General features: G+C 38.4%; 2 long non-coding RNA genes across 3 annotated transcripts; both read right to left on the bottom strand.

The window, feature by feature from the left end:
- Nucleotides 1-5,903: 5,903 nt before the first annotated feature.
- Nucleotides 5,904-8,129, bottom strand: LOC122008145. Its single transcript, XR_006119206.1, has 4 exons — nt 7,354-8,129; nt 7,216-7,269; nt 6,970-7,044; nt 5,904-5,942 (listed from the first exon to the last, which is right to left on the bottom strand). It is a non-coding gene; the product is annotated as an uncharacterized LOC122008145 (long non-coding RNA).
- Nucleotides 8,130-25,599: 17,470 nt separating this feature from the next.
- Nucleotides 25,600-28,594, bottom strand: LOC122027979. Of its 2 annotated transcripts, XR_006124597.1 has the most exons (5): nt 28,462-28,594; nt 28,018-28,371; nt 27,887-27,945; nt 27,391-27,777; nt 25,600-25,831 (listed from the first exon to the last, which is right to left on the bottom strand). It is a non-coding gene; the product is annotated as an uncharacterized LOC122027979 (long non-coding RNA). The 2 variants fall into 2 exon arrangements; XR_006124596.1 differs by having other exon boundaries at nt 28,018-28,534.
- Nucleotides 28,595-72,089: the final 43,495 nt, after the last annotated feature.

The raw sequence follows: 72,089 nt of genomic DNA, 5'->3' as shown, positions 1-72,089 counted from the left end.
AGTTCATCGTATCATCACTTTTGAGTCCAATGTTGCCTCAAGTTCATTGCACTTATTGTCTCCTTGCTTACTATTGCGCCCATTGTTGCCTCTAGGCCTAGTCATCATCTTGAACCTATGATTCTCGAGCATATAGGGATCGTTTCCCCAAGCCCCACCTATCCCACTATCGTTTAGAACTCGTAATGCCCTTCGTTCCCCCTATTTTGAATAGGCACAATTCTGAAAACAAATTCATGAGACTATCAAAGTCAATAAGAAAACGATGTCTCCCCATAGTTGAAACTATCCTCTCCTTTAGAAGCTATATGAGGATAAACAAACCCTAATAATGGATAGTGGATGGTGGATAGGTCTACAAAATTATGCCCTTTCTCACCTTGTGGAAAGCATGCAACACTGTTACTGCCACATTATATTGAGCTTCCATCACCAGGTCCACCACCACCACTACTACTGACCAGTCTTCATGGCTCTTGACAGGTTCCACTTTCTCAATCCTCTGCCGCCCCAATAACAAACACTTCATTCATTCCCTGCTTCTTTTAACCTTCCACATTTTAGTTATTGTCAATGGAACACTTTGCACCAAACAAGGCGCAATTTGTCCTTCCTTTTGAATCTAATCAATAATACTTTTCCACAATCTCTAGTGAAACGAGTACCATTCTCCACCGAAATGAACTTGTCAATGAGAAAAATAAATTAATATTGCTCCCCCAGGCACGATACCATGGTAACGCGAGGGCATATTTTATAGCTGTGATTTATATATATATATATATATATATATATATATATATAGAGGTCGATTGTTGATCGATTTGCACGAACACTTTTGAATTTATCCCTAGGTGAATCAGGGGGCTGCTCTCCGAGACTAGTTAGGTCCAAGACCTGGACACTTCGATTAAAATAACAAAAATCAATATTGATGTCTTGCCCCACCAACTTTTAGTGAAACGTCACATCATCCCCAAAAGGTTGGGACCTTGATCAATGCGACAGAAAATAATTTTTCCTTTGCAAAATTAAATGTCAAGTACATTTCAAACACATCCTTTTATATATACAAGGACAATTAATATGGCCCCGGACATATTGCCATGGTAATATAATACATAGTACCAACTTTCATACAACCAAAGTTTAAATTTCTCACATGATATATCATACACTCATGATGTTCATATTAACGTTAGATTGTTCATCAGGATCTATCTATACTTCTTAGTTTACTTTGATAACTGATATAAAATTTCTATGACCAAGTTGATCATCTTCATGATTAATCGGTTTGAATACTTAGATTATGGGCTGGGTCTACTCATTTTGACCATTGTGGAAATGACTTCTTGTGGATGGGATTGGCACGCCTGAGTCAGACAAACAAGCAACTGCATCACTCTAAGGTAATATCGAAGGTGATCACTTTGAGGTGATTGTAGCATGGTCAAGGTGCTTAGTGTGGCTTGCCTAATCAGGCTATTCCCTATGAAAGATGCTAAATCTATGTAACTTAACTCTGCAGAAGTTAGTAAAAGTCTCTCAATTGGCTTTGTAGACATTTGAAAGCTATGAAAAGAGTTATGTTAATTTTGCTCCTCGAAAATGAGAGTGATTTCATAGTCGTGATTTAGGTGATGATTGTTTCTAGTCGATCAATATAATCTGACTTGTTCTTGAAGAGGACTTTAGCTGTATACGCTCCATCTGATTTTCGATATCTCACCTAATTAGATTAGTCAATTACACAAAGACAGAGAATTCTGAATGTCTTAATTTCCATGTGGTCAAACGTCTCTTTCTTTCTTATCCAATCTACTTTTTCCCCTGATATGCGCAAGTGATAAATGGATTGAGCAAGACATGTCGGTCGCGCCGTGCTAGGTTAAGCCCAACCAATCTCACAAGTCAAGCTAGACTATAACTTCTGAAGGTCATGCTAGGCCACTAATTAGACTTAAATTGTATATAATTTAAGTAACAATGGTGACTCGATTCTATAACAAAATCGATATAGTCTTCAACAAACACACACACAAGCGAATAAAATATATCTTGAAGTTTATCATCTAATGTCATTTTCCTGTGCTAATTAACAGTTGTTTGTCAGTAATGAGGAAGTAGACCTCTCACAATTATTGTTGCATGCATTGCTGGCCAGCCAATGTCTCATACCCTGTCTGTCTTCCACTGTAACAGATGGACATTACTGAATAACACCAAAGACATGCCTGCATTAATCGTGTAGTCTTGGACTATTAGAAGAAAATGACCTACGTGAAGCCTGCAACTGGACAAAGATAATTTGCATCTCTTTCAGATAGCTGGATTCGTGCTCTTAACTTCATCTATAAATCAGTAGTATTTAAAAGACAGTTGCAGTGACATACTTTTCAAGTATCAATCTGAACACTGGAAATTAAGTCTCCTTTAACTTGTTGGAGTTTATGTACTAATATCTTATTATAGGTTCTTAATCATCTTCTGGTCTTAAACTCAAGGAACATGGGGTGTGGTCCTATGCTCACTGGATTGCTAATATATTTTAATGAATTTGTTATTATTTAGGAATTAGTCGGGTTTAGTTGTATTCAACTTAGTTTTTAGCTAGAGACAATTTTAGGATTGTTGTTGATCCACGATAGTGAGCAAGAGAAAAGTAGATGAAATGCGAAGCCTAATAAGCAATACAAGATTGAATGTGCAACCTTGATCGGATGGTGAGTTTCAAACAACGACAAGGCTGAGCAATTTAAGAGGGTAAAACGTACTCTCTCCTTGTCGGAGTTTCTCTAACGATTAAGTAGGAGTATAAGAAATTGGTTAAAATTTTCAAAGTCATTTCGAGTTAACCAAATTCTAATTTCATTCCATCCACTTCCACTCTTAATTTGATTAAGTTTCGATGAGTTCTATCAATTTTCCAATGTAACAAATTGGCTACTTGTCAACGTCATTCTAGCTCAGGCAATCCATATAGGTATCGATCAGCTTCACCAACTAGGTACATTTATCATAATTTTTGAATTATATCACCATTTTTATTCTTGATGATTTGAACATGGTTATGATTATATTAGCCACATAAATTTTATTGAAAATTTAGTTGAATGAAGACAAATAGTCGGCACCCGAAACGTTGGGTGCCTTCTGCTTGTTACTGAGCTTTCCAAATTTATTGACCAATCCTAATCCTAGTTCCATGACTTATCAAGCCTGATCTGTCAACCAGCTCAGAGTTTTGAGAAATATCATAAATATGAATGCTTAATTATTACTGACCTATTTAGTTTAACAAACAAACACTTGATCTTTAAGGACAAACAAATCTTAAAAATGCTATGTATGAACTACACAAATTAGATAACTGAAATACTGAGGGCACTAATTAGTGTTTTTTCTAGTGAAGTAGAAGACAAGAGCAAGGGACCCAGCAGGTGTGGAAATGTGGAAGCTGAAGACTTCCAATGATCTTAATGGAGTGTATGCACATACACATTTAAATCAGTATGCCGACTGTGCAATCTGACGCAATTGCCTGGACACTTGGTCTCACCAGTTCAGCTCAACTGTTTTGAACAACTCGCTAAGCTTACCCGGCCTGATCTGCATCTTGACTAGTGCAACTAAACCGAACAAACCATTCGGACCAATAGGCATGATTGATATATCCGCTCATCCCATCCAACTTGTTTGACGTGACCAGTTGGCCCAACTGAAATGAAAAGCTCCTATAGTCGGTTATAAGTTGATTTCATAATTTATCTCTCTTTAACTTGAGAATGAATTATGAGAGACATCTAAGATGCCTATAGCCATCTTTTACCCAAATAGCTCAATCCACCATGCCCATACATAATATATATAGATATAGAAATATAGATAGGTAATTGAATAGTTAAACTGTGATTTATTTAGAAAAAAAATGAAATTGACAAACTATCTATCTCATGAATAAGTATTCGTATGAATAAGGATGACCTATAATTGATATTAAGAATCGATAGCCTAAGATCATTTCTATAATCAAACATAGAACTATTTATTCCACAAAAATCCCTAGAATAAGAAAAGACTAGATCGGTCGAAATTTTCAAAGTCATTTCGAGTTAATTAAATTCTAATTTCATTTCATCCACTTCAACACTTGATTCGATCAAGTTTTGATGAGTTCTATCAATTTTCCAACGTAGCGAATTGGCTATTTGTCAACACCCTTTTGATTCGGGCAGTACATAATATAATCCATATAAGTATCGACCGATTTCCCAATTACATTTATAATAATTTTTGAATTATATATGTCACCATTTTTATTCTTGATGATTCGAACACGGCTATGATTATATTAGCCACATTAATTTTATTGAAAATTTAAAGTTGTCCGAAGACAAATAGTCCGGACCCGATGTTGGGTGCCTTTCTTGTCACCGAGCTTTCTGTTGATTCAAAAATACATGAAGGATTGCATGAACAAATCACACATTAAACACTTACAATATCTCCGATGCCTTACAATTCTTGTTTGTGCTTCGACGATTACTACAAACAGCCTTTTGTAGGTTACAATCCAAATCCGTCAAAGCTTTTTGATGTTCTTCACTGATGCAAGAAACAGAACTTCATCTATTTTTTTCACTGCATTACTTATAACGACACAATAGCAGTTTACAAAAAACTGCAAATTGAAGTTGCTTTGGCAAACTGCACACTGCAGTTGCAAGCAACTGCCAACACTTTCCAAATTTATTTACCAATCCTAATCCTAGCTAGTTCCTTAACTTATCATGTCTGATCTATCAACCTGCTCAGAGTTTTGAGAAATATCATAAATATGGATGCTTAATAATTACTGACCTATTTAGTTTAACAAACAAATACACTAGATCTTTAGAGACAAACAAATCTAAAAAATACTCTAAATGTTTGAACCATACAAATTAGATAACTGAAAAAACTTAGGACACTAATTTGTGTGTGTTTTCTTTTTCTAGTGAAGTGGAAGACGAGCAACGGACCCAGCAGGTGTGGAAATGTGGAAGCTGAAGACTCATAATATATATAGATACATAGATAGGTGATTGAATAGTTAAAATGTGATTTATTTAAAAAAAAAAAATGAAATCGACAAAGTATAAGTATTGGTATGAATAAGGATTTCAATTTTATAAGAATTGATAGTCTAACATCATTCCAATAATAAATAGAACTATTGACACCGAACATAATAATGATTATTATTGATCCTGCCTAGGAATGTCGATGAACGAACCACCGGTGAGTTGGCGTGGATGCCAACTTGTCGCCAATAGCCTAGCAACAACGAGAATCAACAGGAGATCTGCTAAAGCATGGACAGAAGAAAACCAAAGAAAAGTAGTTAGAATGATGGCCAGGGGTTCCCTGGCATAATCACTCTCCGACGCTCGAGTTAGTTTCAGTGATGACCATGGAAGAAGAAGTGTCACGCCCCGGAGGAGTCCCTGTCCGAAGAAATTTCGACAACATCTCCCCTGTACGGCGGACAATTTGAAACTTTTCTACATCCTCATATACCTCAGCCACATGCGGCTGGAATAATAACAGTAAATAAACAATCACCCACGCAGTTTAATAGTAGACAAACAGAGCAGTAATAAGATGACTCGAAAACAACCCTACTCCACTACACCCATAAAGCTCAAATCCGATTTTTCCTACTCCACTACACTCATAAAACACAAATCCGACAAACTCACCTCTTCTGCCGTCCAGGCGGGTATGTAGTAAAACATATCGAATAAAAATCCACCGACAAATACAATCCATACATTATCCAAGTATCAAAATAAACCAATTCTAAACATAGTCAAATAAGAAGAAAAAACTAAAAGGTCAATAAATCCTCGTGGTCTGCAGGGGACCAGCAACTGGAACTCTCTCCTGACAGCATCAACCTGAAAAATAACAACAATGGAGGCGGGGTGAGTCCAACACTCAGCAGGTACAACTGATATGTAAAGTAGGGAAATAACATCTAGCACTAATCATGCGTACAGTCTCCTGATATAAAAGGATGAAATGCAACTGAAGTAAACAGGAGAAAAACTGTACTAACCAGGACCTGGGTATAAGGACAAACAGTTCGAGTGGCATAGAAATCCTGTATGCATGTCAAACATAGACATCCAAACAATATACAATATATAAATGCAGCAAGCACAAACACAAACAATAAATGCATCGTGCATATGATGCCAATGATGCGTCCTGGTCACCCCTGATGTCAGTCGATCATCTCACACACAATAGTGAGGCCGAGTGGGTAGGGCTGTGACAACCGTGCACTCTGTCGTCACTACTCCTGATGAGTGACCGAGTGGACGGGATGCTGTCGGAGTACACCTATCCTCCTACCCCAAATCATAAATGGGGGAGCGCAATGCTCTCAACTCCCGATACACGATGACTGGGAGGAATCTCTGCCGACTAACACGTTGCATCACGCTACCCATGAGCGGACCAACGGAGCCAAACAAAGTCCCTGCTACAACACGCACTGCCTGAATCGACCACTAACCCATGAGTGGTGGTGTGTGCAGATCCATGTAACTGGCGATGTGCTCAACAATAATGGAACGGACTATCGCACAGCATGCAATCATGCAAATGGTGCATGACACTAACCATAAAATATCCTGAGCTAATCCATATATATATAAAAGTGCACCATAGGTCAACGAATCAAATCAAAGGTACACTGAAGGTATAAAACCTAGGTCCTGAACATGGTGAAGCATGGTATATCACTACCCCTATAAGCATGTATCAACAGGTATGGAATACATGAGATGCAAAACAAGCAATCAATCAATCATGTAACAGGTATCGGGTAGTGATTAACTGAAACAAATAAGAGAACATAATTATTGCTACTTGTTAAATTCACTACTATGCATATCAAAGACATAAAATCAAAAGTACCCGCCTCCAATGTAGATCGAGCTAATCAACCTCTATGTCGATGTGCTCGTCCTGAATCTGAATCCTGTAATAATCCTAAATGAATAGTTTTATTTAGCTAAATTCAATTGAATTAAGTAGCTAAAGAAAATGCCCAACCTAATTAGGGAGAACCCTAATCAACATAAACATAATTCCACTAATTAGGAATCCTTATAGTACCAAAATTTACATCTACATCACTGTTGTAGTTAAAAGGATCATTACCTGACCTTCTTCTCCGACGATGACAGCAAGCAACAGTAGCTGAAACTGGTGAAGCTGCTGTCCATCAAACCATATACTTTAAATTAACAATCACACACCCAACCAAGTACCCAAATCAACCATTCCACATCCACTTACCTAAATCAGTAGTCAGGGCTGGTGATTACCTCGAACCCGGCCACAAGGAGTGTGAGGGAAGCTTAGCTCTATGAGTGTGAGCAAGGACAGAGGGATGAGGTCAGTAGGAGATCCCTAATTTCCTTTGGCAACTCCTCCCTTCTGGTGACGGCAGCCCCCCGCAGCAATTGTTTCCACAGCGATCGAATGGAAGGCAGTGTGTACGCAAGACTAGGGCACGGGCGACTCCGGCTAGGGCACAACAAGCACGGCAACCCCACTGCTCCGGTGAGGGGAAACGCTGCCCAGATGTCAATCGCCGCAAGGAGGAGATGACGCGATGCTGCTTAGCACGATTTGGGGATCTCTGGGACAACCAAAAGAAGGGCAGAGGATGCTAGGGCACAGGGGAGTGTCGGCGGCGCCATTGGGATCTCCATGGCGAGGGGCAACGGCGCCGGTGGCATCGTCGGGCAATGATGAGAGGTAGGCGGACGGCGGGGTGATGAATCGAGCTAGGGCTCGGCTCCGGGAAGGATGTGAAGGTGAGACCGGCGTTAGGGCACAGGCGACGGCAGGCACAGTGGTGATGGCAGCCGGCGGAGTGACGCTATAGAAGGGCAATAGTGGGTCGGCGGTGGCAGATCATCGCCGGCGCTTGGGGAAGAGGAGGAGCGACGCAATAGGGAAGAAGAAAATGAAAGCAGAAACCGCCCGTGTGCGATTTTGGCAAGGATTCGGCGGCTCGACGCGAGGAGGGAGGTTAGGGCACGCGGGGAAGAGAAACGGCGGAGAAAAAGAATAAATGAAAAATAAAAGAAATAAGGTAATTAAACTTTTCCTCGTTTAATTCGAGTAGCCTAAACAGATTTTTCCGGGCTCTAGTTTTCATCCCCATTAACTCATCCGTACGAGCTCCGAAAAATTTCCGAAAAATTTCTAAAAATTTTGGAAAATTCCCTTATTAATATTCGCCTATTTTCGATATTTTACATTTTCCCCCACTAATAAAAATTTGGTCCCCAAATTTCGTTATCTACCATCAGCAAGTACTAACAACAGATATAGAGTATAAATACTGAACGGTAAATTAAATCACATACCTCAAGTGGAAAGATGGAGGTATCGAGCTCGGATAGTATCCTCGAGCTCCCAAGTAGCCTCCTCATCCGAATGATGCTGCCATCCGACTTTAACCAGCCAAATAGTCTTGTTCCACAACTGACGCTCTTTCCGGTCTAAAATCCATACCGAAACCTCCTCATAGGTGACGTCAGGCTGAAGGGAACTGAGATTATCTATCAACACATGTATCGGATCGGGTACGTATCTCCTCAGCATAGATACGTGGAATACAGCGTGAACGCTTGCCAAGGACGGCGATAGTGCCAACCAGTAAGCTACTGCTCCAATCCTTTCCGAGATCTGGAAAGGTCCAATGTATCACGGAGCTGGCTTACCTCTGAGGTCAAATCTCTTCACCCCTTTCGTGGGTGAAACTCGCAGAAATACATGGTCGCAAATGGAGAACTCTAAGAGTCTCCGACTCGGGTCAGCATAACTCTTCTGGCAGTCTTATGCCTTTAACATCCTTCGTCTGATAGTGTGGACTACTCTGCCTCACGCTTAGCTCTATGAGGTCCCAACAACTGGGCCTTCCCAACCTCATCTAGAGGGTGAGTGTCCGACAAGGCTTACCATACAACGCTTCAACGGTGGCATTTGGATAGCCGAATGCAAACCGTTGTTTTAGACGAACTCTCCAATGGAAAATGGTCCTCCCAACTACCCTAAAAATCCAATACACAAGACCTCAACAAGTCCTCTAGAGTCTAAATGGTCCACTCTACTGTCCATCTGTCTGTGGATGGAAAGTTGTACTGAAACAGAGCTGCGTGCCCAAGGCCTGCTGCAGACTCTGTCAAAAAAAAAAATGAGACATGAACCGGGGGTCTCTATTCGAAATAATAGTCAAAGGGACACCATGTAATCTGATGATCTCCCGACAATACAGATCTGTCAATCGATCCAGGGAATCAGTCCTCCGGATCACTAAGAAGTGCGCGGATTTGGTTAATCAATCAACGATTACCCAAATCGCGTCATGACCTCGTCGTGTTCTAGGCAGACTCATCACAAAGTCCATGGTAATATGTTCCCATTTCCACTCAGGAATAGGAACCCACTAAAATAATCCGGCAGGTATTTGGTGCTCTGCCTTCACCTGCTGACAGACAAGACCTCTCGCTACAAATTATGCGATGTCTTTCTTCATGTCGTCCTTCATGTCATTCCACCAATAGAAACACCTCAAATCTTGGTACATACGGGTACCACCTAGGTGGACTACAAATCATGAGCGATGAGCCTCCGGAAGTACTCCTATAAGACCGGATGAGACTGAAGTACGCAAAATTTGCCTCGAAAGTGTATAACACCCTCCTCATCTCGTGTGAACTCGGTCTGCTGCTCGGAAGCTATCTGGCTGCAAATAAACTGCAAATACTGATCAGCAGCCTAGGGCTCTCGTATCCTCGTCTTGATCAATGATTGAGCAACCATGGTAACCAGAGTACCTTGCTATGTCTGTCCTTACCCCTCAAGGCCCAAATCGGAGGAACCTTAAATCAAGTTTGTGACCACAACCTGGTGGCAAGCAAAAATTCCTTTGGACTTCCTGCTGAGTGCATTGACAACCACATTAGCTTTCCCCGGGTGGTAGCTAATGGTACAATCGTAATCCTTCAGGAACTCCATCCATCTCCTCTGTCGGAGATTAAGCTCCTTCTGAGTAAAAATGTATTTGAGACTCTTATGATCAATGAGAATCTCAAATGTAATGTCGTACAGATGATGACGCCAAATCTTCAAAGCATATATGATGGTGGCTAACTCGAGGTCATGAACTGGGTAGTTCTTCTCATGCTCCTTCAGCTAACGAGAAGCATAAGATAATACTCTGCTGTGCTGCATCAGAACAGCACCCAAACCCTGTAGAGAAGCGTCGGTGTAGAGTACAAATCCGTCCTCTCCAGAAGGTAAAACCAAAACTGGAGCCGACACTAATCTCCGCTTCAGTTCTTGAAAGCTGGTCTCGCAATCCTCGGACCACGTGAACTTCATGCCTTTCCTGGTAAGGCGTGTCAGCAGCATAGCAATACATGAGAAACCCTCGACAAAACGTCGGTAATATACGGCCAATCCCAGAAAACTGCGGATCTCCTGAACTGACTTCGACTGCTCCCAACCGGTGACAGCCTCGATCTTCTGAGGATCAACTGAAATACCTCTGCTAGAAACCACGTGTCCCAGAAAACCGACTGAGGATAACCAGAATGCACACTTACTGAACTTCGCGTACAGTTGATGCCGTCTAAGAGTCTCCAAGACTATACGAAAATGCTGTGCATGCTCCTCCTCGGAATGCGAGTAGACCAATATGTCATCAATGAAAACGATAACAAACTGATCCAGATACTTCAGAAAGATGCGGTTTATCAAGTCCATAAACACCGCTGGAGCATTAGTAAGTCCAAATGACATTACCAAAAACTCATAATGACCGTATCTCGTACGGAAAACTATCTTCTGAATATCTGAGTCTCTGACCCTCAACTGATGATATCCGGATCACAGATTAATCTTAGAATACACTGATGTACCTCTGAGCTGATCAAACAAATCCTCGATTCATGGTAAAGGATATTTATTTCTGACGGTCACTGCATTCAGCTGTCTGTAGTCAATACATAACCTCATAGTGCCGTCCTTTTTCTTGACAAATAATACCGGTGAACCCCATGGAGAAACACTAGGGCGAATGAATCCCCTGTCTAAAAGCTCCTGGAGTTGAACCTTCAGCTCGTTCAACTCTTTTGGTGTCATACGATACGGAGCTTTCAATGTCGGTGTGGTTCCCGGAATCAGCTCAATAGCGAACTCCACTGGCCTCCTGGGAGGCAAACCAGGTAGCTCCTCTGGAAACACATCCGGGTACTCACGGACCACAAGAACGTCGAACAGCTGCGAACTACTGCTGTCTTCAGTACTAATCAGAGATAATAGGAAACCATGACAGCCGTGAGACAACAGCTTTTGCACCTGAATCGCCGAAATAATCGAGATGCCGTCATCTCTGATGCCAGTGAAACTCCACGAGGGTTGGTTCGGAGGCCGGAAGGTGACCACCCTCGTCTGGCAATCAATGGTAGCATGATATACTGACAGCCAATCCATGCCAAGTATGATATTAAACTCGACCATCTCCAATATTAGAGGATCTACCATAAGTATCATGTTGACAAAGTCTAACGGGCAACCTTTGACCTCCTGGGTGACGTCTAAAGTATCACCGGACGGTAGGGAGACGGTCAATCGCTGCAGTCTAAAAGTAGGTAATCTACCAATCTCCCGCATAAAGGTACGGGATATAAAAGAGTGCGAGCTACCAGTATCAATCAATATATCAGCGGAAAATGCATAAATGGAAATCGTACCGCGGAAAATGGATCCGTCGGCTCGCTGCGCATCCTCTCTGGTAATCGCATGAACACGTCCAGTCTCTGGCGGAGGAGGAGGTGGTAACGCTGCCAGCGGCTGCTGCGGCTGGGCAGAAGCCTGCCACTGAGGCGGTGATGGATAATGTGCTAGAGAAGACTGAGAGGACGGTGACTGATACTATGTCGATGACTGGGACTGAGTCTGGTACTGGCCTATAGGCTGAGGCTGCATCTGATACTGCCCCTGCGTCGGATAATAAGGTTCTGGAACAGAACTCTGGGGTGCTATGGAAGCACTGGAGTACTCCTGTCCAAGCATGCCAAATGCCGCTGCTGCAGGTGAAGTTATCCCTTGCTGACGATGTGAAGATTGGGCTTTCTGCCCTCCTCGATATGCCCCTGACTGACTAGACTGTCCCTTCTGACCTGACCCTCCGGAAGCCGTGTGCTGAGCCTTCAGCTGACAATCTCGGCTCTGGTGCCCAGGCAGTTTGCAATAAAAGCAAACTGGCTGTCCCAGAGAGCAAGCTGGGGTAAGGTGATCTCTGGACCCACATCGAAAACAGTGAGTATCGCTGGAAGGTGGTTGCCGGTTCTGCTGAGAAAACTGGGAACGCCCTGAAGAAGACCGCCTTGACTTCTGAGGCCTACGAGATACCCCAGAAGTACCCTGACCTGACCGACTGTGACTACTCTGCTGTTGTCTTGTCGCCGGTGTCTGCTGGATCTGTCCGGATGCCTGACCCGTATGCTTCCTCTTCCTATCCGGAAATGCTCTCTGTTGAGCTAACTCTATCATCAAAGCTCGATCCAGTACATCTAAGTAAGATACGATCCCTAAACCGGCAAACCTTACTTGCAGATAACCATCTAGTCCCTGTATAAACTGCATCATGCGAGATCTGTCCTCCGCAACTAACTCTGGACAAAACTTAGCCAACTGGTTGAATTCAGTATTATACTCTGTCACCGTGCGATTGTTCTGACGCAGACTCATGAAATCCTGCTGGCGAGCCATTTGATATGATGGTGGGAAAAAATGGCTTTCAAAAGCCTCTCTGAACCTGGCCCAAGTAACGTTCCGCTCGCCGATGATAGAACACTGTGTAATCCACCAGGCGTTAGCCTCATCCCGTAAATGGAAAGCAGCCAGCTTTGCTTTCTCCCACTCGGAGCAAGCCATATAGAAGAAGGTCTGCTCCATAGTCTCTATCCATGACAGGGCCATACTCGGATCAAGGTCTCCTTGGAAGAGTGTGAATCGAGTCTTCATCGACTCTGCTAATACTGGAATCCTAGCTCGTGCCGTGACAATGTCAGTGAGCTATGTCGGGACGGCTATAGGAACTGGCGGAACCACTGGAACTGGTGCTACAAGTGGTTTCGCGGAATAAACCGGAGGAGGTACTCCCGGTGCTGCTGAATAAACTGGAGCATAAGCCATCGGTAGTACTGTCGGGTGAACAAAAGTGGCCGCAGCTGGAGGTACAGTAGGTAATGACAGCCAGTGGAGTGATGCTATAGAAGGGAAACAGTGGGTCGGCGGTGGCAGATCGTCGCCGGCGCTTGGGGAAGAGGAGGAGCGACGCAATAGGGAAGAAGAAAATGAAAGCAGAAACCGCCCGTGTGTGATTTTGGCAAGGATTCAGTGGCTCGATGCGAGGAGGGAGGTTAGGGCACGCGGGGAAGAGAAACGGCGGAGAAAAAGAATAAATGAAAAATAAAAGAAATAAGGTAATTAAACTTTTCCTCGTTTAATTCGGGTAGCCTAAACAGGCTTTTCCGGGCCCTAGTTTTCATCCCCATTAACTCGTCCGTACGAGCTCCAAATTTTTTTTGAAAAATTTCCAAAAATTTAGGGAAATTTCCTTATTAATATTCGTCTATTTTCGGTATTTTACAAGAAGAATGGAGGAGAGTAATAGGATTTTGATGTGTATGTATATGTACCTACTTCCATTAGAGAGGACTACCTTTATTGTGTAAGGGATAATCCCTATGTCCTCCATGTGTTCTCTCCTCTTGGGAGATTATTATTTGCTTCTTGAAATATTCTGAAATCCTAAAATCCATGCAAGCGTTATTTTCTTCCTAAAATAGTTCTGAATTCTATAATCCACACAAGCGTTATCTTATTTCTGAAATAGTCATGAATTCTATGTCGAGTTGCTAAGGAGACGAGGTGTCAAGGAGACAGGGTGCCAAGGAGATGAGGGCACCAAGAAGATAAGGGCACTTTGGAGTAAGGGTGCCATAGAGATTAGGGCACTAATTAGATGGGGTGTCAAGGAGATGAGGCACCAAGGAGTCGAGGGAACTAAGGAGACAGGGTGCCTTAGAGTCAAGGCGCCATGGAGTCAGGGACACTAAGAAGACGGGGTATTAAGGAGAAGGGGTGTTTCGGAGTCGGGGTGCCATGGAGCCAAAGGTGCCAAGGAGATGGGGCGCTTCAAAGTTACAGTGCCATGGAGTTGGGGACACCAAGGAAACGAGGTGTCTCAGAGTCAAGGGCACTAAGGAGACAAGGCGCCATGGAGTCGGTGATACCAAGGAGATGGGGGCGCCAAGGAGACAAAGCGCCTCAGAGTCGGGGTGCCATGGAGTCGAGGACACCAAGAAGAGCACACTAAGGAGACGGGGCACCAAAGAGACGGGGCATCAATGACACCCCAAGATCGGGGTTGATTCAGCCTTTTCCCTAGCCACTTCTAGTAATCTCCTTTATCCACGTGACACTCTTATATTACCTCCCAAATTACAAGTCTCCCCTTCAAGTCTAGTCAAAGGATGCTAGAGTCTGACTGACTGGACTTTAATTGTGTTCAAATGGATTAATCCCAATCATCTCGATTGTCCAAGTCACGTGGTAGATCCTTTGTGTATTTTTGAAGAGATTGAGCATTAAATGTCAGTTTGCTTCTGATGTTGTGCCTTTAAATGCATCCACTCCTTTTAATGCATCGCCTATGTCATCTGCCTCAATTCCCTAGCCTGGAATGCCACAGTGTCTCTGAAGTTGTATCACATTAATGTGATGTGACATGCAGCAGAGAAAACTAAACATCCTTCACCAAGTAATGATTACTTAAACTTTGATTTGTTCCGTGCACCAGATCTGGTAGTTAAGAATTCATCCCGCTTGTGTAACATCAAAGATCCGACGGTCTTAGATATATTAGGTCAGATGAGGAGGCTCTTACCCTTTAATCATGAAATCGCTACTTCCACGCCCACCATTCTTCATTTCTTCATCTTTGAGCTTTTGATGTCTTCTCGTTCAATAAGTTGTTCAGTCTCACTCCATGCTTCTTCGTTTCAATAACTTCTTGACTGGGTGTTCTCTATAACTTGGTAAGGCTCCCCAATGGGAACGATTGAGTATGAGATCCCAGTCGACCATTTAGTAAGGCTCCCCAACAGGAATGACTGGTCGAACCATCCTCCCCTGGTTTTGTGGCTCTCTTCAGAAGTCATTTTCTATGTAGGTTATGTCTTCCCATACCAACATTTTTCATTGAATTATCCTAGTATTTTTGCATTCCTTTGTCGTAGCTAGGCCTCAATTCTTTTCGAATTCTAATTGGAATAGTCATCCTCTTCCGACTGTATCGAATTCAATTATCTCCAGGATCTTTCATTACTTCTTTTACCCAAAGGAAACGGAAGATGAAATCTTTTTCTTTTCCTCCAGAGTTGGACTCAAGCTTATCAATGGCCTTCCATCCTCAGACAAGGGGTGGAAATCCTTGTTCTTCTTTGTCTAACCCCCAAATCCAATGCCCTGGTTGACCTAGTGACAACATGAGTTACCCATGTCCCCTTCCTTAAAAAACTGCCATCTGGAGCAAGGCTATTTTAGTGCTTCACAGAAGCTCCAAGAATGAAGTTCAACAGTATTTCTTTACTCAAAGAGAGGCTACTGCATATGTTCAGATTGACTCTTATCCTAACTCCTCTCAAAGCTTCATTCGGTAAGATTTCTCACCTTTACAAATTTTGATTTCTAACTAAAGGCATATCATCTTTTACAACCGACACTATGTTGAGAGCATCGGAGGCGTGCAAGGCATCTATTGTTAATCTCACTACAAATGAGGCAATACCTAAGGAAAGAGTATCTTCGACTCTGACAGAATGTTTTTTTATATGGTTGAGATTATTTGATCATTTTTTTATCAATGACTATAATTTAGTATCCGTTATTTTTTAAACTCTAAAAATAGATAGTTTATTTCATTATTCTCACATCATTTTCTCTACTCTTGTATATATCTGAATTCCGAAATCTAGATTGCTTTCAACTTCAATTCTCCAATTCTAATACAAGGAGCATTATCTCGGTCTTGAAAGGGAAAGAAAATAGTAAATTCGAATGTGGATCTCGATGACATTCAATTTATTGATGATGAACTAGAGCAATTTCTGACACCCAAGATAGAAGGAAGTATTAAAACTTCTAAGGTTCATGATACTACATCTTTAAAATCATCTATTTTTACTATATATTTTGAGAACATCATCTTTTGTCTGGAGAATTGCATGCAAAATATAAATATTACGAAGGTTCCTACAAATTCCAATTGGGAGGTGGTTATGGCTTATTGAAGGAACATGTCAAAATGAAGTACCTGACGAAATTTGGAGTTGAACGTTCTCAAACGCAATTGTCCATATTTATATTGACTATTGGAGGTACCAATTCAAGTTTATTTAAATATTATGATAATAAATTTTGTCAAGAATCACTTAACCTACATGCTAAACTTGTTCCCCGAATTATACTTACTCATACAATAAAAAATAGTAAGACAAGGTAAAATGATTTAATTGAAGAATATAACATATTAAATAATAAAGTTTCTTTATATTATAATATTTGGAATGATCATTGACAAGCTCATTTATATATGGATGTCACTTGTCATTGTCGATAACCCCTAGATTATTCAAAAACATTTATTAGTTGATGCAGTGGAGATGATAGAGCCCACGTGGCAAGACTCGGTCAACACAGAGCATAGGTATCATGTTCTAGGACTTGGTTAATGTAGGAATTATGTGATAATATTCGACCTCCTAAGTGCCAGACCAGTTGAGCCAATCCAACTTGCCAAGTTCAACCAGACACAAGAAGACATGGGATATGATCCCCACTTCCCCACTATCTCCTCCCCATGACCTCTACAAGTACCTCACCCTTATAAAAGGTTAGATATATGCTTCGTACAAGAGGGGCTCTCTCTTTAACTCATGCTCTCCTATTACTTGGTTCTTCGAATATACAATTTCGGGCACTAGATTGACTTAAACATTGTAGGGACCTCATTGGGACAACTCTTGAAGAACCCTCTGATGTGTGTTAATCTCTATAGGAATCACTGCACTGCGAGAAGAAAGTGAGGACAAGGCTCCAACGCCATAGCTCTCCGTGATGGGGTGGACTTCTGTCACTGAGTCATTGCAGTGAGATTTTCATATCAGAACAAATTGACATCATCTGTGAAAAAACAAACGAAAGTCGTTGAGGTCAACAATATGAAGACTGAAGAGGGACAAGAAAGAAGGGGGTAGTGACTGTTCTAGTAGTCTTCCCAGATACTACGTCCTTGCTATAAGGGAATTACTTGTCGCCTAGAGGCAATTAAGCCCCTCTATTATGTCTCTTGCGGCCTCTGGCGAAGGGAGCTTCTGCAGAAATTCCATCTACGTAGGCAACTCTATGTCCGAGTCTCCCTTTTCGTTGCGGCTTGGTTCCTCCCGGAAAGGCTTCTCTCCCTAAATCTTAACCCTAGTTTTTCCCCTCAATCCTCTCAATATGAGTCACCGAATCTTGCAACCAAGGCAATTCGACATTCCGTCTATCTTTCCAACTACCTCATTCACAACCTCGCCACTGCCGTTGGAGCCCATTTTCTTTCAGTCAACCAGTTCATCGATCATCCTCTCACATCCCTCTTCGTTGCTCAACGCGCATGGCATGATTATTCTTTCAAACCTGGATCAAGGGGAACCTTTCCACTTGGGATGAGTGATTTCACCTTTTCTCCAATAATAGAATGGATGAAATATTCTTATCATTTTAACATTTCTTTTGGACATACAATAAGGAGATAGAGCAAAGATATGATTGGTTAAGATTGGTATCCTGAAATTTAGTCCAAGGGGTTAACAATTCACAGTGAACCAAGAGGAAACATGTGATAGTTATGGTTGGATGTGGATACTTTTTCCCTCATTTTGGGCCGATATCGGGGTCAAATCGGTCTCTCCCTAATAATCAGATCAATGATATTTTTTGAATCATTGCTCACCTTCATTATCAAGTTTACTATTTGAAAATCATCATTTTATCGCATTATTTAGGCTCCTAAATTCATTATTTTGGCTCCTAAATTCATTATTTTGATCCTCTCATTGGTTAAAATTTGCATTTGTAATATATTTTATGAGTTAGACTCATTTCTAGGCTTTAATGCAAATTATATTTTATTTATGGTATTTTGGCTAACTATTTGAGTGTGATCTTTGTATGTGATTAAGAATCATGGGTTTGAGTCAGATTGGACCAAATTTAAAGTCAAATCTAGGGCTAATGGAAGAGATCCAATCTGGTCTAATCTGGACTGTCATTCAAGAGTCGAGTGATTTGAACCATCCATCAAAAATCTGGTCCATCCAAATCAAAGGAGAGTAGATTACAGCCATTAGTTAAGATCTGAGGCTTTTATCTAGGTCTGAACTGATCTAGTCATTGATAAAGATTTAGGGAGTTTTTGGCCATCCATTCAGGTCTGATTGGATTCAAAAACAAGAAGCAACAAAAAAAGGAGGAGGATCATCATTGGGTATAGTAGCATCGGGCGAAATAAGGGAGCTTTGTCCTATCCTCCACTATTGGCTATCTCCACCAATGCCCATCATTGTAGGTAAAGGGGATTCCCTACCTTCGATTATCATCGAGCCATCTCCTTTCCTTCAATCATATCCGAGCATCCACATCTATCATCCACTTCCATCATTCTTTATCCAAATTTGATCATCATAGCCAACTCTTATGGCAACCTCCTTCATCTCCTATTCCTCTCCTGATTGGAAGAGGAAGCCATCATCTCCTCCAGCCACAGATTTCTCCCGATTGGGAGAAGTGCTTCAGCCGACATCATCTTCATCTAGCTACCTCCTACATCCACTCATAGCTTCGTTGATAGATTTGCCACTAGAGAATCCCTATCCGAATCACACTTCCATCCTCCTCTAGTCAGTCACATCTACAACAGCTCCTTTGTCAGATCCGGACAGCATTAGTTTGATTCCTTGTGATATGGATATTCATGTTTGATTGATTGTAATAGAAGTTCCATGTTTAGGATTTCATGTACTTAGCTACGATTGAATTATGCATGCAACTTTTTCGATGAATTTTCCCAAACACTTTTGAGGTGATTTGATACAGATTGGTTCACTACCTTGATGTGTTAATCATTTGCATGAGCTTATGTTTGAATACTTGCAGTTGATTTAGTGCCCATTATTAGGATTTCATATATTTGGTTATATTTCTTTTGATGCTTGGTTGTTCCATTGAATGTGACTTGTTTTCTTTACTTCAATCGCAATTGTAGTTTAGGTTAAACTACGTTTCCTTTACTAACATTGTCTTTCATTTATTAGGGTTAGTTTCATGGGTTAGTTTCATTACTTGCTTTGCTATTTTACTTTGTAGTCTTAAAATTCCAAATCCAAATCCCCCCCCCCCCCAATTTAACCTTCAAAATACCAAGTAATAACATTCAATCCTAAGTTTATCACCCTACCATTACATTTCTCATTAGAGACAACTCGAGTCATCTCTATATTATATTAGCATAAAAGGGGTTCAGTATATTAATTGAGTTTGAAATCGTGGTATGACACATGGTTACCACTATTCTCCTAAACTCTCTAACTCCATAGATATTTAGGAGTCACGAGATCAAATTTGTTATTCTCTCTCTGACTCCATTGGTACTTGGGTGTTGTGAGATCAAGCTTACTATTCTCTCCCGACTCAGACATAGTCGTAAATAAAGCTATTGTCTCCCAACTCAGAATTAGTCGCAGATCGAGCTATTCTATATCCAACTCCATGGATACTCGAGAGTCGTTACATTAAGCTTATTATTTTATCCCGACTTGAATATAGTCCTGGATCATGCTATTTCTCTCCTTAACTAGACTTAGTGGTGAATTAAGCATCTATTCACTCAGTCTCGGACTGAGGCTTCCATTAGCAATTGCCCTATTTAGGGTTCAAATTTACTCAATTTCAAACCTAGCAATTACACTCTTGATGAGTTCAAATTCACTCATTTTAAAACCAAGGCATCCATCAGCAATGGCCCTTTTTAGAGTTCAAATTTACTCAATCCAAGTGTTCAAATTCACTCGATCTCAGACTAAGGTGCCCATTAATAATTGTCCTCATCAAGGTTCAAATTCACTCGATCTCAAATTGAGATGTTTATCAACAATTGCCATCTTCAAGGTTCAAATTCACTCAGACTCAGGCTAAGGTATCTATCAGCATTTGTCCTCTTTAGAGTTTAAATTCACTCGGTCTTAGACCGAGGCACCCATCAACAATTGCTCTCTTCAGGATTCAAATCCCCTTGGTCTCAGATTGAGGCATTCATTAGTAATTTCCCTCTCAAATTCACTTAGTCTTGGACTAAGGCATCTATTAGCAATTACCCTCTTCAAGGTTCAAATTCACTCAGTCTTGGACCAAAGTGTTATGTTTAAAAGGTGTCCTAAGGCAATCGCCTTATGGTTTATACTATTTATTTTGATAAATAAAGAGTTACTATTTGAATGCACTTATGTATTTGAATGATCTTAAACTCACTTACTGAATGTCCACAATATGATTCATAATATAAGAGAACTTGTGATTAGATCACAACTAGTGAGCATATCTACATGTGTAATTATGTAAGTATTGAAATATTCTCTAGTCAATGAATTAATATATCTGGGCATCATCAATTTTATGAGACTAGCACGGATTATACTCCTTGGTCTAACCAAGCAGTTGTTACTCACTAGCTGGAGATATTGGGATGTCAAGAGTTAAACGTGGATGCTAGTTATGGTAACTAGTTCATTGGAGTGACATGTTGTAAGATTTCATATGGTTCTCTACATATATGGATATATCTATGATGTTATTCTGTAACTCAATTGCAAGTTTCCTTTGACTTGAGGTATTCAAGTCACCTTGGACATGGAGACTTATACTTTGACATCTTAAGCAAAGCATCTCCTTAGAGATGTGAACCCAAGATGATTGGGTATAAGTCCAAGTATTTGAAGGTGTTTAGATAACACACAGAGGATTCATCGTTCCTTGCAAAGAGACGTATACCCTATGGTTACTTCCCAGGATTGTTACTCAAAGTCTTTGCAAAGCATCACATGTTAAAAGTATGAGACTCTTAGATACATGTAGGAGTAATTTAAATGCATAGGACAAGTTAATATTACTTGGGTTAGATGTGATGTAGTCAGCCTAGTGGGGATAGACCTATAGATCATATCCTGAACTAAGTGGGTATAAGACAAGTGAAAGGATCGAGGCACGACTCACTGTAACTGTTGAATAGTTCATAACTAGTTCCAAAATTATCTATGATTTTCTAGTTAATTGAGGATTATGATCTATTAGATGTCACTCATAATCAATCTATAATTAAATAGTTAATTATAGATGACTAAGATAAATTGAAAACCTATTGGTCACACATACTATGAGTATATAAAAGACATAAAATAAGTTTGAGAATTCAATTTTCAGATCTTGAGATAAGATGTTTGGTTGGACCAGACAAAGGACAAATATGGAAGATATTTTATTGAAATGGAAGTGCAGATGGGCCACATCTCTAATGAAAGAGTTAGACCCTGGTTTAGTCATGAACCAAATTGGTTTGGTTTAAACCAAGTTGGTTTGATTATGAACCAAACCAATAGGTTTAGGTTTTTTAATCCAACTCATCAAGAGAAACAATATATTGATATAGAAGGGAGAAATTAGGAGAACCAATTCATTATTCATTGGTTTAGGTTTTTGAAACCTAGCCTCTCCCTCCTCTCTCTATCGCCGCCCACCAAGAAGCCAAGGAAGGTTTTCTTCCTCAAGCTTCTTCTCTTCTTCTTCCTTCTCTTGGATCACATCGCCTCCACGCTTAGCTAGTACCAATCGAAGGCGAACCTTGTTGCTCACTAGAGTTGTCTTGAAGATCTTGACATGGATACGAATAGAGGTGAGGTTTGTGAACATCGTTAAGTTGATGTTTTTTACCTTACACATCATCCGAAAGGTATCCTGGAATAATTGTTATTCTTAAGTTTTTATTTTATGATTATGTCTGCATGAGTTGTACCTACATGCATGCGGTGTATGTCCTGTAATAAAATTAGTTTTATTATCATATTTTTTTCTTCCGTTGCATGTTTTGCAAAACGTGTTAAGTACGCGTCGTGTCGGGCACCCCAACAGTGGTATCAGAGCTCGATCGTGCTTCGATATGATCGTAAAATAGTTTATGAATTGTAGTATTCATAGTTTTATTGTTTTAGGTATTAGGGAAACATGGAGGTGGAAAATTATTTCTCAATCTCAGATTGAAATCATCATAGAATCGATCTTAATCAATTTGCCAATCAATTGATATGTTTATCAATCGATTAGTGTCTATTTCAATAGATCAGTAGTTCAAAATTTATGATAAAAGATTCTCTTAATCGATTGAAAACCATTCTCAATCGATTAAAGGGGTTGAGATTATCAACTAATTGATTGGTTGATCGATTAAATAGAACCCAATCAATTGGAAAAGGTTGCCAATCAATTAAATGATAATAATTGTGAACATAAACCACTGAATCGATTGGACAGTCATACTAATCGATTTAACCATGAAAAATCATGAACAGAGGACATCGTAATCTATTGATGAATTGACCGAGCATCTTAATCAATTGCTGAATCGATTAAGAGCGAGATTTCACATATAGAGAGCTTTGTAATCAATTGCTGAATCGATTAAGTGTCTTAATCGATCAATGAATCAATTAAAAGTTTTGTATTCGTGAACCAAAGGTCCTATAATCGATTGCTTAATCGATTAAGGTCCTGAATCGATTAAGGGTTATTCTGTTTGAATAATAAAAGGCTATAATCGATCACTGAATCGATTGGGAACTTCTTAATCAATCCATGACTTGTGCCAATCGATTAGCAGAATTTGGATCGATCCTAAAAATTCTAATTTGGAAATTCTATAATAATTAAGGAGATTGCAATTAAGTAAACGCTCTCCTAATTAGATTTACTTAATTAAAATTATTTTTTAAAGATAAATATGTGGTTAGACTTGGGAATTTATTTCCTAATCTAAATTAAGGAATTTTGGTTTATGGAAATCAAATCCTTAAATATATTTTATATCTAAATGAAATTATGATAATTATAAATTTGTTAATGTCATGTCATATCAGATGCCATATAGATGGATTAATTAATTTTAATGTTATGTCACGATTAGATGTAATTAGGTCATACGTGGATGATATCATATCATCATATTTATCATGTGTGTGATGTCATATAGATAGATCATATGCACTATGAAGATAAGACTTAAATCCTTTACAAAATATTAAAGTCTACACCTTCTGTCAATATGGTAAGAAGAGAGTTTGATTACTTGTTTGAGTTATTGTACCAAGCCAAGCTCAACCTAAAATTAAACATGTTTGAATCATTAAGATACGATCTCATAATTAATGGGTTGGTTTTAACTTGAAGCATTGATTTATTGTGTCAAATCCAAGGTTAATGTGGATAGGGTGATATGCATTTGATGTATAATTGTTAATGTGCTAGCAACCCAATATTTATGCAAATATCAATTGGTTGATAGCATAATGTGATAATTGCATATATGTGATGTGTAATTGGCATATTTGATATCTACCACTATAGCTAAGAATGGATTGTTGTGCCAAAACCAAGGTTTCTCTTATCTGAAGTAGATATCAACCCATTTGGAGAAAACTTGCCATCTTCCGAATTCGTAAGGGCTTTTGAATTCGATAAATAAGCAGGAATTTTATTATATGTAAATTGTTTATATAGTAAAATCATCTCTCTCGTATATTCTCTTTTTTATATTTTTAGGTTAATCATTTAATTATGACATCTTTAAATTTATGTTCATTAATGGACTCGAATAAACTGACTTGGTCGAACTTCTTGAACTAATTTTGAAACATGAGAATTGTTCTTAAGGCTAAGAAACTAGTATATGTCCTTGAAAATTCACTTCCCACAAATATAGCAGATGATACAACACCAAATCAAATATTGGCTTTTCAAAAACACATGACTGATTTTGAGCTTGTTAGTTGCATCATACTAATCTCGATGTCTCCTGAACTATAAAAAAATCATGCTTATATGATTGTTTTTCATCTACGTCAGCTATTTGATGAGCAACCTAGATCCAAATGGTTCGAGGTCACCCAAATACTCTTTTGCTCCAAGGTATAGGAGGATTCAACTGCGGTACAATTTGTGCTGAAGATGAATAACTACATTGAGCCTTTGGGATCACTTGGATTAAGCATTGATTTAATTTTGCATAGTTTACCTTGTAGCTATTCACAGTTTGTAATAAACTACTGGATGAACCGCATTGAATCAACAATTCCAGAGTTGATCAACATGGTCAAAAATGTAGAACCTTTTGTAAAGAAAGAACAAAAGACATTGATGTTAGTAGACTCAAAGAAAGGTTCTAAGAGAAAGCTAAAGCACACTACAAAAAAATTGCTATTTAGGGACAAAATTTGGGACGAATTTGATAAAAAAATTCGTCGCAAATTTTTTTGCGACGAATTTTGGGACGAAAATATATTCGTCCCAAAAATGGTGTTGCAAAATGTTAGCGACAAACACATGATTTTCGTTGGAAATTTTTGCGACAAATTTAAATTTTCGTCGCAGAATTCGTTGCAAATATGCAACGAACATTTATTCGTTGCAAATTTCATAATATTATATCTGCGACAAACATATACTTTTGTCCCAAATTTGCAACGAAAAATTTTCGTCGCAAAAAAACATTGCCAAATTACAAATAACTAGAGGCAAAAAAAATCTATTTTCATCGGAAATTTGCGACAAAAACATATTTTCGTCCCAAATTTGGGACGAATTCAGATTCGTCGCAAATTTGGGACGAATTCAGATTCGTCGCAAATTTGGGACGAATCTGGATTCGTCGCAAATTTGGGACGAATCTGGATTCGTCCCAAATTTGGGACGAATTTTGGGACGAATCCAGATTCGTCCCAAATTTGGAACGTTAACACACATCGATCAGAAAAAAGTTGTTCCTAATTTGCGACGAAAAACTTAATTTTGTCCCAAATCTGCGACGAATTCTGGGACAAATCTTGATTCATCGCAAAAGTTGTATCTTTTGTGACAAAAAATTATTTTTTGTCCCAAATTTGCGACGAAATTTGGGACGAATTTTACGATAAATTTGCGACAAAGATATATTTGTCGCAAAATTTGTCCCAAAAAAAAAATGCAGAAACTATTTTTTGTTTTTTCTGTATTTCTGTTTACATATTACAATTACATCATCTTTAACAAATTATATCCAATACATCCATATACGACATCCAAAAAAATCATCTCAAAACTAAACACATCATATCCTACACATCCATAATCCATATATCTTATATCCAATCAAATCATCCCAAAACTAAACACATCATATTCATATATACAACTAACCAAAATCCAAACAAGTTCAACAACTCATAATATCAAACATGAAAGTTCTATAATAATCCAAACAACAAATGTAACAAGACATCCAAAAGAAAATAAAATACATATCATCATGTCTCAGGAGCTTCGGTCACCTTCCGTGCTTTTTTTCCTGCGTCAAATTACAAACATACAATAAGTAACATTTATAATTACAAAAATGTATCAAACATATTAATGATATTTGTATCTAACATTTACATACATGAATGAAATTTGTTACTAAGATTGTTTGTCATAGCATGCAAAGTATCATCATGATATAAAATGCAAAGTATCAATGTGAAATTAAAGTTGTTTGCAATTCATATCCTTTGGTCAAGCCTCATGTTCATATATACAAATAACCAAAATTCAAACAACAAGTTCAACAAATTATCCCAAAACTAAACACATCATATTCATATATACAACTAATTCCATTGGAACAATTTTTATGTGATTTAATATTACCAGATCAGTGATTATTCCCATTGTTATATACCTTGATGATTACCAATCAACTTGCTAATATGCAATCATAATAGTATTCTTGTAAATTGGACTATATTTTCGTGTTTACTAAATTAAATATCTTGTTTCACGAATGTAAGGATCCTACAGTTTGACAAAAAAATAGGATCTTGGAGCCCCATATGAGCAAGTAACTGTCATAGAGACTCAAATTATATACCTAAGGAGAAATTCAATAAATTTTAATAGGACTGTTGGCTTAAGGTTTCAATCCACATGCTAGCATCTTAATCTCTAATTGCATATCCTACCTTTTAATTTAAAATTCATCAATCTACTTAAATTTCTTCAAATATATATATATAACAATTTTGTTTAATCACCAGCATCCATATCTTCAAACAAGCTACAATAACATTCTGTTTTGCCAACATACTGCTATACGTGAAGGTTCATAATTGAATCATTTTGCAATGAAATAAAATTAGGTAGACCTATAATTTTGAGTGTATAGTAAAAGTTCTATTTGATAATGAAATAAGTTATTTAGTCAAATTTCTCCTAAACCTCTTTAAGTTATTTATGCTTCAATGAAATCGTTGTCAGCGACAAACAAGGGCATTCAAGGAGCTTCAAATAAGGAAATTGATAATGAAATAAGTACATTGATAATCCTTTTAATACTTGTGTGGTTAATTTTGTATAGTTAAATGTGTATATAAGTGCTCTTAAAAAGAGCACATCAGTACTCACATTAGTATATATATTACATATATACTAATGTGATTATACTAGAACAAGATTTCCAATCCCAACAAAAATAATAACAAAAATATAAACGCGGGTAAAAGAATTGACAAAAGAACTCAAATCAATATTAGAGATAGTTACTCTATGAAAGGTTCAAAAGAATGATCACCAAATTAAACTAGTCATTGCATCAAAAAGATGACATAATTGTAACTCAAACATCAAAATTATACAAAGGCAGCATGGAATTATTATAACACATCATAGTATAAGGTGTTCTAAAAAATAATCAAAAGAGCAAGGACATGAAGATACAAAGCTAAATTAATAATAATGTAGTAGAATTTGTTTGGCAGCGTTATCTTATATAGATAGCAAACATGACATAAGATGCAATGTATTAAGGTAAAATGAAAATATAGAATCAACTATAACATGACATGAAAAATATTCAAACATAAAATTTACCATAAATTTATCAAGAATCACCACCACCGCCATTATCATCATCACCATCATCACCATCATCACCGTCACCGGAAGGAATATGACTTGGAACAGAACTTAACTGAAGATGCCGCATAATAAAATCTTGTTGTCGGCGCATTTCTCTCATTTCTTCATCCCTGTTCTTTATAATGCCCTTCAACTGGGAAACCTCTTCAGTCAAGTTATGCATCTACCAGGTATGTGAGGAGGAAGAAGAAGATATACGACCAACTCTATGGGTTCTGCTCAATGAACTCATTCCGAATATCTTTCCTCCCCTTTTTGGCCCCCCACTCGCCTATAGCCATAAATTGAAATCACTACCAACAGACGGCTCAGACCCCTCAATATCAGAACTAGCAGAAGCTGAACAAGTCGAAATACAGTATCAAAATAAAAACAAGAAATAGTACAATAGGTAAATACAGTATCATTATTACTATCATTATTAATAAACAAATCTAAATACATATACCTGACAAAGGAGAACAACAATGAGCGTCTCTCCAAATTAAACCACGTCGGTGTACAAACCTACACAAGAAACAATAAAATTTTTACAATTGTATATAAGATTCAAAAACAATTATTGCCACCGACACCCACGGAAAGCAGCAGCCGACAAGAACTGGCAACGACAACCGGGGTCGGTAGCAGCAACTAGGAGCCAGCAGGGACTGCCAATGGCAGCACGAGACCAGCAGCAGCCCCCCTAGGCGTCACAGGGGGCCGACATCCAGCAAGGCAATGTCGCCAAGCGGGCGACAGTGGCCATTAGTGGCTATCTGGCCCGACAGCAGTTGCAGACGGCAGAAGGAGACCGATAGCAGCCCCCGAGGCATCACAGGGGAGGCGGCAACCGGCAAGCCAGCGTCGCCAGGCGGTCGGCAACGATCCTTCGGCCGGCAGCGGCCACCAAGGCCAGAAAGCAGCATATAGGGGGTCGGAGATCCGTGCGTGCTGTGCAAGAAAAGCCGGCGTGACCAAGCAACGACCATCGCCTTACGCTCTAGTATGCTTGGGAAAAAAGAGGGGGAGAAATAAACTTACCTGTTGGAGATCGTGGCCGGAATAGGGCAGAAGGTTCGCAGCCGCCGCACGAGCAGATGGAGAAGAGAAGAAAAAGAATTAGGGCACGGTAGGGATCGGGATTATTGCGATTTCTGCGACGAACTATAATTCGTTGCCAAGTTCGTCCCAAATTAGGGACGACCTCATAATTCGTCGCAAACATTTTATTTTTTAAATGATACTTCAAAAAATTGATAGATGACCTTACAGTGCTCGGAATGACACGAAACAAGTTTCTATGGATTCGTATCGTTCTCACCATATGACAAGTGGTCCCAAACAAAATTTTTAACTAATATTTTGACGTTTATAAATTTTTGAATCAAGATTTTAATATTTATTACTCGTTCGGATTAGAAAATTTATAAACGTCAGAATATTGATTAAAAATTTTGTTTGGGCCCACTAGTAAGATGAGGAGAATGATACGAACCCATAGAAATTTGTTTCGTGTCATTCTGAGCTCTCTAGGGTCATATTCCAAATTTTAAAGTCATACTTAAAAAAATAAAAATTTGCGACGAACTCGGGAATTCGTCCCAAATTAGGGACGAATCCCAAATTTCGTCCCAAAATTTCTTTTTTATTTTTTTTTTAAATTGATACTTTAAAAATTGATAGATGACTCTAGAGAGCTCGGAATGACACGAAACAAGTTTCTATGGGTTCGTATCGTTCTCACCATCTTACTAGTGGACCCAAACAAAATTTTTAACTAATATTCCGACGTTTATAAATTTTTGAATCAAGATTTTAATATTTATTACTCGTTCGGGTTAGAAAATTTATAAACGTCAGAATATTGATTAAAAATTTTGTTTGGGCCCACTAGTGAGATGAGGAGAACGATACGAACCCATAGAAACTTGTTTCGTGTCAATCCGAGATCTCTAGGATCATCTTCCAAATTTTTAAAGTGTTACTTAAAAAAATAGAAATTTGCGACGAACTCGGGAATTCGTCCCTAATTAGGGACGAATTCCCGAGTTCGTTGCAAAATTGTAATTTTTCATAAATAAAAAAAATACATCCAAAATACGGGAGATGGACCTACAGAGCTCCGAATCACATGAAACAAGTTTCTATGGGTTCGTATCGATCTCCTGATCGCAACGGTGACCTCAAATATTTTTTTCACACAATATTTTTAGGTGAGTATTTTTTTAATTCCAAAATCACTTCACCATTTTCAAACACTAACTCTTTTTCACTAACTCTTAAGCTTCATGAACTTCTTCCACTTATTATTACGATTAAAATTTTTTTAAAAATATTTGAGGGCATCGTTGCGATCATGAGATCGATACGAACCCATAGGAACTTGTTTCATGTGATTCGGAGCTCTGTAGGTCCATCTCCCGTATTTTCGACGCATTTATTTTGATATTTGAAAATTTTAAATTTTGCGACGAATTGGAAATTCGTCCCAAATTTGCAACGAACTTCCAGGTTCGTCCCAAATTAGGGACGAATTCCAAATTTCGTCCCAAATTTCTTTTTCATTGTTTTTTTAATTGATACTTTAAAAAATTGATAGATGACCCTACAGTGCTCGGAATGACACGTAACAAGTTTCTATGGGTTCGTATCATTCTCACCATCTTACTAGTGGGCTCAAACAAAATTTTTAACTAATATTCCGACGTTTATAAATTTTTGAATCAGGATTTTAATATTTATTACTCGTTCGGGTTAGAAAATTTATAAACATCAGAATATTGATTAAAAATTTTGTTTGGGTCCACTAGTAAGATGAGGAGAATGATACGAACCCATAGAAACTTGTTTCGTGTCATTCCGAAATCTCTAGGGTCATCTTCCAAATTTTTAAAGTCTTACTTAAAAAAATAGAAATTTGCGACGAACTCGGGAATTCGTCCCAAATTAGGGACGAATTCCAAATTTCGTCCCAAAATTTCTTTTTTAATTTTTTTTTTAAATTGATACTTTAAAAATTGATAGATGACTCTAGAGAGCTCGGAATGACACGAAACAAGTTTCTATGGGTTCGTATCGTTCTCACCATCTTACTAGTGGGCCCAAACAAAATTTTTAACTAATATTCCGACGTTTATAAATTTTTGAATCAAGATTTTAATATTTATTACTCGTTCGGGTTAGAAAATTTATAAACGTCAGAATATTGATTAAAAATTTTGTTTGGGCCCACTAGTGAGATGAGGAGAACGATACGAACCCATAGAAACTTGTTTCGTGTCAATCCGAGATCTCTAGGGTCATCTTCTAAATTTTTAATAAAAAAATAGAAATTTGCGACGAACTCGGGAATTCGTTCCTAATTAGGGACGAATTCCCGAGTTCGTTGCAAAATTGTAATTTCTCATAAATAAAAAAAATACATCCAAAATACGGGAGATGGACCTACAGAGCTCAGAATTACATGAAACAAGTTTCTATGGGTTCGTATCGATCTCCTGATCGCAACGGTGACCTCAAATATTTTTTTCACACAATATTTTTAGGTGAGTATTTTTTTAATTCCAAAATCACTTCACCATTTTCAAACACTAACTCTTTTTCACTAACTCTTAAGTTTCATGAACTCCTTCTACTTATTATTACGATTAAAATTTTTTTAAAAATATTTGAGGGCATCGTTGCGATCATGAGATCGATACGAACCCATAGGAACTTGTTTCATGTGATTCGGAGCTCTGTAGGTCCATCTCCCGTATTTTCGACGCATTTATTTTGATATTTGAAAATTTTAAATTTTGCGACGAACTGAGAATTCGTCCCAAATTTGCAACGAACTTCCAGGTTCGTCCCAATTTAGGGACGAATTCCAAATTTCGTCCCAAAATTTCTTTTTCATTGTTTTTTTAATTGATACTTTAAAAAATTGATAGATGACCCTACAGTGCTCGGAATGACACGTAACAAGTTTCTATGGGTTCGTATCATTCTCACCATCTTACTAGTGGGCTCAAACAAAATTTTTAACTAATATTCCGACGTTTATAAATTTTTGAATCAGGATTTTAATATTTATTACTCGTTCGGGTTAGAAAATTTATAAACATCAGAATATTGATTAAAAATTTTGTTTGGGTCCACTAGTAAGATGAGGAGAATGATACGAACCCATAGAAACTTGTTTCGTGTCATTCCGAAATCTCTAGGGTCATCTTCCAAATTTTTAAAGTCTTACTTAAAAAAATAGAAATTTGCGACGAACTCGGGAATTCGTCCCAAATTAGGGACGAATTCCAAATTTCGTCCCAAAATTTCTTTTTTATTTTTTTAAATTGATACTTTAAAATTGATAGATGACTCTAGGGAGCTCGGAATGACACGAAACAAGTTTCTATGGGTTCGTATCATTCTCACCATCTTACTAGTGGGCCCAAACAAAATTTTTAACTAATATTCCGACGTTTATAAATTTTTGAATCAAGATTTTAATATTTATTACTCGTTCGGGTTAGAAAATTTATAAACGTCAGAATATTGATTAAAAATTTTGTTTGGGCCCACTAGTGAGATGAGGAGAACGATACGAACCCATAGAAACTTGTTTCGTGTCAATCCGAGATCTCTAGGATCATCTTCCAAATTTTTAAAGTGTTACTTAAAAAAATAGAAATTTGCGACGAACTCGGGAATTCGTCCCTAATTAGGGACGAATTCCCGAGTTCGTTGCAAAATTGTAATTTTTCATAAATAAAAAAAATACATCCAAAATACGGGAGATGGACCTACAGAGCTCCGAATCACATGAAACAAGTTTCTATGGGTTCGTATCGATCTCCTGATCGCAACGGTGACCTCAAATATTTTTTTCACACAATATTTTTAGGTGAGTATTTTTTTAATTCCAAAATCACTTCACCATTTTCAAACACTAACTCTTTTTCACTAACTCTTAAGCTTCATGAACTTCTTCCACTTATTATTACGATTAAATTTTTTTTTAAAATATTTGAGGGCATCGTTGCGATCATGAGATCGATACGAACCCATAGGAACTTGTTTCATGTGATTCGGAGCTCTGTAGGTCCATCTCTCGTATTTTCGACGCATTTATTTTGATATTTGAAAATTTTAAACTTTGCGACGAACTGAGAATTCGTCCCAAATTTGCAACGAACTTCCAGGTTCGTCCCAAATTAGGGACGAATTCCAAATTTCGTCCCAAAATTTCTTTTTCATTGTTTTTTTAATTGATACTTTAAAAAATTGATAGATGACCCTACAATGCTCGGAATGACACGAAACAAGTTTCTATGGGTTCGTATCGTCCTCACCATCTTACTAGTGGGCTCAAACAAAATTTTTAACTAATATTCCGACGTTTATAAATTTTTGAATCAGGATTTTAATATTTATTACTCGTTCGGGTTAGAAAATTTATAAACGTCAGAATATTGATTAAAAATTTTGTTTGGGCCCACTAGTAAGATGAGGACTACGATACGAACCCATAGAAACTTGTTTCGTGTCATTCCGAAATCTCTAGGGTCATCTTCCAAATTTTTAAAGTCTCACTTAAAAAAATAGAAATTTGCGACGACCTCGGGATTTCGTCCCAAATTTGCGACGATAATTGCGACGAATATATATTTGTTGCCAATTTGCGATGAAACCAGATATTTGTTGCAAAAATTTATATGTTTATCTCAAATTCTGTGATGAACATTTTTTTTGACGCAAATTTTTTAATTTTTCCAACGAAATTTATTTTTCGACGCTGATTGGCAACGAGTTTTGCGACGAAAATGTATTTGTTGCTAATTTGCAACGAACTTTTTCCGTTTCTATCTTCGTTGCTAATTTGCGATGAATTATTTCTTCGTTGCAAAATTTGTCCCAAATTTGCAATGAATTTTATTCGTCCCAAAATTTCGTCCCTAAATTGTAGTTTTTTTGTAGTGGCATTAGGCCACTGGGAAGAAGAAAAAGGCTAAGATAGTAGAACCAGCAACAAAAGGCTCATGCTATCATTGTGGCAAGATGGGATATAGAAAAGAAACTATAAGATTTATCTTGAGTCTGAGAAGAAGAGGATGACATTCGATGCCCCATCTGCTTCAGGTATTTTTTTTTATTATTGATTGTTATGCTATTTTTTTAACACTTGGATATTGGATACTAGGTGTGGCTCACATACATGTAATGACATATAGGTACTAAGGAATTGTAAAAGACTCGTCAATGGAGAAATAAATCTATGAGTTGGCAATAGAGCAAAGGTTGTAGCTGCCACCATCAGAACATATTTATTGAAGCTTCCTAGTAGAATTGTCTTAAAACTAGATAATTGTTATTTCATTGTTGTATTAATAAAAACATGGGTTGTATTTCTTGTTTAAATAGAAAGGGTTTCCAGTTGACTTTTAGTAATAACTATTGTTATATAACTTTAAATGGCATTCTTTACGGTACTAGAACTTTATGCAAAGACATCTACGCGTTAGATATATCCAGCAACATCTTCAATGTCAAAATAAGCAATAAACGTGCTTGAAAAGATGATCAAATGACCTCCTACTCATGAAATTGTCGCATTGGCCATATAAACAAGAAACGTATGTCTGAATTGCAAAGAATTATAATTCTAGAATCATTTGAATTAAATTCATTTGATACATGTGATTCATGTTTAAAAGGCAAGATGACAGTTACCTTTTAATGAAAAGGGTGGACTAATAAAATAGTTACTTAATCTCATACATACCGATGTATATGTAGGATCGATGAGCACGTGAGGGGGGGGGGATAAATCATGTGTGTTTAAAATTTTGTTCTTTTCACCTTTTAAAACTGTAAAGTATAAGTATGCAAAGAAGATAGAAAATGAAAGAATAAACACACAAAGACAACGTTGGTTAGTTGGTTTAGAGTATTCAGCGACTCCTACTCCAAGACTCACGACCTTCCTGACTGTATCATTAGGCAATCCACTAAAGACATCTTCCAAAACTGTCAAAAGAGTGAATTGAGTATAGGATCACAAAACAAGGACAGTGTAACAAACTACACTACCTTAGCAATAAATTAAATAGTTTTAAGAAATTGTTTCCAATCACAAACTATGTCGATGTGGGATGCTCGTGTATTGGTGTCGGTCTGCCGACACCAGTCAGATGTCACGAAGCAGTAGCGCGACAGTAAAGCGTAGTCGAAGCAGCAAAAGAGTGATAGTAGCTCGCATTGAACTTGTGTGGTTCTGTTGGTCGAACAACCCTTTTAAGGAGTGTTGAGGGTGCCTCCAACCCCATTCGAGGGGCCTCCAAATGTAAATTTAATCCCTTAAGCATTGGTCATGATAAGTCGCATAGATTGCGACTTCTATCCATGTGAGGTCACCTTCCAAGCACTTTGAGGCCCCTTAGAAGCACTCTGAGACGCACTCTAGGGCTCCTCCCCTTCGTGAGAAATCTATCCTCAAAGTTCATCCGTGTGAGGGTGCCTCCTCTAGATCTAGGAAGCCTCTGTACAACTCTAAGGCACCTCCTCGACCCTCCAAGGCACCTCAGATACTATTCATCTGAGGCTTTACTTTATTTTTGCTTTTGCAAAAATTTTTTAGTCTAACAGAAAGATGTTTAACCTGTAAAATAGAGTTAGCATAATTTAATAAGATTATTAATTAGATCCTGCCTTCCAGACCAAGGTCTATCTTGATCTTAGCTTAGACTTTCAAAATGAATCTAAATAGGACCCAACTATATTTTTTTGCCAAATATCAGATCCTCTAGACCTATCTGGGCTTCCCACCAGCTATCAAGTACAACAGATCTAGCTAGATTTCAGCCTGGTGCCAAGTCCTCTAGACCCGTCAAGTCCTTGATATTTAGTAATAACATTAGATCACACAGAACCTAACTTTAATCATTTATCATTCATCAAAGTCTAAGTTTAATCATTGGCACTTACTGCACCTACAATTTCTCCCTTTTTGATGTGATGATAATATGGGTTAAATTTAGAAAAATTACAAGAACAAAAGAATATGATTATGATTTTAGGAGAACAAAATTAGTTTAACTTTTTATTTATTCTCTTGATCATTTTAGGGTCAAGATTTTCATAGAATTCATACTTTTTCTTACTTAAACTCTAACTCTCCCTCTTTGGCATTCATCAAAAATGGACATGCAAATGAATTCCACCAAGAGTATAAAACATGTAAATAAACCAAGTGAGCTTATAAAACAATAAAGGTTTTCAAGTTTATTTTAGGGAGGAGTTTTCAAAAAAAAATCAAAGACAGTTGTTAAACATCTAGAGTTTCAACATAAATGTCAAGAATTTTCAAGGTAAATTTATAATGCTTTCAAAATTTTCAAAATAATTGGCTAACAATTTTTTAAAAAGGTTTCAAAAGTTATATTTCAAGAATTGATCATAAATATTATCAAGGATTTTTCAAAAATATTTTTCAAGTAAGGATTTTTCAAAGTATTTTTTCAAGCATAAAAATTTGTAAGGTTTTTTCAAGATATTTTTTAAGTATAGAAATTTGTAGGGATTTTTCAAGTATAAACTTTGCATGGAATTTTTCAAAGTTATTAGTAAAGTAATTTTCAAAATAAATTTCTAAGTATTTTCAAAGATAAAAATTTCAAAATATTTTTTAAAAATTACAAGTATTTTCCAAAATAGTTTGAAATTGAGTTTAATGAAGTTTATCAAAGTAATTTCAAAGTAACTTTCAAAGTGGGTTTCAAGTAGTTTTCAAAGTACTTTTCAAAATAATTTTAAAAATATTTTTTTTTAAAAAAATTAGTATTTTACAAAATATTTTTCAAGAAAAATAGGTCCTCCCCCTCAACCTGGCTCAGACTTATATTGATGCACTAAAATAAGTATCTGAAGTCCAAGTAATACCCTATGCAAGATAATCCTAGTGTGGCTGCTATAACTATAGGTGTAGGATCGAAAAGAATTTAGATATCTTCACAATGGTATGATATTGTCCACTTTGGACCTAAGCCTGAGTGGTTTTGCTCTTGGGTTCTACCTAAAAGGCCTCATACCAATGGAGATATCTTTTCTCTTATAAACCCATGATCTTTCCCATGTGTTTTCAATATGGGACTATGTTTGCAACCTTGCAACCCTAACATTCCCCCCTCAAATAAAGGACCACAGGCCTCCCATGTCCGATCCTTGACCCACTAGGTCTTCCTGCCCCTCAATCCACCTCACCTACTAGGACTTCTTTGTCTAGCCACAACTATGACTTTCTGCCTGGTGTCTGGTCCTCTTGATCCGAATATAGGAGCCCCCACTTTCTTTCTTCGAGGTCAATTTTGTACCCACATGGCTCAATCAGACCATAGCTCTTGTGCACAGTCGATTGTTAAACCTTCTAACAGTCCGAGCTCTGATACCAATTGTAGGATTGAAAAAAATTTAGATATCTCCACAATGGTATGATATTGTCCACTTTGGGCCTAAACCCTCATGGTTTTGCTCTTGGGCTCTACCCAAAAGGTCTCATACCAATGAAGATATCTTTTCTCTTATAAACCCATGATCTTTCCCATGTGTTTTCAATGTGGGACTATATTTGCAACCTTGCAACCTCAACAATAGGAACATGGTTTTTTAGGGTAAACCTAGGCTAAGTCCATAACAGATTTTGAAAAACTAAAAAAATAGGGATTTTAAAGTCAAAGTAAAAGTATGAGTAGCCTAGAAGTTGAAAATTGCTTGACAAGTAAAAATAAAGTAAAGGATTAAGTCCTAATCTATCGTACACATTCCTAACTATCGGCATAAATCACTAAATTCATATTCTGATAGTGGTTTAGTGAAGATGTCAACCATATTTGACTTGAACTCAACATAGTTGAATTTAATATCTCCTCTGGCTACATGGTCTCGTACAAAATGGTGTTTTATTTTAATATGTTTTGTTCATGAATAATGCACTAGATTTTTATTAAGTTAATTGAGCTAATATTATCAACAAACAAAGTTAAAATCTTTTACTACACACTCACCCATTGTCATATATTCTGCTTCAGTAGTAGATAAAGGAACATAGTGCTGATTTCTACTAAACCAGACGACAAGTGATGGCCCAAGGAGTTAACTTCCTCCACTTATAATTTTTCAATCTAATTTACAACCTGCATAATCTGAGTCAGAATAATCTATAAGTTCAAAATTAGATATTCTAGGGGACCAAATTCCAGCATTGGGTATGCCTTTTAAATATCTAAAGATTCTTTTTACATTAGTTAGGTGAGATTCGTTAGCACAGGTTTGGTATCTGTCACACATACTAACTATAAATAAAATATTATGTCAGCTTATAGTTAAGCATAACAAACTACTTATGACACTTCTATAATATTTTAAGTCGACTGGTTTTTCATTTGGATCACTATCTGATATTATGTTAGTTGTCATTGGAGTTTTTATTTCTTTAGCATTTTTCAATTTAATTTTTTCAAGTAATTCTTTTGTATATTTTTGTTGATATACATAATTTATTTCATTGGTTTATTTAATTTATAGACTTAAGAAAAATGTTAGTTTATTTACTAGACTCATTTCAAACTCATGTTCCATTAAGGTTGTAAACACTTACAAAACTTATCAATTAGTTGAACCAAAGATTTTGTCATCTATGTAAACTTGAGCTATAAAAATATCAGACTCAAGGGTTTTTACGAAAAGGGTTAAGTCAACTCATCCTTGACTAAATCCCTTAGGTATGGGGGATTGTAACGCTCGAAAATTATCGAATTAATTTTAGAAATATTCTATGATTTTTCTGGAATTTTAGCATATTTTTATGGAATTTTTAGAATAGCCGAAGTAGCAAAATCAAATAAAAATGTAAAATAGCCTAAGCGGGAATTGAACCCAAGACCTAGCGAACTCTACACCTTATAGATGACTCTAGTAACCAAGGGGCCCCAGCAGGGGTGTGCTGAAAGGAAAGGAGAACAATTATATTTAAGGTTTAGTTGGGTGGTATTAATTACTTAATATAAATAGGAAATTAAGAGAGGAGTTATTATTTTCTAAATGACAACTCTCTTTTCCCCTCACCCTCACACGCCGCCCTCTCTTCTCCCGCACCCTCTCTTGACGCCAAGTCCAAGGAACCTAGGGTTTCAATCCCTAGGGCCATAGGAGCACCCTCCGGCGACAACTCCGGCACGAGAACGTTCCTCTCCGCGAGAAGAACACATAGACGTGAGAAGACCGTCGAAAAGATCTTCTCCTCCGGAAACTTAGCGATCGGAATTGTAAGAGATCTAGCGCAGGATGTAAGTAACCCCTCACCTGCAGTATAAGTAGCTAATTGTATGTTTTTATGCCCTTAGATCGCAATTATATTCTCAGTTTAGACATATGCAGAATTAGAACACACCAAGTGCTCGATAAAATGCCTAGAATAGTTAAATGCTACAGTAAGCATTTTAATAGCTTAGTTAAATGCCCTAGATGCATTTTAATTAGCAAATATAGCCTTGCTTCAGTGATATAGGACTATGGTCCAATGGGTGGGCTCCCATAGTCGCCTCTAGGTTCAGATAACCTAGTTCTAGGTTTAGATAACCTAGTAAAAAGCAAGATACGATAAATCAATTATAAAAAGTATTTTACTTTATCAGTAGCACTGTACTGGACTTCAGTTGTCCTTGGGTTGGGCTCCCATAGTCGTCCCTAGGTTTAGATAACCTAGTAACCCTACTAGATTCGAGATTTGCTACCTCGGGCCTAGTTAGGGATGCGCGCACAGCAAGTACAGTTGCCGGGTCCATCAGCAGCATGTTTAGTATTTTTACCTATTTACGAAAATAGTTTTTCAAACTTCACAAAACAGATAAGTGAATTTAGCTTAGCTTCAGTTCAGTTTTCTCTTGATATAGTAGATAGCTTTATGTTTAGTTTTTGGTTGCCATGATTTACATGCTCATGTGCCATGTTTTAGCATTTCTAGTATGATTCTCAGCTTTCATATCAACATAACATCTTTTAAAAAGCATGATTTCTATAAATGCATGTTTTTGCGAGGTAGATGATTTCTTACTAAGCTCTCAAGCTTACAGTTGCATTTTCTGTATACTGCAGATAAAGGTAAAGGATAGATGGAATAGCGGAGGCTGGAGGCAATGCGATGAAGGTGTGTGTGGGCAGAAACTTGGAATAAAGATCTTTGGGGGAACTAGCAGATTTAAGAACTTAGTGTTTCAGTTTTGGTTATTTTCTGCACTTTTAGAATATTAAGTGTCATGAATTGTGGATGTGGGCACTATTCTATGCCTAGACCTCTAGTTACCTTAATGTTAGTCGTAAGTTATGGATCATGATCTGTTTGGTAAGAGTTTAGTGTTTGTTAGTTGATGTATCCATGTTTTGCTCGAGATTCTGAATTATAGCAGAAATCAGAGCTCCGATCGATCAGCCGATCGATTGGAGGGTCCCCAATCGATCAGCCGATCGATTGGGAGGTAATCTGTTGCGTATAGAGAGCTGTGGAATCGATCAGCTGATCGATCGGCCATGGATCGATCAGCCGATCTATCGGGAATTTAATTCCCGCGAACGGAGAGCTTCTGAATCGATCTCTGGATCGATTGAACAGATTAGATCGATCAGCCGATCGATCCAGTTTTGACCCCGTGCACAGTAGCGAGTTGAATCGATCATTGGATCGATCAGACAACTCCAATCGATCAGCCGATCGATTGGAATGTCTGATTTCAGCTAGAAGTGCCAAAATTCAGATTTTGACCAAATAAGAAGTTAAGGTCTCTTCTTTAGCATATGTATAACTTCAGCAATGTATCCCGAATATAAAGTTTAGATATTATGGCACATAACATAGAATTTTAATTAGTTCAGTCTTTTTCTTTTCTGTACAAGAATAGTTAGCATAATGTAACCCCCGGCCTTACAGCCTTGTTAGTAGGAGGCGGGACGTTACAGAGTGGTATCAGAGCAAGTTCCATACTTCCTCACATACACACATCAGCATTGAACCTACAGCTTCCAAGTAAGAATACCTCTCACTTTAATTATGTTTCTTGCTTGCATGTTCATAGATAACTAAAGCATGTTTATATATGGTGGCATTTAACATGATAATGATAGTTATGCAAATATGATAGTATTAGTTATGTATGTCTTCTATTTCTCTAGAAAATGGTACGCGGATGTCCAGCTAGAAAGACACAAGCTACTGAGCCCCAACAAGAGGCAGGCAGCTCAGTGCCTCCCCCAGACCTTGTAGCAGTAGTGGCTCAGTTACAAAAGCAACTAGCTGAACAACAACAGGAGATAGCCACCCTAAGGGCTAATCAGTAGAACACTCCCACTGTCACCCCAGAGCCTAACTTAGCAACCCCAGTAGTGATAGAGGTTCCACCAGTCCAGCCTGCAGCACCAGTAGCCCCAGCAACAGGGGTAAGGAGAGAAGCTTATCTGATCCAGTGGCAGAAAATCAAGCCAGAGCATTTCTCAGGCACTAGTGAACCATGGGATGCCCAAGCCTAGTTCAAAACACTGGAGAGTACGATGGAGCTTCTGGACTGGCCGGAGTATGAAAAGGTGAAATGCGCCTCATTCTGCCTGACAGGAGACGCACGTATGTGGTGGGAGAGGATTAAAGCGAAGTGCCCAGTGAACCAGATGACATGGGCTGACTTCGAGAGAGAATTCTTTGAGGAGTTCTTTCACATGCGGGTCACAAACCGCCACTACGACGAGTTCACTGAATTTTGTCAGGGCAACCTTTCAATTGAGGAGGCAGTGAAGAAATTCAACAGACTGGCTCGTCTATGCCCCGAATTAGTCAGCACTGAAAGAGAATGAGTCCGGTTGATACTTAAAATGTTAAGGCCGGAAATAGCAATGAATGTGGCCAGCGGCGTTCATAGGCCGCAAACTACTGAAGAACTGGTAGGTAGTGCTCTGACCACCGAGCATTACCAGAACAGCATCAAACAGCAGAAGCAAGCCGTTTCAAAGTCTAACTGGAAAGGGAATTCCAGCCATAAACGTAAATCAGGGAGTTACCCAAAAGGAGGACCAGCTAGTAAATAACCTAGTTATCCCAAGTGCTCTACTTGTGGGAAATTCCACCCAGGAGTTTGTCGCAAGGGCACACGAGAATGCTTCAAATGTGGCCAGGAAGGGCATATGGCTAAGCAATGCCCGAACAAGACCAATCTCCCTCCACCACAGCCAATCCAGTACGGAGGTAACCCAGCACAGTTACATCAGATGCAGGCTGCTATAGATGGTCCACACATCAGTCAGGGCCGACTAGAATCCCCCTCAGCCACGACGAATACGAGGATCTACTCACTCACCAGAGAGGACGTAGCGAATGCCTCAACAGTTGTTACAGGTCAGATTAGTATTTTACAGCAAAATGCAACTGTCTTATTCGATACTGGGGCAACCCATTCTTATATATCCAGGGCATTTGCCGAAAAATTAGCAATACCTCCAGATGTACTCAGTGGCCAATTTCTGACAACACTACCTTCAGGAGAAATTATGGCATCCACGCACTGGCTCCGAGCAGTGCCAGTTATTATAGTAGACAGAGAGTTTTTTGGTGACCTGATAGTGCTAGATATGGCTGACTATGATATCATCTTGGGAATGGACTTTCTGATCAAGTACGGTGCCTCCATAGAGTGCCGTAAACAGAGAGTTGTATTCCAACCTGAAGCAGGAGTACAGTTTAGGTACATCAGAGAACCAAAGAGAAAGGCCAAGAAGATTCTCTCAGCTCTAAAAGCACAAAAACTATTGGATTCAGGATGTACGGGGTTCTTAGCGCAGGTAGTCAATACCAGTCAGGACAAGGACCAAAAGCTAGAAGAGGTCCGAGTTGTATGTGACTACCTAGCAGTTTTCCCTGAAGAGTTACCAGACCTAGCACCAGACAGGGAGATTGAATTTGAAATAGAACTTATCCTCGGTACAAATCCCATCTCCAAAGCACCCTACCGCATGGCTCCAGCAGAACTGAAGGAACTTCAGGAGCAACTACAGGAGCTGCTTGACAAGGGCTTTGTACGCTCTAGTCACTCACCATGGGGAGCGCCTGTATTGTTCGTAAAGAATAAGGATGGGAGCATGCGCCTGTGTATAGACTACCGAGCATTAAACCAAGTCACGATTAAGAACAGGTATCCTCTTCCCAGGATAGACGACATGTTCGATCAGTTAAAGGGAGCAGCAGTGTTATCTAAAATAGATCTCACATCGAGATACCACCAAGTGAGAGTTAAAGAGGGTGATATACCCAAGACGGCTTTCAGGACCAGATACGGACCTTATGAGTTCGTAGTCATGCCCTTTAGTGTGACGAACGCACCAGCTACCTTTATGGACCTCATGAACAGAGTATTCAGAGAATACTTAGATAAATTTGTCATCGTGTTCATCGACGACATTCTTATTTATTCCAAAACTCAGAAAGAACATGCAGAGCACCTGAAGATAGTACTGCAGACCCTTCAGCAGAACCAGCTATATGCCAAGTTCATGAAATGTGAATTCTGGCTCGATCAGGTATCCTTTCTGGGTCACATCATCTCCAAAGATGGTATCATGGTAGACCCCAGTAAGATCGAAGCTGTGAGTAACTAGAAGAGACCTAAGAATGTCAGTGAAATCAGAAGCTTTTTGGGACTAGCAGGTTATTATAGGAAATTCGTAGAGGAATTCTCCAGGATAGCCTCCCCACTGACAGCTCTCACCAGGAAGAACAGAAAATTTCAGTGGACAGAATACACCCATTCTGACTCTGCCAGAAAACACAGACAGCTTTGATATTTACAGTGACGCCTCTAAATTGGGATTAGGAGCAGTACTGATGTAAGAAGGTAAAGTGATCGCCTATGCCTCTAGACAACTCAAGGACTATGAGAGGAACTACCCTACTCATGACCTTGAGCTTGCAGCAGTCGTGTTCGCCCTCAAAATTTAGAGACACTACTTGTATGGAGCTCAGTGCAGAGTGTATACAGATCATCAGAGTCTGAAGTACTTCTTCACTCAGAAGGATCTGAATATGCGACAACGTAGATGGCTCGAGCTGGTCAAAGACTACGACATAGACATCCTCTACCACCCAGGAAAAGCCAATAAGGTGGCAGACACACTGAGCAGAAAGTCCAGTGCTACCTTACTATCCCTAGCAGCCATGTCACCGTCCCTACAAAAGGAGATTGCAGATTTCGATCTCGAATTAATAGTTGGGCAACTCTCCACTATGACATTAGCATCTACCCTACTTGGTGATATTTAGATAGCTAAGGATCAGGACCCTGAAATTCAGAAGATCAAGCAAGGGTTAGCAGAATCAGGAAGTGAAGAGTTCAGAGTATCTGATAGTGGGGTATTATGTTTTGGTGACAGACTATGCGTTACGGATCAGGAGGAACTGCGGAGGAAGATCCTAGACGAGGCTCACAGGACTCCTTATACGATGCATCCTAGTTCCACCAAGATGTACCAAGACTTAAAGAGACATTTTTGGTGGCCTGGGATGAAAAGAGACATTGCTAGATATGTCAGTACCTGTCTGACCTGTCAGAGGGTCAAGGCAGAGCACCAGAGACCAGGAGGAGTTCTGCAACCTATTCAGATCCCAAAATGGAAGTGGGAGGATATTTCCATGGATTTCATAGTGGGATTACCCAGAACCATGAATGGCCTTGATGCCATCTGGGTAATAGTCGATAAATTGACTAAATCATCCCACTTCTTAGCTATTAGGATATCCTATTCCATGGAGCAGCTAGCTCAGTTATATCTCAAGGAGATTGTCAGGCTGCATGGAGTCTCATAGACCATCATTTCAGACAGGGACAGTAGATTCACATCACACTTCTGGGAGTGTGTACAATCAGCAATGGGCACCAAGTTAAAGTTTAGCACAGCTTTCCATCCTCAGACAGATGGTCAGACGGAGCGAGTAAATCAGGTACTCGAAGATATGCTCCGAGCATGTGCCCTAGACTTCAAGGGAAGTTGGTGTAGATATCTGTGTTTAGCAGAATTTGTATATAATAATAGCTATCAGGCCACTATCGGTATGACACCCTACGAGGCTCTCTATGGGCGGAGGTGTAGATCTCCAATCTGCTGGTATGAGAGTGGTGAACAGAAAGAACTAGGACTTCAGACAGATCTAGTAGCAGATACCACAGCAACTATACAGCGGATCCGCCAGAGGATAGAGACAGCTCAGAGCCGCCAGAAAAGCTATGCTGATACACGACGTCGACCCTTAGAGTTTTCAGTTGGGGATACAGTATTTCTCCGAGTGGCTCCCATGAAGGGAGTAATGCGTTTTGGGAAGAAGGGCAAATTAAGTCCCAGATATGTGGGACCATACCTTATTACCAGAAGAGTTGGCAAAGTAGCATATGAGCTGGAGCTACCCTAGGAGATGTCAGCTATCCATAATGTATTTCATGTCTCTATGCTGAAGAAGCATATCCCAGATGCCACCCATGTGATTGAGCCCCAGTGGGTACAAGTCCGCGAAAACCTCAGTTATGACAGTCGGCCTATTCAGATAATAGACCGAGCAGTTAAGAAGTTGCGGAATAAGGAAGTACCATTAGTAAAAGTTATTTGGCAAAATCACACAACAGAAGAGGCAACTTGGGAGACAGAAGCTAGTATGAGGCAGAAATACCTAGAGTTATTCTAAGTTCGAGGATGAACTTTTTATAAGGTATGGGGGATTGTAATGCCCGAAAATTATCGAATTAATTTTAGAAATATTCTATGATTTTTCTGGAATTTTAGCATATTTTTATGGAATTTTTAGAATAGCCGAAGTAGCAAAATCAAATAAAATGTAAAATAGCCTAAGCGGGAATTGAACCCGAGACCTAGCGAACTCTACGCCTTATAGATGACTCTAGTAACCAAGGGGCCCCAGCAGGGGTGTGCTGAAAGGAAAGGAGAACAATTATATTTAAGGTTTAGTTGGGTGATATTAATTACTTAATATAAATAGGAAATTAAGAGAGGAGTTATTATTTTCTAAATGACAACTCTCTTTTCCCCTCACCCTCACACGCCGCCCTCTCTTCTCCTGCACCCTCTCTTCACGCCAAGTCCAAGGAACCTAGGGTTTCAATCCCTAGGGCCATAGGAGCACCCTCCGGCGACAACTCTGGCACGAGAACATTCCTCTCCGTGAGAAGAACACATAGATGAGAGAAGACCGTCGAAAAGATCTTCTCCTCCGAAAACTTAGTGATCGGAATTGTAAGAGATCTAGTGCAGGATGTAAGTAACCCCTCACCTGTAGTATAAGTAGCTAATTGTATATTTTTATGCCCTTAGATCACAATTATGTTCTCAGTTTAGACATATGCAGAGTTAGAACACACCAAGTGCTCGATAAAATGCCTAGAATAGTTAAATGCTACAATAAACATTTTAATAGCTCAGTTAAATGCCCTAGATGCATTTTAATTAGCAAATATAGCATTGCTTCAGTGATATAGGACTACGGTCCAATGGGTGGGCTCCCATAGTCGCCTCTAGGTTCAGATAACCTAGTTCTAGGTTTAGATAACCTAGTAAAAAGCAAGATATGATAAATCAGTTATAAAAAGTATTTTACTTTATCAGTGGCACTATACTGGACTTCAGTTGTCCTTGGGTTGGGCTCCCATAGTCATCCCTAGGTTTAGATAACCTAGTAACCCTACTAGATTCGGGATTTGCTACCTCGGCCTAGTTAGGGATGCGCGCACAACAAGTACAGTTGCCGGGCCCATCAGCAGCATGTTTAGTATTTTTACCTATTTACGAAAATAGTTTTTCAAACTTCACAAAACAGATAAGTGAATTCAGTTTAGCTTCAGTTCAGTTTTCTCTTGATATAGCAGATAGCTTTATGTTTAGTTTTTGGTTGCCATGATTTACATGCTCATGTGCCATGTTTTAGCATTTCTAGTATGATTCTCAGCTTTCATATCAGCATAACATCTTTTAAAAAGTATGATTTCTATAAATGCATGTTTTTGTGAGGTAGATGATTTCTTACTAAGCTCTCAAGCTTACAGTTGCATTTTCTGTATACTGCAGATAAAGGTAAAGGAAAAATGAAATAGCGGAGGCTGGAGGCAATGCGATGAAGGTGTGTGTGGGCAGGAACTTGGAATAAAGTTCTTTGGGGGAACTAGCATATTTAAGAACTTAGTGTTTCAGTTTTGGTTAATTTTTGCACTTCTAGAATATTAAGTGTCATGAATTGTGGATGTGGGCACTATGCTATGCCTAGACCTCTAGTTACCTTAATGTTAGTTGTAAGTTATGGATCATGATCTGTTTGGTAAGAGTTTAGTGTTTGTTAGTTGATATATCCATGTTTTGCTCGAGATTCTGAATTGCAGCAGAAATCAGAGCTCCAATCGATCAGCCGATCGATTGGAGGGTCCCCAATCGATCAGTCGATCGATTGGGAGGTAATTTGTTGCGTATAGAGAGCTGTGGAATCGATCAGCTGATCGATCGACCATGGATCGATCAGCCGATTGATTAGGAATTTAATTCCCGCGAACAGAGAGCTTCTAAATCGATCTCTGGATCGATTGAACAAATTGGATCGATCAGCCGATCGATCCAGTTTTGACCCCATGCACAGTAGCGAGTTGAATCGATCATTGGATCGATCAAACAACTCCAATCGATCAGCCGATCGATTGGAATGTCTGATTTCAGCTAGAAGTGCCAAAATTCAGATTTTGACCATATAGGAAGTTAAGTTCCCTTCTTTAGCATATGTATAACTTCAGCAATGTATCCCGGATATAAAGTTCAGATATTATGGCACACAGCATAGAATTTTAATTAGTTCAGTCTTTTTCTTTTCCGCACAAGAATAGTTAGCATAATGTAACCCCCAGCCTTACAGCCTAGTTAGTAGGAGGCGGGGTGTTACATAGGTGGTGGATAATCTTTCATACTGATACGGGTTATGATGAGTGAGCCTTTCAGGTGAAGTGAGAGCTAAAGTTAAGAGGATGAGTTGATGTCTGAACTTGATCGAGCATGAGTTTCCTTGCATAGGACTAGACGGGAAAAGCCGGTAGGGCCTAGAGATGTTTAACCTTAGTTAGGTAGTAATATATGACCGAGTGAAGGTCGATCGAGAGAGATATTCTCTGTGTGCCCTCGACCAGGAAATGTAGATCGGGCAAGTGTAAAAGAACTTAACATCATACAGAGTTCTTAACATATGATCGACCGAGCGAATGTCGACCGAGCGAGATACTCTTTGTGTGCGCTCTACTGGGCAATGTAGACTAGGCAAGCGTAAAAGCACTTGGCATCACACAAGTATTCTTAATGCATGACCGACCGAGATATATTCTTAATACATGACCAGCCGAGATATATTCTTAATGCATGATCGATCGAGATATATTCTTAGTGCGTGACCGGCCGAGATATATTTAACTTAAGATATTCTTAATGCATGACCGGCCGAGATATATTCTTAATGCATCACCGACCTAGATATATTCAACATATGGTATTCTTAATGCATGACCGACCGAGATATATTCTTAATGCATCACCGGCCTAGACATATTCAACATAAGGTATTCTTAATGCATGACCAGCCGAGATATATTCTTAATGCATGACTGGCCAAGATATATTCTTAATGCATCACCGGCCAAGATATATTCTTAATGCATCACCGGTCGAGATATATTCAACATAAAGTATTCTTAATGCATGACCGATCGAGATATATTCTTAATACATGACCGGCTAAGATATATTCAACAGAAGAAGAAGAATACTTAGATATATTAAAGGAACCCTAAATGTAGGACTTTGGTACCCTAGAACTAGCATATTTGACTTAGTTAGGTAGTCTGACTTAGATTATAATGAGGATAAACTAGATAGAAAGAATACAAGTGGAAGATACCAATTTCTAGGTAAGTGCCTAGTAAGCTGGTCTAATAGAAAACAACACTGTGTTGCTTTATCCACTACTGAAGCGGAATATATAGCCATGGGAGAATGTGTATCTCAACTATTATGGATAATGCACACTTAAAAGATTATCAATTATAATATAAAAATATAAAAATATCAATTGATAACATAAGTTTCATCAATTTAACAAAAAATCCAATCCACCACTCAAGGACTAAACATATAGAGGTAAAGCATCACTTTGTAAGGAATCATGTAGCTAGGGGTGATATTGTACTTGATTATGTTAAGTCCAAGTCAAACCTAGCAGACATTTTCACAAAATCTTACCTGAACTCGAGTTCAGTACACTTAGAAGACAGTTAGGCATGCGCTTAGTAGAAAAGATTTAAAATAAAATATTTTTTAAAATCATTTCTTTGTTGTTTCTTTAAAAGTTATGTTTTTTTAAAAAAAGGGTATTTTTCCAAAACCAATTTGATTTTAAAATTTAGGATAAATTATTTTTATTTATTTAAAATTATCAATTTTACTAGTGCTTTCAAAGATTGGACTTAGCCTAGATCTTTCCCCCTAGAAAACATGTACCCATAGGTATCAGAGCATCTTACAAACACACTAGGAATACCTTGTTTGTATATGAAAAACACTTAGAATGGTGTGAGATGCATAGGGTATTGGCTGAATTTCAGAATGCTTATATCTGTGCATCAACATAAGTCTGGGCTACAAATACCAACTCAAATTGATCAAGTTGAATCATCCTTTTTAGTCAAAACTAGCTGGATCACACACTTAACTTGACTAACCAAGTGAACGCTACTATTTTATGATAAACAACTAATAGCTAAGGGTTAAACATTTACTCTAATGAAAATAGATGAATATTAAAGTTTTTTTTACCTTTACGTACTTGGACTCTAGGATAAAAATTAGTGACTTCCCCCTTAAACTTAAAAGCATTCACTTAGATCTTTTTAAGGGGGAGATTAAATTTCTCTCTAAAATTCTTTTTGATATATGACAAAGGGGGAGTAATAGAGTTAAGTAGGTATTTGACTTTTTAAGTTTAAAAAATCCAGTTTAAAAAAAAATCCTTCTAAACTAAGTACTTTACTAAAGTCTTTTATCAAAATCTTTTCAAAACTAAGTTTTTTATCAAAATCTTTTTAAAGCTAGTTAAGCACTTTATAGAAATTTTTTAAGCTAAGTACTTAAGTTTTTATCAAACTCTTTTTAAGCTAATTAAGTACTTAAAGTGTTTATAAAATTTTTTTTAACCTAAGTACTTAAGTCTTTTAAGCTAACTAACTACTTAAAGTGTTTATAAAATTTTTTAAGCTAAGTACTTAAGTTTTTATCAAAATATTTTTAAGCTAATTATGTACTTAGAGTGTTTATAAAAATCTTTTGAAACTAAGTACTTAAGTTTTTATCAAAGTCTTTGTCAAAAGCTTAGTACTTAACAAAGGTTCTTAAAATCTAAGAATGGAGCTAGGTTTTTTTATTATTAAAAAGCTAAGAATTTGCAATGTTTCAGGGGGAGTTTTTTTTTTAACTCTTTAAGAGATTTCTTAGTTTTTGAAAAAAAAATCTCTATCTACTTATTCTTCAAGCCTTATTATTGTGTATATTTTTACTTAATTTTTGAACCAGATTGCCATAATAAAAAAGGAAGAGATTGTTGGTGCAGGGAGCACCAGATGATCGAACTTATTTTTTGATAATGTCAAAGGGGTTCAAAATTAAGCTATCTTGTGATCTAACAAGTTGAACTAACTGTGCAGAAAAGTCCTAAGTGATCTTAGACAAAGCAAAGTCATAGTTGCGGTTAGGTAGGTGAAAAGTCCTAGCTGCGGTTAGGCAACGAAGTCCTAGTCCGAGGGACTAGGTGAAGTCTTAGCAGGTTGAGGACGCCAGGCAAACTCCTAGGATCGTGGATTCTAGGTGGAAGTCCTCATGGTCACGGACACCCTGCAGAAGACTAGACAGGTCGAGGATCGGGCATCTAGTGGAGAAGTCCTGAAGCCTCGAATGATGAGAAAAAGTCCAAACAGTCTGGAGGACCGATTTAGCAAAAGGTAATTTCTTCTGAGAGGAGTAGGTGAGGATGCATTCCCTGTTGAGGGAATAGTAGGCATCGGTTCAACCTAAGATTTTCAAGAAATCTAAAAGTCATAACCGGATAGTCCAGAGACTGCCAAATAATTTATTATTCATATTTTGTTATGCTAACTTTGTCTTTCAGGGTATACTTTATATTTGGACTAAAATGTGTTGTAAAAAGTGAGATGCATAAAGAAAAACTAGGATAAACAGTGTCCGAGGCGCCTCCAGGGCTGTTGGAGGCACCTCGGTTGCTTTGGTTGAAGGCCCGTATAGAAGAGGCACGGAGGCGCATTCCAGGCGCCTTGGATGCTAGATGGAAGGTGCCTTCCATGAGCTGAAGGCACCTTCGGGTGGATAAACAGCACATACAGGGGAGGTTATCGACACCGAGCATTTGGGGATAACTATCCTAGCCGGAGGCGCCTTTATTGGAGTTGAAGGCGCCTTCAACAGTACATAAAAGGACTCCTCAACCAGATGCTCAACACAACAAATTGTTACGATCTCTCGATTGCACGCTGCTCCAAAAGACAAGTCCACGAAGTAGTAACATGCTCCGACGACCAAAAGCTCCCATCTACAACTCTCTAAAGTCGTCGGTATAGTTTACTGTTATAGCACTTAATCTATTACATTGTAATTTATTGTACTTGTCTTTGTAAATTGATGGATTAATAGTGAATTGCCCAAAGTAAATACTCAACGAGTGTGGGCCTTGGAGTAGGAGTCATCACAGGCTCTGAACCAAGTAAAACTAACTTGTGTCGTTATTTTGTTTATCTCTTTATTTTCGCTATGTGTTATTCTAAAATGTGAAAAAGTCACGAGTGTTATTCACCCCTCTTGTAGCTCGTCTCGAACCTACAGAGATATCCATCATCAATTATCCTCTTCATGGTCCAAATTCCCTTTGTCTCAGATAAATTGAGTTTATTGATATATCCTGCAACTAATTACTCTCCTGACTTGGACATAGTCATAGATTGAGTTATTCTCTCTTCGAATCCATGAGTACTTGGGGGTCATGAGATTGTGCCTCTTATATTCTCTCTGATCCATGGGTACTTGGAGTCATGAGATCGAGCTTCTTATACTCTCTTCGACTCCATGAGTATTCGAGAGTCACAATATTGAGTCTTTTTTATTCTCTCTTCGACAGCACAAGTATTCAAGAGTCATGATATCGAGCTATTCTCTCTCGACTCGAACATAGTCGCGGATCGAAGCATTAACTCTCTTCAACACCATGGATACTTAGGAGTCATGAGATTAAGCTATTCTCTTCCGACGCTGTTAGTTATGGATCAAGTTATTCTCTCTCCGACTCTACGGGTACTCAAGAGTCATGAGATGAAGCTTATTATGCTCTCCTAACCCGGTTATAGTCGTGGATCGAGTTATTCTCTCTTTGACTTCATGAGTACTCTAGAGTCATGAGATTAAGCTTATCATTCTCTCTTGACTCGGATATAGTCGTGAATTGAGCTATTCTTTCTTTGACTCCACAGATACTCGTGAGTCATAAGATCGAGCTTATTGTACTCTCCTGACTTGGATATAGTTGTGGATCGAGTCATTCTCTCTCTAACTCCATGAGTACTGTCATGCCCCGGAGGTGTACTTGCCCGATAGAACGGATGGTACCCTCTTGTAACAATATTTGATACAACATGATATTAGTCTACAAATTAGGAATAAATATGTAATGGAAGATAAAAACATAACCATTACTCAAAAAGAGGGATTTACTGAATCCCCTCACAACATATAAAACACAAAAGATTGCGTATCGATAAGACTTACACAACAAGTACAAGTCCGAATAAAAGGACACCACAAGGCCAAAATCCATGAATGAAACAAAGTGTAAATACAAACAACAAGACACATTGGGGAAAACACAATCTCGAGTATGATGTGGAACTGGCAGCCAGGACATCTGAGCGACACACAAATCCTCCATCTACTAACTTGGAATCAGAGAAAATAATGGATAGTGAGTATAAAATACTCAAAAGGTATAAAAAGATAGTGTATGATACTAAAATATAAAGAGATCAAAGAATGCAGTCTCAAAAAGAATACTTACTACAAAGGTAAGAGTGTCACTAGAATCGTCTACTAGTTAAACCATAAATAATATCATAACCCTCTAACCTGCTCAACTAGGTCTAACCCATAAATTGGGAGTATATTTTATACATCCAAAACTTACATGAACAAATGGGAAACCAACAAGCATATAACACGCCCTGATTAGCACAATGTGCTAATATAAATGGGTCTTATGGGCAGTCAGGATATATAACTAGTCATTGTTCGTGGGAGAAGCTCTACCATGGATGATCCCATGGGCGAACAGGATATATAACTACTCACTATCCACGGGAAAATGCTCTACCACGGATAGTCCCATGGACGGATAGGATGAAGTAGCTATCTAACCCCCCAGCTACTAATTGCAAGAGAATGTTCTACCACGGATGGCGCCGTGGGCAGTCAAGGTATATAAATAGTAACTGTCTATGGAAGAACGCTCTAGCATAGATGGTCCCATGGATAAACAAGATATATAAGTGTACAACCAAAAATGATAAGTAAGTAATGACAACCACATCCAAGAGTAAGCTCTACTAGCTACACTATGGTATGGTCTCACTAAGGTATAAGCATGAGTCTAAATAACAAACAGAGATCTAGTGGAATACTCAGCTATCTAGCTACAATCTACGTGCGATAACTCAATACCATTATCTGGTCTAATGGGCAGTTCAAATGCATACAAATGCAATAAGTAGCAAGTCTAGTAACATGCATGCATGTACAATAGCAAGTACAATGGTAATAATCTAAATCAAGAGAATCCTAGTCATCTAGTCATAATATCTCAACTAAGTTCATGGTATCATCATAAATACCCTAAAACAAAAAGGTCATAATCCAGTAGTCCTAGATGGCATTTCAAAATGGATAACCTAGTAGAATACTCTGTTGGGACACTTCGGAGCAAGAGGGGGTTGAATAACTCGGCGCGCTCGTTCGCTTGCTTCGTATATGTTGATTTGTAGCAGATAGAATCGAAGCCAAGCTCTCCAATTCTAACACATAGATTTACTTGGTATCCACCTTAATAAGAAGTGACTAATCCAAGGATCCACACAACAAGCACACTCTCCACTAAGAAATTAACTCCTTCTCGGAATAACCAGAGGTGGAGAAACCTCGTATAAGATTCTCAATACAAACAAGAAGAAATACAAGAAAAACCTTATAAGATTTACAATATAATGTTGTCTTCTTATTTAGAAATAACTCTTCATACTTGGAAATATAGTAGCACTTTACTCTAGGAATCTTCAAGAACTGGCGGTGAGAATCGGAGAAGAACTCTTGTATATGCTATGGAGTTTGAACCTCGTTGTCATCTTAATACTTCAGGATATAGGGCTCTTAATCGATTGGCATACTCCCAATTGATTGTCACGTCAAATTCCCAACGATTCCAGTCATCCAAAGTTTATAACCTGTGCAACACTCATATCCCAATCGATTGGAGAGGCTTTGATCGATCGACCGATCGATTCAGAGCACCTTTGTGCTCTCGCAAATAAATCTAGAATTAATTGACCAATCGATTCCATCTGCCTCGCGATCTTGCGAGAAAATAAGTACCAATCGATCGATCGATCAATTAGAGTTTTCCAATCGGTCGACTGTTCGATTGAGGAGCACACTGTGCTCTTTGCTAGTGGCCTCCAATCGATCAGCTGATCGATTGATCGATTGGCCTGTCCTTGCTCACAAAGCTCTCCCAATCGATCAACTGATCGATTGGGCTCTGGTTCAATCGATAGGTTGATCGATTGACCAACCCTAACTCAACTAACTCAAGTTTAGGGTCCCAAACCCAACATCCGGTCAACCGTGACCTATTGGGATTCGATCATGCCTAGCATCTGGTTAACCTTGACTTGCTGGGACTTCGTTACCAAGTGTCCAATCAATTCTTTGATCCACTTGGACTTTTCTAGTCATGCCAAGTGTCTGGTCCTCCATGACCCACTTGGACTTCCAAACACTAGGTGTCTGGTCACCCTGGGCCCACTTGGATTTCCACATTCCTGGGTTCACTCACCAGGACTTCCTTACTGCCTAGCTTCACTCACTAGGGCTTTCAAACTACTTGACTTCACTCACCAGGACTTTCAAGCTACTTGCTTCACTCACCAAGATTTTTCCATTTGCCTAACTTTACTCATGAGGTCTTTCACATGACTTCACTCACCAAGATTTTTCAACTGCCTAACTTCACTCACTAGGACTTTCCATCTACTTGGCTTCACTCACCAAGACTTTCTAACTACCTAGCTTCACTCACTAGGACTTATCATTTGTCTGGCTTCACTTACCAAGACTTCCCAACTACCTAGCTTCACTCACTAGGACTTCCTAGTCAAGTATCTAGTCAACTTTGACCTAATTGACTCTTCTTCACACCAAACTGGTCAAACATTGACTAGAGAAGAATTACTCCAACAATCTCCCCCAATGGATAATTACACCTGTAATCTCCAAACATTGTCAAACATCAAACCTCAAATATCAAGACTCAAACTTTAAACTTGAGTCAATTCAAGCATAGTTAACCTGGTCAACCTTGATCTAGGGAAACTGCACCAACAATTTCTTCCTTTTTAATATTTGATAATATATTTAAATTAGTCTAATCTCATAGCCTAAACTTCTTCTTCATGCCAAAGCATGAATGAGGGTTTCCTTTATTCCCCCCTTAACCCAAGGATTTTCACAATCTCCCCTTGTGAACATAAAGAATTTCCTATCTTAAACCCTACATTCTTCCTCTTTGACACATATCAAAAACTCTTCCCCTGAAGAGTTATCCACATGTTGTTCAATAACCTTACTTGTTGTTCATAACACCACAATGAAGGTCTCATACCCTTCATTGTGTCCAATGCTCACTCTTAAGCATTAATCCATCATTCAATACTCATCCCAAAGCATTTACACTCAACCAATGAAGATATCCAATCTTTGATTATTTTCTAATGCTCAACCTTGAGCATTCATCATCATGAAGGTTTCCAACCTTCCATTATTTCATCGTTTACAAAGAAAATGTAAATCATGTTTTTAAGTAGTACCTCCCCCTCAAGACATACTCTAATTTTTCATCATTGCACCAACAATGACTTAGAAATCCTAAAACTTAGGAAATCCAAAATTTGAAGTTTTGAGGTCTAAAAATCAATCTTGAATGCAAACCTCATCCTAAACTTTAAGTTAGTCTCCTTTAACCAATCCAATCTTATTTTCATCAAGAAAATTACCCTTAAATGATTATCAATAAATTTCTTAGGGTTTAGGGTGGTTAACATGACTAAACGTGCCCTAATGGAGTGAAATCAGATCATTTCAGCCAAAAATTAGCTTTTTCAATTGATTGAAGTTGGGACTCAATCAATTGAAGCCTTTCAATCGATCCACTAATCGATTCAGTGAGGCTTGTCATGAAAAATCTATTTGAATCGATCAACTAATTGATCCATGCAGGGTTCAATCGATTGACTGATTGATTTCGTGAGCTTTTGTTCGCGGAAAAACCTAATTCAATTGATCGACCGATCGATTGAACATCCCCAATCGATATACTGATCGATTGGATTTCTGATTTCCTGAAATCAAGTTTCAGTCGTAATTCAGAAATGCCCCAATAATTCTACAAAATTCTAAAAATCATGAAAATTTATGTAGTCATTATTTAAGACATATACTATATGCAAAAATAGTTTTCTAAAAAAATACATCTTATTTTCAAAGATTGACATAAAATTGGAAACCCTTAAAAAACTTCAATATTTTTTCCAAGTTTGTGTCTAATTCTTCAATGGTGATTTCTATCAAAAGATAAGCTTCATCAAGGTTTTCCAAAGATATTTTGAAATGATTTTCAAAACTAATTTCCAACCATGTATTTTGGGCTAAATGCACATGACTTATACATTAGTTTTCTCAATGATTGGATAACCTATAACTGTGTTTTGGATGAAATTAAAACTCAAAAGATGCACTAAATCAACATCTTGAGTTTTGTTCATCTTCCTAATATCTCACATGTATCTAATGTGTACTAAAACATATACAAGTCAGGTTATAGTCTTTGTGAGATGTAAATTTTATTTTTTACCCTAAACTAAGGGATCATGCATATCTATCTAGGCATTTTAAAATTGATCATCCACCTAGGATGTCACTTGTTGATTAATGTCATTGTCCTTAATTACAAGAAACTTAAAATAATGCATAAAAATGATTATAGCATATATCAAAATGAATAATTTTCAAAATAAAACTTACTATAACTATATGATGTATGAATGACATGATATGGTATTTTTATATTTTTATTTTTTATAATAAATATGAATGCAACATATGATGTCATGACATATGAAGAGAAAACAATCATGGAAATATATATATATATATATATATATATGATCTATCTAACTATATCTAATTAATTTTCTTAGCTAAAATTCATTCTATGTTGCCCTCATCATCAAAGAAAATGTCAAAATCCCAACTTGTCATTTCTTTCACATTTTCTTATTTGTGCCAATTTAAATTATTCTCAATTCCTCAAATTTTGACATATTTTACTCTTCCAAAATAGTAAATAATAAATCCTTCTTCTTTTCAAGGAGTACAATTACCTTGAAAATGTCCTCCAAGTGTCAACTTCTTCAAGGTTAGATTAACTACCCTTCCAACTAGAGTTGACACTCTCTAGACCCATCTAGGGTGTAAAGAATACACTCTTAGGGACCCAAAATCTATTGGTGCTCCTTGGGTGTGCTAGGTACTCACTAGGGATAACTTCCCTAATAACCATCCTAATGACCTTCTTAGGCTTCTTAGAAGCCTTAGTCATGTTGGGTTCTACTAGGTCAACTCTAGGAATAGCTTCCCTTGTGACCTTCCTAGCGACTTTCTTAGGCTTCTTAGAAACCTTAGTCATATTGATCTTCTCAAGGTTAACTCTAGGGATGACCTCCCTTATAACCTTGACTTGACCCCTAAACCTAGGATTAGTTCTATAACTATATGGAACCCTATGGTATGATGCCACATTCTCCTTGGCTTTAAATTTGTATCCCAACCCTCTATGACCATTGGATGGTTCTTGTTTATCTATTCCTAAACCTAGGTTATGTCCATTTGACCCCTTTAAGATTATTTCCATTTTCTTTAGGGTCTTCTCTAATTTATCAAGCCTTGACCTCAAGGCTTGGTTTTCAGCCCTTAAATCCATAGATTTGGAATTTTCTTGATTCCCATGAACATTTTTATTTTTAGGCATATATATAAAATTCTTAGAGTTCTTGCCTAATTTGTTATCTACCTTCCTAACCTTAAGTGAGGTAGTCTTTGCATGATACGATACTTATTTTTCCTTAATTCTATCATACTTCCTATTTCATGATAAATAACATTAAAATGTTATAACCTCGACCTAGAATGCTTTTTATCATATGTCAAAGGAATTAGTTTAATAAATGATACCTTGAGTTTCCCTTTAGAAGCTCTCCCTTGACTTGAGCTTCCTCCTTTGACTTGAGCTAGATTCTTCCCCTTTGGACCTGGCTCTAGTAATGTCCATTTTGTTTACGCAAGAAGCACACAATGTGCTCCTTGCTCTTGTGTACCATGGGGCCAACCTTCTTGGGCTTCTCCTTGCCCTTTGGTGCCACTTGGCCCTTCTTCTTGGCCAATTTGGGGCACTTACTCTTGTAGTATCCTTTTTGCCTACACTCAAAACAAATGATATGATCTTTGTTATTTACAATTAAAATTTCTATACCTTTACTTTCTTCATTTGATCTGGATGAAGAGACTTCTTCTTGATCTAGTATTGATGTTCCACTCTCCCCCTCAATCTTTGAGGTGGAGGCCTCTTCATCTTCATCCTCATGCACATGAAATAAGGAGTATACTCTTTTGCCTTTGTCTTCGTGCTTTCTAGAGGATAAACCTTCTTCTTCTTCTTTCAATGTTGAGCATCTCTCAACTTCATATTCCTCTTCTTCTTGATGCAATGAGTTGCCCTCTTTGAATTCTTCTTGATTTTGTATAGTGGAGGGATCTTCATGGATTCTTGCCAATTCGCTCCAAAGCTCCTTGGAATCCTCAAATTCTCCTATCTTTCTCAAGATGTTGCTAGGTCACTTTCTCAAGATCTTCATGGATTCTTTCTCAAATTCTCCTATTTCCAATAGATTGACCAATAGATTGGTCACTTTCTCATTGGCTTCATATCTTTGGATTTGCTCTTGACTCCATTTGCTCCTTTTGATGAGTTTGCCTCTTGAATCTCTTGGAGCTTGAAAGTCTTCCATTAGAGCAAACCATTGCTCTATCTCCATCATTAAGAAGTTTTCAATTCTTGATTTCCAAGACTTGAAGCTTGTGGATGTGAATGGTGAAGGCATCCTTGTGTCATATCCCAGTCCATCTCGAAAATCCATTTAAAGTTGAGCTTTTGAAATCTTTGACTTGTTGAAATTGGTGCTTCAACTTCTTCCTCCTCTAGCTCGTTTCTCTTCTGACGATGAGTCCGGTGAAGAACAACCTCACTTTGATATCACTTGTTAGGATACTTCGGAACTAGAGGGGGGGTGAATAGCTCGTCACACTCGTTCTCTTGCATCATAGATGTTGATTTGCAATGGATAGAATTGAAGCCAAGCTCTCCAATGCTAACACGTAGATTTATTTGGTATCCACCTCAAGAAGAGGTGACTAATCCAAGGATCCACATACCGATCACACTCTCCACTAAGAAAATAACTCCTTTTCGTGACAACCGAAGGTGGAGAAATCTCGTACAAGATTCTCAATACAAACAAGAAGAAATACAAGAAAAATCTTACAATATTTACAATATAGATGCTCTCTTCTTGTTTGGAAATGCTTCTTGATACATGAAAATGCAGCAAAACTTTACTCCAAGAATCTTCAAGAACTACAGTGAGAATCGGAGAACTCGTGTATATGCTATGGAGTTTGAACCTCGTTGTTGTCTTTATACTTTAGGATATAGGGCTCCCAATCGATTGGGCATGCTCCTAATTGATTGTCACATCAGATCTCGATGATCCCAGCCATCCAAAGCTTGCAACCTGTGCAACGCTCATATCCCAATCGATTGGGGAAGCTTTGATCTATCGACCGATCGATTCAGAGTGTCTTTATGCTCTCACAAATAAATATGGAATTGATTGACCGATCGATTCCATCTGCCTCATGATCTTGTGAGAAAACAAACCCCAATCGATCGACTGATTGATTGGAGTATCACAATCGATCGACTGATCGATTGGGGAGCACACTGTGCTCTTCGCAAGCGACCTCCAATTAATCGGTTGATCGATTAGCCTGGCCCCAATCGATCAGCCTGGCCCGATCAATCGACGGATCAATTGGCCTATCCTTGCCCGCAAAGCTCTCCCAATCGATCAACCAATCGATTGGGTTATGATTCAATCGATAGGTTGATCGATTGACCAACCCTAAGTCAACTAAGTCAAGTCTAGGGTCCCAAACCCAACATCTGGTCAACCGTGACCTGTTGGGATTGGATCATGCCTAGCATCTGGTTAACCTTGACTTGCTGGGACTTCGTTACCAAGTATCCGATCAATCCTTTGATCCACTTGGACTTTTCTAGCCATGGCAAGTGTTCTGTCCTCCATGATCCACTTGGACTTCCAAACACTAGGTGTCTGGTCACCCTGGACTCACCTAGATTTCCACATGCTTGGGTTCACTTACTAGGACTTCCTTACTACCTACCTTCACTCACTAGGGCTTTCAAACTGTCTTACTTCACTGACTAGGACTTTCAAACTGCCTGACTTCACTCACTAGGACTTTTCCATTTGCCTAGCTTCACTCACTAGGTCTTTCACTTGGCTTCACTCACCAAACTTTTCCAACGCCTAGCTTCACTCATTAGAACTTTCCATCTGCCTCGCTTCACTCACCAAGAATTTCTAACTATCTAGTTTTACTGACTAGGACTTTTCATCTGTTTGACTTCACTCACCAGGACTTCCCAACTACATAGATTCACTCACTAGGACTTCCTATCCAATCAACTTTGACCTACTTGACTCTTCTTCACACCAAACTGGTCGAACATTGACCATAGGATAATTGCTTCAAAAATCTCTCAAATGGATGATTACACCTGCAATCTCTAAACATTTTCAAACATCAAAACTCAAACATCAAGACTCAAACTTTAAACTTGAGTCAATTCAAGCTTAGTCAATCTGGTCAACCTTGACCTAGAAAAATTGCACCAATATACTCTACCACTTGCTACAGTATAATATCTAATACATATATAGGTACGAGCCTAAGTATATAATCATATAGTACAATATAAATGCATGAACATATGGTCACAACTACTGTCTAATCATATCCTACATATATAACCAACCCAAGTAGGAATAACAAGTTAGCCTGCATAGATATCAAAATAGATCAAAAATACAAGATCAAGCAAATAAAGGTCAAGCTCAAGAAATGTAGATTAGATATCAAGGTAAAATAACTATCGCACAATCAATGTAAATAACAAAATCATGCACTAAGGTTAAAAATCTATAGAAGGCAAGCAGGAACTACCCACATCGATTGTAGATCGTCCTAATCATCTTCTCATCAAGGGGATCTACCTTGAGCTTGAATCCTACGAGTATAGGATAAAAAACAATTCTAAGAATTTGTAATATGTGAATCCATCAATCTACCCATCCGATTAGTAATTTCATTAACTACTAAGTAATAACTTAGTTCACTCTTAATTGATGTCTAATCAATTCAAAGTCAATTAATCTTAATTAATCAAATAAACTTACTTTTAATTAACTCATTTAACTCAATTGATTGACCTACTTCAATTATCAGTTGCATCAATTAATCAACATTAATTCATCAATTAATTTGATCAGTTAACCAACCTAATCATTAACGAATAATATATCAATTATTGTTAAACGATCCATTAACATAATCCATTACCTCTCCCGATTCTCTTTTCCTCTTCGGCGGTGTTTCTTGATTGGCTACTGTGGCACAAGATCGACTACTGCAGGTGGCCAAGGGTGGTCGCAACAGTAGCATCCTCCAGGGCAGCAGCAGTTGTTGCTCATGGTGTAATCGTGGGATCAAACGTGTGGCAGTGTGGACAAGAACATTATCGTATGTGTCACATACAAACGATGAGAGGGAACAACGGCGGAAGGCAGCAAGGTATTGGTCATGGGGTGCTTGGATAGAATGACAACTGACAGAGGCATAGGGGAAGGGGGTGCATGCATCATTGGCTGCTCCTGCCGTGGTGGAATCAAGTCGATCGTTGCAGAGGGGCAACAACGTTGCGCAAGGGAAAGGTGTGGAGGGGTGACAGTGCATAGTCAGATAGTATCACGTCAATAGCTAGCATGGACGGAGACGTCGATCATTCGATGGTGTGGCTGCAATCGGCGGTGTCTGCGATTAGACAACGCAGTGACACAAGAGGGAGAGGAGATGTGAGAGAGGGGAGTCGGCATAGCTTTAACGTTATGGAGAGAAAATAATAAAAAAATAGTTTAGAAAAATTAACATTTCCTCACTTAAATATGATAGCTAAAACAAGCTTTCTTTTTATTTGTTTATCCCCAAAAATATAAATGGACTCCTTTAAAATTCAGAGAAGTTCCTAAAATTTTCTATAAAAAATACCCTAATGTGATCCCTTAATTTATATTTATATTATTATTATTAAATTATCATATCTTACAAGTACTCGAGAGTCATGAGATCGAACCTATTATTCTCTCCTAACTCGGACATAATCACAAATTTAGCTATTCTCTCTCTGACTCCATGAGTACTCGGGATTCATGAGATTGAGCTTATTTTATTCTCCCGACTTAGATATAGTCACAAATCAAGTCATTCTCTCTCCGACTTCACGGGTACTTGGGAGTCATGAAATCAAACTATTATCTCCCAACTCGGACATAGTCGTGGATCGAGCTATTCTCTCTCTAACTCAATAGGTACTTAGGAGTCATGAGATCTAACTTATTATACTCTCCTGACTCGAACATAGCGCGGATCGAGCCATTCTCTCTCCAACTCAACAAGAATTCGTGAGTCGTGAGAATGAGTCTATTATTCTCTTTTGACTCGGACATAGTCGTGGATTGAGTTATTCTCTCTCCGACTCTATGGGTATTCGAAAGTCATGAGATTAAGATTATTATACTTGTTGGGATGTATACTCTAAGTCTAGCTTTTGTATGAACATCTATTACTTTGGTCAAATGTCTACATTTTATATTTGCATATATGTCAATGCAGTTGCCCATTTAATTTATATTGTAGATAACATGGTATGTGGTGCCACACAGAAAATCATGTTATCGATTCCTTATAAATTATAAATACTAGCTCACAACCAAGATGGATAGAGACGAACCATTGGAACAGTTGTAGTGTAATTTGGTATTAGTTTATCTTACTATAAAATTACACTAGTATACTATGTGTGTATTGAGCAGGACCATTTGAGGTTGTTCGATTTGTACTGAATACATAAAAGAACAGAACCTCTATTATTATGGATGTGCATTCTTTTAATCCCTATATAATAACAAGCACGTATACTTAGTATTTATTTCTTTAACTTATCAATAGGTGAGATTTATTTGTTAAATCAATAGATCTGATGAGTTGGGAGATAGTATTATTTATATGGTGTGTTGATTATAGAAGGAAACTGTGTCCTAATTATTTAGACTGATGATGTCCCCTTGAGGAGCTCATAAGGATTATCATGTAAACCCTGCAGGTGGACTTAGTCCGTCATGATAATAAAATTGAGTGGTACTACTCTTGGAATCAGATGTTAATTAATTGGGTTGTCAATAACTCAATTAATTAACGGACATACGATATCTTAAACACGGGGAGATTAACACACTCATGATAAGAAGGAGCTCATATTATAATATGGGATTGGTGTGGTAGTTTAATAATAACCCTTTAGTGGTATTGGTTGGGTTGGGTGTTCGGGCCGAACACAGGAAGCCCAAGCCCATCAGGAGGCTTAAATCAATTCCTCCTCTAGGTCCCTATTGTAGCCTCTATATAAAGCCTCGCATCCACCCATCCATGACTTGGTTTGGTTTAACTGGGTTTGGTTTAACTTGGTTTAGTTTAACTTAACTTGGTTTGGTTTAACTTAACTTTGTTTGGTTTAACTTGGTTTGGTTTAACTTGGTTATAGAAAGAAAGATTTTTTCTAAACAGAATTCGATTATAGAAAGAGAGATTTTTCTAAACAGAATTCTGTTATTTTTTCATTTTTTATAACCGACGACAAGTCTATAAAAAGGAGTAGGTGGTGACTCTTAAAATTTAATTTTCTAATTCTCCACAATCCTCTTCTCTCCTTGTGGTCGGCGCCCCTCCTCACCTTGCTAGGGCCACCCCTTCCTCACCTTGCAAGGGTCGCCCCCTCCTCTCCTTGCTTAGGGTCGGCGCCCCCCTTCCTCTCCTAGCTAGGGTCGGTGCCCCTTCCTAGCAATCCATTGGTGGTCGACGGCTTGAAGAAGAGGAAGAAGATTAGAATGTGCCCCATCCTAGAGCCTCCTTTTGTAGCCAGCGGTTTGGAAACCGAGAAGAGAAGGAGGGTCGTGTTGTCTTGGTAGATCGTCGTGCACACGACGTCCAAGAAGAGGAGAGGAATACGACAGAAGATGAAGAGGTCTTTAGCTACAAAAATAAGGTACAACTAGTTCTTAATTTTGCTGCGTAATTAGTTTGTTTTCTTTGTATTATTTTTGGAATACCAACACAAGAGGCCAGCGATCTTGTACTTCGATCAAGGTGTTCTTTGATCATTCAAGAACTTGCTTGATTGATCAAACACATGATTGATCAAACATGCAGGTTGCTAGGAAAAGTTTGATTCTTGTACAATTTTTGTTACAGGAAAATTGAAACAAAACGAAACTCCAGCACCTTCAAGTGGTATCAGAGCATAGTTTCTGGTTCTGTGTGATTGGTTTTCGGTTAAATTATGCACTTGTCATATATAAATTTAGGCCGGGTAATAGTAGGATGTGCAAGATAGATTAACTCTGTGGTTGTTGGTGTTGGGCCGCGGCGGCCGGATAGAAGGGGGGTTGAATAGCCTGAAAATAAAAATGCAAACCCTTCTCGAACTCTTAAACAAACACTTGTAAAATAATGAAAGAATAAAGTAAATTAGAAAAGACGAGGCACACTGGATTTGACTTGGTTACAACCGGGGAGGTTGTTAATCCAATGAAGATGATCGGACTACTATCTCCTTCAGGCGGAGAAGCCTCTTACAGCAATGAAGCGCACAAAAAGAAGCTAAACTATAGACAAAGTACAAGTGTTGAAAGAATTGCTTGAGTTCTGATTGATGAAAAGCTTTTGGACCAAGGCTATATTTATAGCCTTGGTCGGGGCGCCCTGAAGGTTCTGGGCGCTCTGGGGGGGATAAACTTTATCCCCCAACGTTCAGATCGAGTCAAAACTCGATCCTGTGAAAAAGTCAACTCCGGGCGTCCAGAAGGGTTCCAGGCACCCAGGAGGGGTCCGGGCGCCCCGGTTGGAAAAGTCAACCTTGTTGACTTTTTCTAGCCCGGGTCTTCTGCTCTTGCTCCGTTTGCCTCAGATCGAGTCTTCCGCTCGCTTGGGTGATTTCTGCCATCCGAAATAGGGCTCACCAGAACCCAACTTTCGGTCTTCTCGAGCAGGCTTCTGCTCCTGCTTCTCGTCCCTTGGAATCGCCGCGTGCTTCCTTCTCATCCGCCAGCGTACTCATCCGCAGTCTTCGTCCCTCGATCGCACCCCGTGCCGACCTTCTCGCTAGCTGCGTCTCTTTCTCCTTGAGCAGTCTTTCGCTCCGGCTTCTCGTCCCTCGGAACCACCACACGCTTCCTTCTCGTCCACCGACGTACTCTTCCGCAGCGCCTCATCTCTCGGACGCACCGTGTGCCGTCCTTCTCACTAGCTGTGTCTTCCGCTCGACTACCTGTGTTCCTAAGTTCCTGCACACTTAGACACTAGGTTAAAAACACACAGGACCTAACTTAACTTGTTGATCACATCAAAACAACCTTGGGGTTCCAACAATCTCCCCCTTTCTGTTGTGAGCAACCCAAGTTAAGCTAGGGTAAAATAGACATGAAAATAAACTAACTAAATTCTGCAATTAAGTGTAAAAAGATAGAAAATTGTCTATCTTCCCCTAGACTTATATTTTTCCTTCTCCCCCTTTGATCACAAAAAAAAAATGGGGTTCCGAAAAAAATCTAAGGGTTTAAAAAATTTCTAACTTTCTAAAAAAAATATTCTAAGTTTGAATAAACTCTAAGTTAGAGAATTTGCAAAAAAATATTCTTTGAAAAAAAATTCTAACTTTAAAAAAAAATTCTAACTTTAAGAAATTTTGCAAAAAAAAAAAAATCTAAGCATAAATTTCTAATTTCAAAGGACCTTTTAACTTAGGCAATTTTAGTTTTTTTAAAAAAATTCTAAGTAAAAAATTTTTTAAAAAAATATTTAAAAGACTTTTTAAAGCATTATTAAATTTTAATTTTAATGCTTTACCAGATAGTTAATTAAATATTTAATTTCAGTATTTTGACTTACAGGTCGTGGCGAGGCACTAGGTCTTCTTGGTTATTGGAGCAAAAACCACTTCCTTAGACAAAGCCTCATAAAGAAATTTACTATTTAATTTTCTCACTGAAAGAACTAATTTCGATTAAAATTTAGGCTAAGCAAGATTTAGAAACCCAATATAGGTTCCAGCCTACTGGATTAACCAAAAATTTCTTAGGGACATATTTTCTTGAAATATTCCTAATTTATCCCTGATGATATATATAATACCAATTTAAATTATTAAACTTTCTAAAATTTGTATTAGTTAAACATGCACGATTTTTCAAGTTATCTACTTGAATTTTCAAATTTTCATTTTTTGAGTTCAATTTCTCATTTTCTAATTTAACTTTATCTAATTCTTCTAAAGGGCAAGATTTAGCTAATATTATTTTTAAATTATTAATTTATTTTTTCTAACTTACAACAGTCTTTAGTTAGAAATGTAACAAACTTAAAAAACTTATCGGGAGGAAGAGATCGTACCTCACTTATCTTGTCGATCTCGTTGTCCGTGACTCCCCCTGAACTGCTGCTTTCTTCCGACGTAGCTCCCCCTTCATCGATGCTCTTGATGCTCATCTCGGAAGAGCTTGAATCACAGCCGTCGTCTTGATGACTCGCCATTAATGCGAGTCCGGAGAACGCCTCAACTTTCGATTCGGACGACGTATTGTCCCACGTTGCCTTTAGGACCTTGCACTTTTGGACAAGATTTTTACCTTTATCCTTGTCCTTGTTCCTCAGCTTGGAGTAGTTGTCCTTGATGTGCCCTTCTTCGTCGCAGTGGTAGTAGCGGATGGTCCTTTTCTTTTTCCCCTGCGGATGGTCCTTTTCTTTTTCCCCTGCGGATGGTTAGATTTCCTAGATTTATAAAGCTTTTTAAACTATCTTACCATCATTACCATTTCCTCATCGTCGAGAGAAGATTCCGACTCAAGTTCATCTCTCGATGCTTTGAGGGCAACGTTGTTCTTGGGCTCCTTCGTACCTGCACATCTTGATTCGTGCACTTCAAATGTCGAGAAAAATTCTTCTAGTGTAATTTTTTTAAAATCTTTCGAAATGTAAAAGGCATCTACTAGTGATGCCCATTTGAATTTCTCAAAAAAGAATTTAAAGTGTACCTTAGTGAATCTCGATTACTTACCTTTTCTCTGAGATTCGACAGTCCGGTGATGATCTCCTTGATTCTCGAGTGTAGATGCGCAATTGTCTCGTCTTCCTCAAGTCGCGGGCTGGTGAGCGGATTGCGAAGTAGATCCCATCTAGCGAGCTTGGCTTCGGACGTTCCTTCGTGTAGCTCAAGGAACTTCTCCCAAAGTTCCTTTGCCGAGTCGTAGTTCCCGATCTGGTTGACTTCTTGTGGCAGAAGAACGCTTAGCAAATGGTATTCTGCTTTGCCGTTCGCCACGTAGTCGACATGTTCCTTTTTCGTCCATTGATTTTTTTTCTTTGCCCTCTGGAGCTACATAGCCAAATTTCATTATTAAAATTAATTCAAAATTAGTTGTAAAGAATACCTGCATTCGCTTTTTCTAGGTAGTGAAATCCCCTTCGAATTTCGGCGGGTTGATGCTTGGTCCGACCATTATCTTTGCTTCAATTGGCAGTTAGTCCTCCTGAAGCGTCTTGGCTCTGATACCACTTGTTGGACTGTGGCGGCAGGCTAGAAGGGGGTTGAATAGCCTGAAAATAAAAATGCAAAACCTTCTCGAACTCTTAAACTAACACTTGTAAAATAATGAAAGCAGAAAGTAAATCAGAAAAGACGAGACACACCGGATTTGACTTGATTACAAAAGGGGAGGTTGTTAATCTAAGGAAGATGATTACACTACTATCTCCTTCAGGCGGAGAAGCCTCTTATAGAAATGAAGCGCACAAAAATAAGCTAAACTACAGACGAAGTACAAGTGTAGAAAGAATTGCTTGAGTTTTGATTAATGAAAAGCTTCTAGACCAAGGCTATATTTATAGCCTTGGTCGGGGCGCCCTGAGGGTTTTGGGTGCCCTGGGAGGGATAAACTTTATCCCTCAACATTCAGATAGAGTCAAAACTCGATCCTGTGAAAAAGTCAACTCTGGGCACTCGGAAGGGTTCCGAGCGCCCCGGACAGCTCCGGGTGCCCGGCTGGAAAAGTCAACCCTGTTGACTTTTTCCAGCCCGGGTCTTCTGCTTCAGATCTGTTCACCTCAGATTGAGTCTTCCGCTCGCTTGGGTGATTTCTGCCATCCGGAATAGGGCCCACCTGAACCCAACTTCCGGTCTTCTCGAGCAGGCTTTTACTCCGGCTTCTCGTCCCTTGAAATCGCCACGTGCTTCCTTCTCATCCGCCAGTATACTCATCCGCAGTCTTCATCCCTCGGTCGCACCCCATGCCGACCTTCTTGCTAGCTGCGTCTCTTGCTCCTCGAGCAGTCTTCCGCTCCGGCTTCTCGTCCCTCGAAACCACCGCTCGCTTCCTTCTTGTCTGCTGGCGTACTCTTCCGCAGCGCCTCATCCCTCAGACGCACCACGTGCCGTCCTTCTCACTAGCTGTGTCTTCCGCTCGACTACATGTGTTCCTAAGTTCCTGCACACTTAGACACCAGGTTAAAAATATACATGACCAAACTTAACTTGTTGATCACACCAAAACAACCTTGGGGTTCCAACAGTAGGCATCCTAGATCCAACTATTATGGCTTTGTGTGTTTGTGTATGATTTGAACCCTCGGGCATGTCGAGGTTGTTGTGTGTGCATGATTGTAATAATTAAATACGGTCAGTTGCCGTATTATTATTATTTTTTACATTCTGTTCGATCTAGTTTACATGTAAATTCCTTTGTGGAATATAGGATCAATAAATATAAATTTTATTTCTTTTTGTTGCGGCTTGTATCCTTTGTTAGAGTGTATACTAAAAGCCTAGCTTTTTGTAAACATTTAATTTGAAATAAAGAATCACATTGGTCAAATGTCTACATTTATATGCTAAGTGTAGTTGTTCAATTAATTTATATTGTAGATAACATAGTGTGTGGTGTCACACACAGAAGTTCATGTTATCAGTTCGTTATAAATTATAAATAGTAGCTCACGACTAAGATGAATAGGAACAAATCATTGGAATAGTCATAGTGTAATTTGATATTATCTTGACTATAAAATTATACTAGACACTCTGAGTGTATTGAGCAAGACCATTTAAGGTAAGTTCTTTTTATACTGACTACATAAAAGAATAAGACCTTTGTTATTATGGAAGTGTGTGCTCTTAATCATGATATAATAACAAGCACATATACTCAATATTCATTTCTTTAATTTATTAAAGGATGTGATTTAGTTCGATAAATCAATAGGCCTAATAAGTTGGGAAATAGTATTATTTATATGGCGTGTTGTTGATTATAGAATGAAACTGTGCCCTAGTAATCTAGGTTGATAATGTCCCCAAGAGGAGCTCATAAGGATTGTCATGTAAACCCTGCATGTGGACTTAGTCCGACATGACAATAAGGTTGAGTGGTACTACTCTTGGAGTTAGATATTAATTAAGTGAGTTGTCAGTAACTCATTTAATTAGTGAATATTTGATATCTTAAACACAGGGATATTAACACACTCATGATAAGAAGGAGCTCATATAGTAATATGGAATTGGTGCGGTAGTTCAATAATAACTCTTTAGTGGAATGAGATATTATTGATGAACTCGAGTTGGGTGTTCAGGACGAACACAGGAAGCTCAAGTTCATCGGGAGACCAAAACCAATTCCTCCTCTCGGTCCCTGTCGTAGTCTCTTATGTATAAAGTCTTATACCCACCTATACCCACCTTCTTACCCATCCTTAGGTGGCCGACCAAGCCAAGGTTGGAGCCCAAGCAAGGGCCGGCCAAGATAAGCCTTGGATGGACCAAGTGGTGGTCGACCCTAGCTTAGAGCCCAAGCTTAGGTGGTCGGCCACATAAAAAAAATAAAAGGAGTTTATTTTAAAATCTTTCCTTATGTGGAAGCCATGATTTTAAAAGAGAGTTTAAAATTTAAATCTTTCCTTTTATAGTTTTCTACAAAATATTAAGAGAAATGTTTGATATCTTTCCTTATTTGTAGTTAAAAGGAAGATTTTAATTTTTTATAAAACTTTTTTTTTGTAATCATCCTCATGATTTAAAAGAGAGTTTTAAAATTAAATCTTTCCTTTTATAGTTTCTACAAAAGATTAAGAAAAAGGTTTAATATCTTTCCTTATTTGTAGATTGAAAGGAAGATTTTAATTTTAGATAAGGCTTTTCTTATTGTAATTATCCACATGTTTCAATAGAGAGATTTTAATTTATAAAAATTTCCTTTTATAATCAACCATGAAGGGAATTTTTTAAAGAGAAATTTTTATTTTAAAAATTTTTGAAACAAATTAGGAAGTTTTAATTTTGTGTTTAAAACTTTCCTTTTTTAAAGGAGTTGCAGGGGCCGACCACATTAATAGAATAAAAGGAATTTTTAATTAAATTTTCCTTTCATTGGCAAGGAAATTAAGGAAGTTTTAATTAAAACTTTCCTTATTTGTCAAGACCAAGGAATATAAAAGAGAGGGTAGAGGTGCCTCACACAACAACAATAGATCTTCTATTATTCCTCTCTTCCTTTGTGGTGGCCGGCCCTCTCTTCCTCTTCCTCTCCTATTCTTCTTCCTTGTGTGGCCGGCGACATCTTCATCTCAAGGAGCTTGGTGGTGGCCGATTCTTGTTATAGGAAGAAGAAGAGATAGGTGGCTTTGTTTCTTAGCATCCCTTGGAGCTTGGTTGGTGGCCAAAAGTTCTTCATCTCTTGAAGATTGGTGGTGGCCGAAACTTGCTTGGAGAAGAAGGAAGCTTGGGTGGATTCTCATCTCGGTAGATCGTCGCCCACACGACGTCTGAGATAAGAAGAGTGTATACTAAAAGTCCAACTTTTGTAAACATTTATTTTTGAAATAAAAGAATCATATTGATCAATATTTACATTTATTTGTTAAATGTAATTGTTCAATTAATTTATATAGTAGATAAGATGGAGTGTGGTGTCACACTCAGAAGATCATGTTGTCGGTTCTCTATAAATTATAAACAGTAACTCACGACTAAGATGGAAAGGAACAAACCATCAAAATAGTCGTAGTGTAATTAAGTATTAGTTTATCTTGACTAATAAATTACACTGATACACTTTAAGTGTATTGAGTAGGACCATTTAGGTAAGTTCTTTTTGTACTGACTTAGTAAAAGAACTAGACCTTAGTTATTATTGAAGTGTGTGCTCTTAATCCTAATATAATAACAAGCATATATATTTAATATTTATTTCTTTGACTTATCAGAGGGTGAGGTTTAGCTCGATAAATCAATATGCCCGATAAGTTGGGAAATGATATTACTTATAGTGTGTGTTGTTGATTATAGAAGAAATCTGTGTCCTAGTTATCCAGGTTGAGAATGTCTCCAATAGGAGCTCATAAGGATTGCCATGTTAAACCCTGCAGGTGGACTTAGTCCAACATGACAATGAAGTTGAGTGGTACTACTCTTAGAGCTAGATATTAATTAAGTGAGTTGTCAGTAACTTACTTAATTAGTGGATATTTATAATCTTAAACATAGGGAGACTAACACACTCATAATAAGAAGGAGCCCATAATGTAATTTGTGATTGGTGCGGTAGTGCGGTAATAACTCTCTAGTGGAATGAGTTATTATCTATGAACTTGAGTTGTGTGTTCGAGGCGAGCACGGGATACTCAAG

Source organism: Zingiber officinale, chromosome 1A (assembly GCF_018446385.1).
Source record: "Zingiber officinale cultivar Zhangliang chromosome 1A, Zo_v1.1, whole genome shotgun sequence".
NCBI classification, from domain to species: Eukaryota; Viridiplantae; Streptophyta; class Magnoliopsida; order Zingiberales; family Zingiberaceae; genus Zingiber; species Zingiber officinale.
This window is presented reverse-complemented; position numbering and strand designations above follow the sequence as displayed.